We start from the raw sequence: 72,089 nt of genomic DNA on the forward strand, positions 1-72,089 counted from the left end.
AATCTTATCCCTAGACCTCATCCTGGCCAGTGACTTTCAATACCTTTTTTTGCCTTTTTTTGCTTTTGAAAGTGTGATACTGAAAGTGTTAAAACACTAAAGTGAAAAATAAGAAAAGAGGAGAGGCTATTTTCTTTGCAATCCACTTCAAGTGCCAGAAAAGTTAGACTTAACAAACAAAATTAATCTTATGAGATTGCCCAGAACAGTTTTCTGGGTTTCAAAGTGCAAACAGTTGCTTCAATCGGTATGTGTTTATTGCACTGAAACTGTTTGCCTGCTCAGAGAGACCAATGCTTCTCATCAGTCTCTATCAAGTTATTGTCTCATATAATGATGAGACTCATTTGGGGCACAGAGTATTTTTCACTGTTCACAGTATCTAGCCAAGACAGGATTCTGTCCCATGAACATAATTTCTATTCTTTGCCTCAAACAAATGAATCCAGTCAAATGGTATTCATACCAACCCAGGGTGCAGTTATATTTGCTACTGTCATATTGTTATTGATCTTCTGTGGCCTCCAAATAAAAACACACAAAAAGGATGGTCATCATTCTACTTTTTTAAGCAATCTGCAAGTACAGTTAAAGGTTGTGTTACAAAGATTTTTCTTCAGTTTGTACCCTGGAGAGTCTAGTGACCAGCTGAAGTGATGCTTGGTTTATATTGTTTTGAGGTATTGCTACCTCAGTCATCCTTGGAGTTGGTGGTTGTGCTCTGTGCATGTATACTAAGCTACAGCTGTTGAGGGCATTGACTGCATCTTCCCGAAAACATCTAATCAATATAGTCACAGTGCCTCCATGGACATGAAGAAATATCCACTGCCATGACTGTGGTAGTGTTTGATGACTAGTTTAAGTAATTGAAAATAGTGGCTGATTCCTTAGACAAAGAATCAGCAAGCTGGGAGGTGCAGAAAGGGTAGGAAGAGGCAGGAGAGAAACAAATCCTTGAAGCTGAGCTAATTTCATGATAAGTCTTAAAAATGAACCAACACGATTTCAAATACTGACTTCTGCAAGAGCCAGAATTAAACCTCAACAAAGTAGTTTTGCAGTGAAAAGTCATTTAGTCACTTAAGATGACATCCCAAAATGCTGCAAAAAAGGAAGCTCACTGTGGACAGCAGAAAGGCAGAGTTTGAGATTGAGTTTTAGATGGGAAAAAAATAATAGAATCATATCATAGAATGGTTTGAGTTGGAAGAGATCTTAAAGATCATCTAGTTCCAAGCCCCTGCCATGGGCAGTGACACCTTCCACTAGATCAGGTTGCTCAAAGCCCCGTCCAACCTAGCCTTGAACCCTCCCAGGGAGGGGGCAGTCACAACTTCTCTGGGCAACCTGTTCCAGTGTCTCACCAGCCTCACAGTAAAGAATTTCTTCCTTATATCTAATCTAAATCTACACTTGTTCAGTTTAAAACCATTACCCCTCATCCTACTAGTACACTCCCTGATAACGGGTTCCTCCTCACCTTTCCTGTAGCCCCCTTTAAGTACTGGAAGGCCACTATAAGTTCTCCCTGGAGACTTCTCTAGGCTGAGCAACCCCAAGTCTCTCAGCCTGTTCTCACAGGGTAGGTGCTCCAGCCCCCTGACCACCTTCATGGCCTCCTCTGGACCTTCTTGAACACATCCATGTCCTTCTTATGCTGGGGGCCCCAGAACTAGACACAGTACTCCAGGTGGGGTCTCATGAGAGCAGAGTAGAGGCGGAGAATCACCTCCCTTGACCTGCTAGCCCCACTATTCAATGCAGCCCAGGATACAGTTGACTTTCCAGGCTGTGAGTGCACACTGCTGGCTCATAGTTAGTTTTTCATCCACTAATAGCCCCTTCTGCACAAGGCTGTTCTCAATCCACTCATCGCCCAGTCTGTATTTGTGCTTGGGATTGCCCTGACCCATTTGCAGGACCTTGCACTTGGTCTTGTTGAACTTCATGAGGTTTGCGTGGGCCCACCTCTCAAGCCTGTCCAAGTCCCTCTGGATGGCATCCCCTTTCTCCAGCTTGTCAACCGCACCACACAGCTTGGTGTCATTGGCAAACTTGCTGAGGGTGCACTCAGTCCCACTGTCCATGTTTCTAACAAAGATGTTAAACAACACTGATCCCAAAACTGACCCCTGAGAAACACCACTCATCTCTGCTCTCCACTTGGACATCAAGCTGTTGCCCACAACTCTTTGAGTGTTACCATCCAGCCAATTCCTTACCTGCTGAGTGGTCCATCTGTCAAATCCACTTGTCTCCAATTTGGAGACAAGGATGTTGTGTGGGACAGTGTCAAATGCTGGAGGTGGATGACATCAGTTGCTCTTCCCTTGTCCACCAGTGTTGTAACCCTGTCATAGAAGGTCACCAAATTTGTCAGGCACAATTTGCCCTTAGTGATGCCATGTTGACTGTCACTAATCACCTTGTTTTCCATGTACCCTAGCATAGTTTCCAGGAGGATCTGCTCCATGATCTTGCCAGTCACAGAGATAAAGCTGACTGGCCTGTAGTTCCCTAGGTCTTCTTTGTTTTTCTTTTTTTCAAAAGTGGGGGTTTTGTTTCCCCCTTTCCAGTCAGCAGGAACTTCACTAGACTGCCCAATGATAAGAAGATAGCAAATATATCAAGCAGTACAATCTAAAATAATTTCCATTTCCTTGAAAAATATGGAGGAATTCTGAGGATTTAGGGCAATTTTCAAGCATCTGCTGAAGCTGGCAGAGCACAGAGGGCATGGGAAGTAATTAGGTGTGATGAGTTCTTCATGGAACAATGGACAAGATTACAAAGGAAATCAGACAGTCAGAAAACAAATGGGGTTTTCATTCATTTTAAGCTGGACACGATCCAATGTGTTGTTGATGACAGGTATTGGTACTAGTGGGAAAGACATATTGGAGAACAAACATGGGAATCTAAGTGGAAGTGAACTAAATGTCCATTAGAAAGATTTCAATATGTTAGAGAACCAGAAAAAGAGGTGGATGTGAGGAAAATGTTCATTTAGGACTTAAAAGCTACCTTCTCTCCTTCTCCTTTAAAGACTGCACCTTTAGGAAGCATGGGAAATGAAGACCACTTAGCAAGGTTTGGAAGATATCCTCTGGGCATGGGTTGGTCAAGTGAGCACTGCTGGGATGTTCTGTTATTCAAGTAGTACAGGACTTGTCATTGCAGGTTGTATTCACATCACTCATTTCTGTGGCTTGTGTTAATAGATTTTGCCTTGGAAAGTATGATAACAGGGACCGTTACTTTTAATGACCTATCCAGATGGCATCTGGACAAAGCCTGAAATAATACTGTGGTCGCATTCAGCCAGCTGAGATAGGGGCTGTTGAGAGGTCAATCCCTGCCAGAGCATCCATGAACATCAGTGCACCCTCTCCCTACCCCAACAGGGGAAATCAGTGGGATAAACACTGATCAGCAGCCCCCCAAAACTCTCTTCCTGGCTGACCCAGCAACTGTACTCAGCCATCAAGCTCTTAATCAGTGTACATGGGTGTCTGAAAACTCATCTCTGCTTTATGCTGTCAGGAAAGAAAAGCAACAGACAAATGGAAGAACAGGAAAATATATATTACACAAAAGTGAAATGAGCCAGAATGAAAGGTCTACATACAAGAAAGAATAATAAAATAAATACTGAAAAGCTGGCAATTAAAGAAAGGAAATCTGTAAAACTCAGTACATCATGGCAGATAAGTAACATTGAGAAAGCATGCCAGAGTCTGAAGGGTGTGTTTGAGAAACAAGTGAGAAACTGAAGTAACTGATTTCTGAACTCGATGAGCTTTAAAGTATTAACACATTTCCATTTCATCTGTAGGATTCTTCAACACTGTTCAAATAATATCTGTAGGGGCTTGCCCAACAGAGAATGATATAATTTAGGAATTTGCTTTGGCAAGACTACAGTTATTGCTTGGAGGATTTCTGTGGGAGATCTGGACAGGAATTAGTTTTAATAAGATATTCTAATTACCACAAACATATTGTGAGAATCTGGGCCATGAGCTAAGCAGACCTATGCACCCTGCAGACCTTACTCTTTTCCATTATTTGGGGGATGAATATTATTTTGCTTTTGTTAAATTTTGTAATTGTTTAAATAGCTTTGCAGTAGGGAACCTCTATGGATTGTGACTCATTTGGATCTTGCAATTCTCCCCTGGATCCTGTGAGACTCCTAAGGGAGCATGAGTATCTTGTCAGCTGTGTTATTAATATCTGATTTTTCTCTATAAAAATGGTAATAGTGTCTCGAGTGATTTATACGAATATGCAAATCTTCAAAAGAACATATATAAAGTGATAAGCCTGGATAAGTAGCTATAGGTGAATTAGAAGACATTTTCTCCTTTAAAACCTAGAGTACATCAAACAGCTTATTGCAAAAACAGTCTCCTAGCCCCCATGTACTTTCCTTGTCTTCACATTGTGCTTAAAAGAACTCTTTTGTAATCAGTCATAAATGAATAAAAAGTAAATACATTTCAGTAAGTCACCATTCAAAGTCAAGAAGTCACTGTGCCTGTGGCTCAGGTTCTTGGGATGCATCCACAATTAGAAAAGAAGTCCTATATGTGAAAATAGCTGGATACATTTTGAACTAACTCCATGAGGAAAATTTGACACATTTCTGTCAATGCAGTAAAAGGATGTGTTAACTTTTTACATATTGCCTGCAAATTCTTTTCAGTTAAAGTATCTTATATCTGTCTCATACAGCTTATGTTTTAACAAGGAAAAAAGATAATTTTATATTTTATAATTTTATAATGTTTTATAAAAAGAAAATTTTATGTATTATATTATATATAATTTAATTCTATAATTTTAGAAGTTGGAAATGGAAAGGAGATCACCATGTAGCAGGGTGTCTCTTTTATTACAAGCAGCTGACAGAATGCTGATAGCAACTGAAAGTGCACCTCTGTTAATGTTCCTGCATAGCACATACATATGTCTGCAGAGTATCTGTATTTGTTTTGTGCCAGTGGAACTACTTCACTGGAAGGGAGATTTTCACTGAAATATTAATTCAGTGAGGTATTATTTTCCCTAGCAGTTCTGAAGAGCCCTGAAGCAATTATAATTCTAGTTTGTGCTGTCATCATAGTATATGTAAAAACATTTTTAAGTTTGATAGACTGTATCTTAGACATATTTTCTAGGGCAAAGCAATGTTGTTATGGCAAGAAGAATTATGTAAGAGATTACCTTCTAAACAGCCACCACATTGACCTATTCATTGGCTCTTTGGAAAGAAAGTAAAGCCTTTATATATTCTCTATTTTCACACCATGGGCCGCTTTCTCTCATAAGTCAAACAAGGTCAGAGTCTCTCCTTGAAGTGGGCTAAGATCTGGTAGATAATATCAATAAATACCCTCTAGAACCATCCTAGATGAAGTAAAAGGTATCAAAATCACACCATATGAGTGATTATGGTTACATTCTTCTGCCACGGACATCTCTCTTACACATGCTTTGACAGTTGCTACAGGTCAACTATCAACTATTTTGTTAATCATCTCCAGGTTGTGAATACGTGCTGTTGTGTCCACCACAACTTTCTTCAGTTTGGCACCCCTTTGATAAAGGTAAGACAGAAAATAATAGCTGTTAATTTTTTAGAGAAGGCTTAGTATCACTGTTTAGACTGGAAAATCACAGTGATGCTAAGTCCTCTCTAAGAAGTTTCCTGTGGAAGGAGTCTAGTCTGTGTGTGCTAAACCAACATGTTAGATTGAAACTTTGGGAAATTTGTTTCAAAACTACATTACTACTCTAAACTGAATAGCTGATGAAGACACAGCCCACAAGGACAAATTACAGTTACCCAAGTCCAAACCCTGCTAAAGGATGAAGAATAAAGTCTCTTGTGAGGTTTTTTTCCTGCATCCTAGCTTCAGACATTGACATAGCAGCTTTCAAATGCTCCTACCTCCCATTTGGCCCTGGAAGATTATTTTTAGTATTAACAACAGACAAAGAGGAAGTAGTGATTTGAGTGTCCATGAAGGACAGGCAGAAAAAAGAACAAATTGTGTGAAAAAGAAGAGATACCTCACAGTGTACACAGGTGTATTGCAGCATAAGACTTTGTTATTAACTCTTGCCAGGGCAAGCTCTAGTAATAAGGAGGCTTGTCAGCAATCTGCTCAACAGCCTATCCACAGCCTGCTTTGCAACTGAGCATCAAACACTGAAAAAAACTGTTCCCTTACTTCATGTGGACCTGGACCTCTAAGCAGACTTCATAAAGAACTCACATCTAATCTATCATTTACTCCCCAGTACACAGACCTTGTTTACCTCTATGCTCGGTGCAGTCATCAGAAATTGTATAGAAACACCCTAAAGGAGGTGTGATCCAAAAATTAAATAATCTGATCAAATCCTCTCCTGATTCATGAGAGCTATAGGCAACTGATGCTGTTCACACACCGTGTCTTAGTGAAAGACAATATAATGGTGTCCCTATCTGTTGAAAATAATAGTTACTGAGATTAAAGAACATCTCATGTTTTCTTATCCACTCCTGCTGCAGTTTATCCACCTCTCTACAGAATTTACTGAAAGGTCATATCTCAAACATCCCTGTTCATCTTCCAAAGTCTTTGAGTCCTGGGTGCAATACACTGTGTAACAAAACTGGATGTTTGTAGCAATTGCTGCCCCATTCCATTGAAATATACCATGATTTGCCAAGTTGTCTCTGCCTTGACATCCTTTTAAAGGAAGAGACAGGTTTCTGATTTTAATGCAATTAAAATCAGCTCATCCAGCAGAGCCCTGAAAGCCAGCACAATTAATAATTGAATTAGAAAAACAACTAGTTTGTCTTTTAGGGTTAATCCAATTTGAATTATCTACTGTTTACTGAAAAATTAGAGTAGCTACATAGAAAATTTCTGTGAATCAACCAAGAGGTAAGATTTTTACTCCACAATTAGCAATCTGTATGTGTAAAATCATTATTCCCAGCTTTGCGTGGCAGGCAAGCCTTCATCATGCCCATGTTTTAACATGGGACCCCGAGGAACTGGTGTCCTATGATCTCCCCTGCAAGTTTCAAATAAACTTGTGCTGCTTATGAAAATTTTGCTTGCCCTCTGATTTTTCTTGCTGGAAACATGAGGGGGAAAATATTTTCTATTTATCATATTCCATTCCATTTTTCACTAGGACAATAAAGACCAGTGTGCATACCATCAGAATTAATCAAAAGAAGAGTATTTCTGAGGAAGCTCAACATTTCTATAACCAGAGGATGGGGAGAGAAAACTGAAGAACACCTTGCTTTAGCAACACACCTGGTATATTGCAAAAAGCTTGAGTCAGTTTCAGTTAAAGGTTTATCAGGTTTTCCAGAAAAGATACTACATAGGTAATTATGACAACAACCACTTTCATCTTAGAGTGGAGTTATCATGAACCCATGTCATTTTCAGTTAGGCTCAGAGTAAGACATACATTTACCACTGGTCCTTGACTCAGGAATGAATACAGCTGACATTTGGTCTTAGTTTTTATTTTTTAAAAAATATGTATTTGTAAGTGACTAGTTTCAACAATTTTAGTAGAAATTCTAAATAGTTGGAAATATAATTGGAAACAGTTACTTCATCACAAGTACTTGTTCTATTCAATAAGATGTTTATATCTTAATTTATAAACTGATTCTTCGTATCTACATCAAAATATGTATGAATATGATGCATTTTAGAAACATGATTTTACTAAGAAGTAAATTTAATAGCAATACAAATCCGGTTTGTAAATCTTGACTGACCTGGTAAAATAGAAGGCCATTCTTTCTCTTCATGGTCCTCTGATACCTTTCAGCAAGTAGTAAAAAAGGGTGTAAATCTTGCTTTATACAGATAACCCTGTCATCACCTTATGGACATTGTTATGAAAACCACACTTGATCGAATTATTACAGTGTGAGAAGAAACAAATAAAGAGGACAAGAAATTCCTCAGTGCTCTGGTTACACAGCTGCTATTGTCCTGCCATTTTACAAGAAGCATTTAGGTGCTCTGAACAATAAGCAGACCTTCTAGCAGGTCCATGATGCCCTCTTTCAATGTGGTTTTACAGAGAAGTGTACTACCCATGAGAGGAAAGCAGTGAGAGGAAGGCACTGTAGGCACTGCCATCATCTATGTTTTCTATGGCTGCATCTACAAAAAATGTGAAGTACTACTAACATCCACTCATTTGACTAAATTAATCCTAATTTCACCCCAGAAATACATGCAATCTGTTTGACTTCATGTACATGTAAATTATGTAAGAACATCTTAGCTAACTTGGTCATCATCTGCACAACATACAAACATGGTGAAAAATAATTTTCTTCTTTGAAAGCAAAATATTTGCACAGCTGACAAATTTCCAAGAGGCAAGAAAACCAATGACAATATGCCTGAATATTGCTAAAGAAGAAAAAGTTAGACTGATTTTTCATTTTTTTCTAGATAACAAGGTATACCTTGCTCCCAACTTCCAATAAAAGAATTCTGCCTTCTCAAAACATCTTATTCAGCTCCAATCTTCTGAATAATTTCTGTCTCACCAATAAAATAGGTATTGATGTCAACCGAACAGCCACTCCAAAATATGATTCACTAAACAGATATGTGAAATCATATTATTCTCTCCTTTGTCTGGTACTAGAGACTCATTCTGACTGGTGTATATAAGTGCATGTGCATTTATTTTACTGGATCCAAATCAATTTCCAGCAGCTGAGGAGACAGTCTTTTTTACCTTTTTCAATACAAGTCACATTATTTGGTTAGTCAATAATGGAAGTAGAAGAGATATCACCTAAAAAACATAACCAGATATTTGATGTGGATGATTTTTCTAGGAGATCCAGATTGGCAACTCATTTTCTCTTGATATATGTTCACAAAAGTAAAGAGTAATTTTCCCACATAAAAAGCTTTGAAGGTCACCCACTTTTTAGAGCATTTAATGCCTGAATGAACCAAATTGTATGTACTCCAGTGTTACTTACATCTGTATTTTATTCCCAAAGAATAGGCATACAGCAAAATAAGAATAAATTTTTAGAGTTGTCTCTAATTTATATATCAAAAAACAACCAGCTGAAATGGTTAGTAAGGATTAAATAAAAAACCACTATGTATTAGTTAAGAAATCATACATTTAAAGGAAAAGGAGATGCTGACACAGTTTTATCAATCCTCTTTGCCTGGGGATTATAACAACCATTAAATTTCATTTGCGTTGAAACACAGTTTGTGAGGATGTGCAAGTCAGTTAAAACTGAGATTTGGAATTTTAAGGGAAACTTGCAGTGGCCTAGTGATAAAGCATCAAACTGCCTTTGAGGAGCTTTGGTCTAAGTAATGTTGATCCTAGGTCAAACAAGCCAACATCATACATCAGACCCACTTCCACTGTGCTACAGACCTTTATTTAATGGAATAAAAGTCTACATCCTTGTGGACTCACAAAGGCTGCAGGTCTCTGCTTGACAGGAGATATGGTAGGAATCATGGAAAACATGTAGGAGAGAACAGCCAAGGGGAAGGAACTCATAGTGAGAGATGACCAAAGGCTCAGTTGGGGTTGCATAGTATTGACCATGGTCATGGGGCTTTACAACCAGACATAATCACTTTGGCTGTGTCCTGGTTTAGCTAGGATAGGGTTAAGTTTCCCCAGCAGTGGGGGGAAGCTCTAGCCGGGTTATTCAATACCATGCTGACGTCACTTCCTGGCGCCCAAGCGCGGGAGCGCGGGAGAATTGGTTAACACGTGTGTTATGCGGATCTCTCTGCTCTCACTGCTGTATTGGTAGATATCTTGCTCTGTTCATTGTTATTACTGTTACTGTTATTGTTATTGTTGTTGTTTGTTGTGTTGCTGTTGCATTGTTGTATTAAACCTCTCCTTATCTCAGCCCCGGGGCTTTGTATTTCACTCCCTTTGTGGGGGAGGGGCAGCAGCCGCGTGGTCTCAGACCCTGGCAGGGACTAAACCACCACAGGCTGTCACTAGGCTATCAAAACAAAAGAAATATAAGGCAGAAAAGTAAGGGGGAGAGAGTTGTGATAGCTTCCTTAAAGACTGCATTCCTGAAATACATGCATATGTGTATATGGCTATTCTTCAGGAATATGTCTTAAGTGCATGGAGAGATAGAACTTAATAATTACTGATCTTACTAAGATTATACATACTTTTCTCAGTGTTAATTTCCTAAGATGTTTGATGCATTGGTATGATGCTAATATGCAGGAACCTTTTTACATTGTGGTACAGCATGCCCTTTCTTATAACCTACATTTGAAAAGCTCATTGAGATGCATGTTTATGCAACCAATAGAGTTGTTATGGTCTTCTGGGCAAATCAGAGAAAAAAGTCCTCATCATTGATCAAGTAGAAAGCATGGGGACTTCATTTTCATAGACAGATCAAAAATAGATTTTTCTTTAATACAGATTTTGATCCCATTTCAGGAGGGTCTCAAAAGAATAAATATTATTTTTGACATGCAAATGTTCCAGGGGAAAAGATTAACATTTAAATAGGTCAGATTGTCTTTTCTGAGTTATTATATCAGTTTGTCATAAGAGATAAGCCAGTTGTTCCAGGTAATATCTTTAAAATTTTGAGGATAATGATTTTTTTTCCAAGTTATTTACCTAACTTTGATGACCAAAGATCCTGAATTATGTTGGGAGTTTGACAAATCCCAGTCATTCATGAGATTGTATTTAGTTTGAGGGGTCTTTTTGTTTCGTTTCACTTTTTGATTGAAATGGTTTCTGATTAAGTTAAGTTTTTTAAAAAAAAGAAACAAAGAATTAAACATTTTTAAGTGACCCAAATGAAATAATTTTGTTTATTTAGATAAGAAGGTTTGGATATGATGAAACATCAACTTCTGTAGGACAGTAAATTTGCTTGTTTAACCAACATTTAGGATTTATTTTTTTATTTATTAAATGCAGTTATGTCAGATTTACTTTTAAAGAAAGGAAATATACTGCTTAGCTGTTACCACTGTGGACTTCCAAGATCTTGGATTCTAATACCCCTACTCTGCTGTGCATCAAAATTAAGGTAGATACAGATGTATTTTTAAAAAAGCTAACTTCATATTTTGATAGTAAAGTATGGAAAGTTACTTTTAAGAAAGTGAAATCAAGCTATGATAGCAGCAGAGGGTTTCTACCATGAGCTTTAACACTATGATGGTGCTGGAAGGCAGTTGCAAGCCTGACCATAAAGTCAACAGAAGCAGAGCAAGTTGTTTCATTATCTGTTAGGAAAATAAAGGTAATGTTTATTCACGGTTACTAGCAAATTGGCAGCTACTTTCAAATATTGAATGCATGAAAAGTGAGGATTTGAAACTAGTAGCAGACAGCTAGCTCATTATGTGAAATGTTTGGGGCTCTCAACTTGTTCTACTGATTGTTATGCAGGAGAAGCTACTAATAATAATGGTCTAGACAAAGGAACACTGTGTAGTTCAACTCTAGACAACTTATACAGTTTTAGGGACATATAAATTCAATCTGTCAGTAAAAAAAATAATTATAAAGCAGACTTACTTATGGAAATATAAAAAGAACTTACAAAACACCTTATTGTAACACCTCTCTCTGCCTGAAGCTCAATTTGAGATTCCAAAAACTCTGACAATTTTTGAACCTTATTTAAAACAGTATCCTTCACTACCTTACATATTTTAATAAGTTGTGTTTCCATCAATTTTCAAAGACCAAAGACCCAGCTGGAGATTTATCCACATATTAATAAAGCCCCTGGAAGACTATATTGCCAAAAAGTTTTACTCATAAGCATTTTATCCTTTTAGGAATCACACTGTTTTTAAAATGTCAGTTTCCAGCTGTTGGAAAGTCCAGGAAGATATCGCATTAATTAACTGGTTTTAAAATAAAATGTAGTCTTTATTATAACCTTCTTTTCTCTTGAGAGTTTCAACTGCAGTTCAAGTAAATCAAAAATATCTTGGTTATAAGGGCAGTAGTCAACTGTAATGAACTCAGACAGCTATACTTTTTCTCCTTTAGGAGCTATTCCTGGTCATCTGAAATAATATTCTCATTCCCTTGTCCAAAAGTGTGCAAAGTCTGAACAGTTCTCACTAAACAAAAAAAGTCAGCTGTGACTCAGCCTGTTGGATCTGGGGTCCAAAACACACATGGTTGTTTTAGCTGCTGTTGCTAGCCTGTATAATTGGACATGAACAAGTTTCACAGCCTTACAGGACTTGCTTCACTGACAAAAAGGAGGATAAATTAATAGCAACATAAGACCTTCCCATGAATAATTAAAATTAAAACATAACAAGAAGTTGAAACATAAATTATTACTGGACTAATAAAGTAAGTAAATTATGAGACCGGAATTTTTTCAGCATCTGTCCCTTCAAATGCATACAGAATTAAGCAAACAGAGCAATGGCTGGCAGTGAAAAAGGAAGTATCTGGCTTGTTTGTCCTGCATAGATGGATGATAATAGGGAAAGTTGTGCTGGAAAATGCAATCTTGCTTGTCTATAGCTAAGTTTGGTAAATTTTGACATTAATGATGCTCATGTGTTTGCCTTTCAGAGGACAGTAAACAAAATGTGCATTTCCTTGCTTTTTTAGACTTATGTTTATAAATTGATGCATCTACAGGATGCATCCAGTGGTGTTGACAGATCTGTCCAATTCATTCTAAGGCTACTCTCTATCATCTTTGAAGAGCTAATTCATTCGCAGAAATCCCAAATGAGTGAGAAAAGACAAATGTTAGAGAAGGATCTGGGAAACCACAGGCCAGTCAGTCTCAGTTTAACCTCCACCCCTAAAAGATCAGGAAATAAGTCCTCACAGAAGCCATCTCCAAATATGAAAGGACAAGGAAGAGACTGGGAACAGCTAGAATGAATTTACTAAGGACATACAGTGTTTGATCAACCTGGTTTAAAGATGAATTGCCTACAGCTTTATGAGAAAGTGAAGAACAAAGAATGTAATTTACCTTGACTTTACCAAGGTTTTCAGTACAGTATTATGGCAGTCATTTCAAAGCGATACAGTGTTTAAGTGAGAAAAAAAAGTGGCTGAACATTTGAATCTAGAGGGTAGTGTAGCTGGCAGCTGTTTGTGAGCGATGTTGTTCAAGGTTTCAAAATGTTAAACATCTTTTCAATAACCTTTACAGGAATGTGATCTCATCAAGTTGATGCCAAATTGTGGTAGGGGGAAGCTCTGATGACACAGGACACAAAAGCAGCTTACCTGTAGGACTGCGATAAATTGAGATTTGAGATTGGAATAATAAGCTAAAAGTACCATGTTCATGATCATAGTGAAATTATGGACCTAGGATGGAGCAAGCCCATGCACTGATACAGGTTGAGGAAATGATTATTTCCCTCTACTGGACATTGACAGTGTTAATTCTGGAATATTTTTGTTCAGTTTTAGACTTCCCAGTGCAGACAAACTGGAGTGAGTCCAGTGAAAGGCCACAGAGTTGGTTAGCAGTCTGGGGCAGATGACATTTGAAGAGAGCATAAGGGAACTGGGTTTGTTTGGCCCAGAAAGAAAAATGTCAGAAGCAAGCTAATTACATCTTTACCCTACATAAAACTGGGGCAAGTGGGGCTTATAGAGGAGATAGAGCCAAATTCTTCTCAGAGTTGCACAGCAAAAGGACAAGAGGCAACAGACATGGTTTACAGCAGGGGATATTCTGGCTGTATTTAAGGAAAATTCATGCACAATGAAAGTACTTAAGCACAGGTACAGATTGTCCAGAGAAGCTGTAGCATCTCTATCCATGGAGAACTCCAAAACTTGATGGGTGTTCTGGTTTTGACCAGGATAAAGTTAACTTTCCTTGGACTAAGAGGAAGCACAGCTAGAGGGCCAGCCTGGATCAGTCATTGGAGTATTCCATATCTCGTGACATCATGCTCAGTATATAAGGAGACAGGTGCTCTCTCATTTCTGCTTCCAGTTGGCATGGTGGGATCTTTGGTGCAGTCATGATCGCTGCTGTGGGTGCGTTGCATACCGGTCGCAGGTTGGTGAGCAACTACTGTATATCACCCATTTGGACTTACTATTGTTACTGTTGTTTTGTTACTATTACTAAAATTTTTTTTATTCAACCTATGAATTTCCTTTTTCTTGTCCCTCCCCTATTTCACCGGGGGCGGGGGGGGGGGGGGGTGGGGTGGGGAGGGGGGCGCGTGTGTGTGTGGAAGTAAACAGCTGGCCATGTGGTGGTTGGCTACCATCTGAGTTCAAACCATGACAATTGGACACAGCCCTGAGCAGCCTGATGTACCTGTGATGTTAATCTTACTTTTGAGACAGATTAGCTGACCTCTGGAGGCTCCTTTCAAACTAAATTTTTCTGTGCTCTTATTGAGTCAATGGTAAAATGTGCACAGGTCGTATGTTACAAACCAGTACCCTACCCATGAAATGTGAGTGAAGACTTGCTCCTGATGATCAGAATTCAAGGCAGCTGATCACTGTAACTAGGATCTGTCCCAGATAGTCTACACCATGGTGTGGGGCAAGGGCACATGGGGGAATCCGATGTACATAAAACTCTGGGTAGTCATTAGAGTAGACTTGGATGTATTTGCTCTCAGTAGCTGTGAGGCTGAAGTACAGCCTCTGTGAGACATGGGACACTGCCAAATACACCTCTCTCCAAAATAGCTAGAGACGGGCAAAATACCTTTTTCTTATTAATATTATAACCACTTTTGAACATCAACTTTTGCTGATGTTTTACCAATACCTAAATAAGGGGGAACCAGGTGAATTATGTAATGTATCTGCACTAATTACTGACAAAAGGCTACCTTTTAATAGACCTCCCTCACCAAGGAATTTCTAGAAGGTTTTTTGGCTTAAGTACTTGAAAAAGTAGACACATTGTTATTGTTTCCTTCTTTTCTAATACAGGTATCTGGTTGTTAGATTATATACTACCTTGATGCACTTTTCCAAAAGAAAGGACTGTGAGCAAAGTGAGTATAGTTTTGATTGTGAAACAAAAAGAGTTCTAAACTGTAAACCACAGTATAACATGCCTTTAATACTGTGAACTTCAACAAACTTCTTAAATAGCTTATGCCTTCATTTCATAATGATCAATAAAAAATGCTGTATTTATAAGGTTGTAAGTGAGAAAGAGAATATTTTAAGTTTGAGCATTCAGGGAATAAACAAGTAGTAAAGTTCTGGTCATAATGAAGTAGGTCATCAAATCAAGACACTGTATGTGACAAAGAAGTCACAACCTTTAAAGTCATTAAATCTCATTTCTTGCTTTTTGAGATTGATATGAGAAACCCAAGCTGAAGTAAACTAATGAGCTTTGAAAGTTTCTCTGGAGGCTTAATGAACTCAAGGAGAGGAAAGGGCATTTCACAATTTTTATAGCTCTAATATTAAAGTTTATATTTCATACAGTTACTCTTTTAACCAGAAAGCCCAATAAAGAGTCCCAATGCACAGTAGAATTGTAATTCTATTATATAGATAATCTCAAGTAGTACATCATTTCAGTGATAAATGGGCACTTCAGCAGACTAGGCATTCTAGAGAACCTCCTCATGAAGAGAATGAATGCTACAGAATACTTATCTGAATTGTTTCTTTAGGGTTGTGTTCACATCCCAGACCCTCAGCTGGGTAATCCCCAGTGTCAAAGGATTCATTCAGCCTGCGTTAGTCACTGCACCAGAGGTCTAGATGGAGCTCAGACTGTTCCCTATGCCTGGGGTTAAGGCACAGAACGTTTGAAAAAAGAAGTTGTTAACAACTGCTTTTTCATTCCTTGCAGCTTCAATCTTGTATCTCCCCAGCTCGCACAAATGTGATCAATATTAATTATCACAATAGGCATCTTTTCCCAATCCTTCATCTGCCCTGAGCTTCTAGGGTCCCAGGTAAGCACTAGACCTTGCCTCTTCTCCAGCTGCTAAATCCTGTTTACAACAACCTAGGATAGATCCAGTGCAGGCTCAAAATTACTTTTCTTCCCTCTGAACATCTCCAGTGTTGGAGTTTTCCAGCAGCCTCTGGATGTAAGAGTGAGGGATGCCTAACCCAAGGTTACAATAGGAAAGTCTTATTGCATCACTGGACTTGTAGGATTTCATTATGGTTGGATCTTTCCTTCTTCAAAATCTATTTAATTAATATACCAAAAGATTCTGTTTGATTTCAGAAAGCATTGGGATGGCTTTCTAGATTCACTGTAGCTGGTTTCTCATGATGGCACTACTTTCTTGTTGTTAGCATTTAGATAATATACTTCCTCTGAGTTCTTATTTAGTTCTGTTGTCAGTAGGACTAACAGATGCAATAGAGAAGATGCTGTTTTCATTGCTGACATTTTCAGCAATACTGATGTATTCCCCCTGACTCTTTTGCTGCTTTCACCCTTATCATGATGGCAATGCGTGTTCTTGCTTCTATTTATTGAAACAGAAATATTTGTTCCAGATTGTGTCTGTCCTGATAATGTTCACTCTTGCTCCTGTAGTGCTAATAGTGTACGTGCTTTAATATTATATTCAGCTGTTTCCACTTCAGTTGCAGTATTTCCTCTGACTTCTTTTGTTTTTTTTCCACTTCTGATAGTAATGTTCCTGTATGTACAATCTGCTGTTTCCCTTTCCTATGTCTGATCAATCTGATCTCATCTTTTACTCAAAAAACCACATTTGCAGAAAATTAAGAATGTTTCAAAGAGGTGGGAGATTTTTACATGCTTCACTCTGCTTCCTAATTTGAGCACCCTGTGTCTAGAGCAAAAATTATGTAATTTTTTAAGTGGAAAATACAAAAGCAGGTAGGAATAACACCAGTCCCCTTTGTTTTTGTTTAGATATATATATGATTTCAGCTTTCACTTCAGAATTTCAGAAAGTTATGGTCAATCCAAAATATTGCAGAAGTGTTTCAAGAAACTTTAGTTTTAATTATATATCTTTAATTCCTACTAGCATAATAATTTCTTATTCTTAATAGAAATCAACAGAATTAAGAACTTGAGCAGTCATATATGACAGCAAAATTCAACCTATGATGTTCAATTAGAATAAAAAAAACAAGTTAAAATTAACCTTATTCAGCTATTTCTATTTTCTATTTATGCCCAGACAAACGGGACTAATTGGATTGAACAAATATAAATAAGAACAAGAATTAGTCCAATATATTTAATTAGAATTTGCCACCTTTTCCTAAACACCTGTCATGGTGTTGGGGAATGTGAATTAACTGAGAAGAACAATCTGTAGGGTTCCTGCCTGTGGCAGATCTATTTAGCTTTTACAGCAATTTTATATCACAAGAAGAAGGAAAAAAATAAAAAAGGAATAACATGCTAGCAAGCCATTGCTCATAAAATAAAGATCTTCTGTGTCAGATTTCTGTCAAAGAGTGCTCTGTTGTTGCTGAAACAGTTCTTTAAAAATATAGCTTATATAAAATAGGTTTATGAGGGCAAATTTTGCTTATAATGTGATTTCACCAGAACTGAATTTAACTGAATCTGAGAAGTGCCAGACAGCACTAAATATAGGCAAAACAAAGTATTGAGGACTTCTCAAGCTAAGAATCAGCCTGAAGTTGCAGTGAATACAGTTTACAAATACAGGCATTTTAACTTGCAATATAAAAGCCAAGGAAAAACAAGAAAGATGCTTTGATCAGCAGCTGGCTGACTTTATAGGCACTCATTGTTTTAAACTTTAAATTATGGAAACTATATTGCTGCCTGTTGCTTAGAGAATGCTATGAGAAAGAACTTCGGTTAATAACTAGTATAACACCAAACTAATACTAAAACAAAAGGCAAGCTTATTAAGCACTGCAGAATTCTCTGAATCTTGTAGGTCTATAAAATAGACTTTCAATGGTTTTGACTTGTGATTTTTCAACAAATCAGTGGGAATTGTTTGCATCCTGCAGGATGAAACAAGTAGTGGGGAAAATAAGGCTAGTCAGACTCCGCAGAAATCATTTTTCTCACATAGTTGAGTTTTGTTTTCCAGCTGACGTCTTGTCTACATGTTACTTAAAAGTTAACATAACCAAAGAATATTGCACTGGAATAAGCATCATGCCTGTTCCTCTTTTTTGTATTAGTTCACCACACCCTAATCCACTCACCCATGTGTGCTACCTGCTCTTTATAACAAATAGGGCTGGATATGAGACAAGAGCTGTCTAAGCCAGAAATTATGTTAACATTTCTACAATGATAGAAGATTTCAGTTTGTATGGCTAGATTCTGCATGGTTTTGATTGCCTAACATTAAAACACATATTTTACAGAAGGAAGTATTCACCACATACAGCATTTTGATGTTAAAAAAAAAAAAAAAAAAAAAAAATTAAAACAAGGAAGATGTAAAGTTACCAGGAAACTGTATAATTCAATTTGTATAGTCTATGTTCCTCCTAGAAACATATTTTCCAGTAGAATCATATTATCTTAGGTTAAAAACCTAAGCATCAACTAACTTCATTGTATCTGAACCTCAGAAGACATTGTTACAAACCTACCAAGACATGTGAGTCATTTTTCTTACAATGGCTGGAATGGGTCAGAATCTTTGAGAGGCTAAAAGCCTTTGGTGTCTGAAAAATGCCATATTTTTTTGTCAGGTCTGAGAGAAAATTATTGTTGCAAGTTAAGATGTATTGTAAATCCCTACAGATAGGTGAAAGTGATTAAGCAGCACTTGAAAGCATTTTTCTAACTTTCAGTTCACATAAATCTAATTACTATGTGCCTTTATTTTCAGTCTTGACCTAATTTTAGCAGAACCCAACTCATTCTGCAGAGAGCAGCTTAACAGCAGTGCTCCCTCCAACCTTACAGAAAGAAATTGCTTTCATTCCTGCATATATAGGCTGGGGACCTAATCATTAGCATATTCATTAAGTAATGTGACCATCTATGTAAACCATTGTAAGAAGACACCTGAAGAGAGGAAAGAATATTTTAATTTGCTTAAATCAGATACATATCTATGTAAAGCCCAGAGCAAATATTTGATGTGGAAAGACCAGATCAAAAGGGCTATATTTATTACTGAAATAAACGTTTCACACAATTTTAATATATGTTAGCAATATGGCAGTAGTAATCTAATGATAAAGGAAAGAATTGTGAGAGCACCTAACCTTAGCTCTCATCACTCATGACCTAATCAGATAAATTCTTTCCCTTGCCTATATCCTTGAACCCTGACTGAATGGTTCAGCTAGTTCTGTGCTTACACAGCTATTTCCAGCTGGTTACTCAATGATACATGAGCCTAGAGGAGGCACAGGAGGAAGAGCAACTGTACATTTTGAATCTGACCTCATATATAATAAAAGCCAATTCCAGGGAGAAAAAAAATATAATTAATTCAAGCATAGTGTCCTGGTTTCAGCCAGGATAGAGTTAATTTTCCTTGGGCTGAGAGGGAGTACATCTGGAGGGCCGGGTCTGTATCGATCATTGGATATTCCATACCATGTGACATTATGCTCAGTATATAGGTGGACGTGTGCTCTCTCATGCTCTGTTTCGGTCTCTGGGTCAGCGTGGCGGGATTTTCTGGTGTGGTGGGGATTGCTGCGGGGGGCCGGCTGCATACCTGTCACCACTCGGTAAGCCACTGCTGCACTTTAACCCATTTTGGGCTTACTCTTGTTACTGTTGTTTTTGTTATTATTACTAAAATTTTTTTTATTCAACTTATGAATTTTTTCTTTTGTCCCTCCCCTATGTCAGTGGAGGGGAGGGGTGGGTACACAACTGTCCACGTGGCTGTTGGCTACCAGCTGAGTTCAAACCACAACACATACCCACTTAGTAAAAGAATCCAAGTTAAGATACAGAAATCATAATGGTCTGCAGACCTACTCAAACATTTGGCCAAAGACCTCCTCTCAGAGCTAACCAAGCTGCAAATGGACTTCCATAAATTTGTGATGCTCAGGGACTTTTGAACCCAGGCAAATTGTACTTTTGGTATTTTCTCTGTAATGACTGTAAGACTCTGCCAAGCATTCTCTAGAAAACTTTGACAGATGGAAGGATCTTTCACCTAATCTGAGAGGCTTTAATCTAGTAATATCACAAATCTTAATCCTGTTAACACTGCTGTTTAAATCCTATGAAAGATGACTACCACACATAAAAGGTGTGATACTCTGTCTCTAAAGGATGAGGGTGACTTTGAATCTGAACATTTAAGTCTTATTGTGTAGGAAGACAGAGAAGATTCGTTGTTAAATCATGCCCTTCTCTGTAATGGACAAGAACTACATGGTCTTGAGAAGATACTACTCCATAAGAAAACTGTCTTATCAGTAATATATAAATATGGAATATATACGTGTAAATCTCAACAGGTTTTGTAGAAATATATTCTCCACTCAAAACAATTTAAGTATTGGAATGTGGAGTCTACCCTGCTACAGATTGCCAAAAACTGGCAATCATTGCCAGTTATCTTCAGTATATAATTTATATTTCACTACTCAAAAAGCCAACATAGTCTAGCCAGTGAAACAAATAAGGACAACATCTTAGTCATCTGGGCACATGCTGCATTACTTTGCCAAATTCCTTTGTGAACTACTCTTAGAAGTATTTGCAGATGTCCAGAGCTTGATCATTACGGCTTCAGCTCTGATACCTGAAAAAAACTTTAATCTGTGCATACAATTAGCCTTCTCATTGTTACATGGCAGTAGTTTGAAATGGATTGTCCATTCCAACATCTGAGAAGTGAGAACATATAGCTGATAATTCATAAATTAAGCATAACAACAGCATGGTAACTGAACACCCATGTTTTTTCAAGCAACCACACAGATCAAGACATGAAAATAAATCATCTCAGTCAGTTTTGCATGACCTCTAAGACACCTCATTAGAACTAGAAAGCATGAAAGTGAACAGAAACATACTTGAAAAATTGCTATCCAAGAACTGGACTAAAGACAACTTTTAATTCATTAAAAATCATAGCCACGTGAGTATTCTGTTTCAAAGTAAAAGAAACTATGGGAAGATTCTGTTTCAGGGGAGACATATGAAAGTCTTTGAGAAAGTTCAAGTGTGAACATTGTTTATTTTCTGATCACACTTTCTCTAGATGCAAACAATTTTGGAATTTTAACATTCTCTTAAAAAAAGAGAAAACATTATGTTCAAACCCTTGACAATTTCATGAAAAAGAAGGCTCCAATCTTTTCTCATAGTTTTTCTTTCATGATACACTACAGCTGGTTTACAGGGCAGTGGAAGTACTTTGTTGCTGATGAGCAAGCCTGTACCCTGATCCTAATGTTTCTTCCCTTCCAAATGTAACTTCCTAAATCTCACTGCCACTGACCCTGTTATCTCTCCTAAATAATCCAAGTTAATACTTTTCCTGACAACTAAGATGATTTTCCAAATTCACTAAGTTGAAAAGAGCATCTTTGGAAAACTGTTTTCAACTCTACCTTTATCCTGCATGACTATCAGTCCCTTAAAGTACATAGGAGTTTCTAAATGTGAAAGTTATGCATTCATTTGGTGTCACTTTAAGCAAATGCCCTGGTTTTGCTTCATAGGTGCACAGCAGAGAGGATTCTGACTGATGTTTCTACCTGTACTTCACATGGACTGCTCATCAAGCAAGAGGTGGAAGTGTAAAGGATGCGAAAGAGGGCAAATCCAACACACAGAGGTTTGTATTACTTCCAATACTATCACCAAGCTACTTTCCAGCACACCAGTAGAAGGCAAGGTCCTCCTCCATCTCCTCCTCTGACCATTGAGCCTACTATCACTTTTACACCCCAGAACTTGCATCCTGGATCACAGGACAGAGTTTGACAGCTGATGTGACTATAGAGCAAGGCCAGAGCATGCAACTCACTGAAGAACTTCTCCAAAAGCTTTCTAGATCACAGATGGAAGAAAGATTATAACAAGTGTTCAATGTATCTTCTTTAATTTTTGTGTGATCTGAATCATCTGAAGTACTCATATGTGTTAGCAGACTACTGAGTCCTGAACCTCTAGTTAAATGGAGGTCACCTCTTTAAATCTCTGTGTACAAAATATGCTTTGTCAGGCATGCCAATAATTCAAATCCCTTAACTGCAGTAAGCTTAGGTTTATTTCGAATGCAAGAATGAAAAAAAGAAAATTGATTTTTCTGGACATTAGCATTAAAGGGTAGTCAAAGAATGAAATTCGTTTGAAGTTTGTGTGAATAACAATTACAGCACCAGTACCAAGTTTAATCTTTTTTTAAGCCCATTTACATGGAAAATGAATTTATAACAAGCTGTTGAGTCCCACAGGATATAATAAATTATTGATTTCTCTACTCTTTTGGATGTTTCCTCACCCTTCATTGCTTTCCATATATAAAACTCATAACACAAAGCCCCTAATAATTTACAGAAAGTGTAATTCTGTGAAAGAATATATTAAGTGGTATGTCTTATGTGGATATCAAAGGGAAACATTTTTGTCAAGAATTGTATGCGTTTTAGAAAAACAAAGAATAGTCCTAATAACAGTCCTAATAATTAATGGAAATGTCCCCTTGAAACACAGACTCTTTTTAGCTATCCAAATGGATGCCAAGATCAAAAGGTGAGTCACATGCATTAAGGGCAGATGTTGAGTCTACAGCTCTCGTTTAGTCTAACAAAGATGTATTTATGAGCATGGGATGAAAAGATCATTTTTGCACATGATTACAATCAGCCCTGGTGGAAAGTTCTCCTCATAAATAAGGACTTCCCCTCAGGCTGCATGGCAAACAGCTGGACCTGTATAAAAAAAATTATGAAAATCTTTCCAAGATGCTGGAACACTACCCTGAATGAAGGTTTCTGCAGATACTGCCTTTCACCCCTTGATTTCTGTTTAATTAGCACTACTGAGATTTAGAGTTCATTAACCCAGGCAAAGCACAGTGTTAATGTGCAACCTTGTGATATGTGGGCATATCATTGAGGATAGAAAAAGTTTCCCTATCCTCCCTAAAACTGAATTCTCTGAGTTATTCATGTTCCACCATGAATGATAACTAGGAAAGTGGAAGAGTGAATCCTTTTGGTAGAGGCAGGGACAAAAGCATTGCCCTTTTCCCTATATCCAATATGTCTCTTAAAGGGGAAAAGGGTGACTCTACAGTTCGTTTCATTGAAAGAACATATTTATGCTTTTTTGATTTCTACTTGTGCTTGAAAATGCTGATTTACAGACATTTGTTAAACAAGGAGATGCTTATTTATATATACATGGCAGCCTAAGGAGCACAGCAGGTCAGAGCCCCCTTCTGCTAAGCATTATTTAAACTGATAGCAGATGACATTCCCCTCCCTGAAGTTGTTAGAGTCTAAAATAAATGTTAATAGAATAACCTTTTAAATACAATTTATATGCAGCAACTCAAAGCATTCTATTTTAAGTGAGACATATGGGAAGGAGAAGATTGCTAATAAGGTTACATCTACACACAAGGTTGCAGAAGAGATGCATTTTCCCTCCTCATGTTCTCGGCTGGATATTAGCAAGCTTTGGCCTGGAGTAACCAGGCCATGTCAGCATAGCACTGTGGTGGTGGCAAAATTGTTCAACTCTTAGCAGGACTTGTTGACCCTAGAGCTCCTGGGTTTGTACTATGCAAGGACTAGAGCAAGGCCACTCAGAGCATCAAAGAGGACTGAAACGGGCACTATGCGTGTGAAGGTAGATGATAATAAAAGGGTTACCTCAATATTGCTTTAACAGAAACATTCTTAATGACAGAAGAATCTTGAACCTGTTGCTAACCTTGCAACTGTGTGCCCCAAAGCTGTATAGCCCTGTCTTCTCTTCAGTAGAAAGACAATAATTCTCTGTAGACAAGGTTTCAGAAAAGGACATCAAAATAAGTCTTCTCTTCTTTGGCTTAGTTGAATGACACTTTTAGACTAGGACATCTCTCTACATTTACCATTTTTATTAAGACTAGATGTATAAAACTTTTTACAAGTGTGATAAATGTTAGAATAACCAAGCTTGGGATTGTGCAGCAACCATGCTTTTCTTTTCTAGAAGGAGATATGAGAATGGATGTGAGGGTCATTAAGGTCAAATTGCAGTGTCTCAGCTCCCCATTAGCGTTCATCCTCCTCCAATTTTGATTACAGACAAGAGTAAAAAAAATAAAAAAATAAAAAAAATTAAAGATCCAAGCCAAAAAAACACAGGAAATGTTCAGCATGTAGAATGAAGCAATTGGACTCACTACAGGTGACAGCATCCTGTGGAGATCAAACACTCAAGAAATTTACTACAAAGAAATTTTCTCCCATGGGGTCAGTAGTGCAGAATAATCATATGATTATTATTGAGTTACATAGTGAACTGAAATCTAAGCTATATTGAGATACCTTTGCTTAATTAAAGATCTATTTGAATTGCCTAAGATCAAAGCTAATCCCAGCCTTGCAGTTGGCTGAATTTGCATTCTTCTTAGGTTAGGAAAAAAAGGGCAGGGGAGAGGGAGGCAGTGGAAAAGGGAAAGGAATAATTCTGGTTGAAAGGAAGACAGTACATACAGATCAGATACTTCCTGTCTTCTTCTCTTACTCCCGAAAAGTAGATGCCTTTGTGTATAGAATAGAATAGAATAGAATAGAATAGAATAGAATAGAATAGAATAGAATAGAATAGAATAGAATAGAATAGAATAGAATAGAATAGAATAGAATAGAATAGAATAGAATAGAATAGAATAGAATAATTTCAGTTGGAATAGACCTACAATGATCATTTAGTTCAACTGCCTGACTAATTCAGGGCTGACCAAAAGTTAAAGCATGTTATTAGGGCACTGTCTAAATGCCTCTTAAACACTGACAGGCTTGGGGCACTGACCACCTCTCTAGGAAGCCTGTTCCAGTGTTTGACCACCCTCTCAGTAAGGAAATGCTTCCTAGTGTCCAGTCTGAACCTCCCCTGATGCAGATTTGAACCATTCCCATGTGTTCTGGTCCTGTCACAGGATGCCAGGGAGAAGAGCTCAGCACCTCCCTCTCCACCTCCTCATGAAGCTGTAGAGAGCAATGAGGTTGTTCCTCAGCCTCCTTTTCTCCAAATGGGACAAACCCAAAGTCCTTAACCCTTCCTCGCACGACATGTCTTCCATCCCTTTCACCAGCTCTGTTGCCCTCTGGATGCATTCAAGTACCTTCACATCCTTCTTAAATTGTGGGGCCCAGAATTGCACACAGCACTGAAGGTGAAGCTGCACCATCGCTGATTACAGCAGGATAATCACCTCTTCTGAGAGCTGGCTACACTGTGTTTGATGCACCCCAGGATGAAGAGGTTTACCCTCTTGGCTGCTGGGACACACTGCTGACTCACACTGAACGTGCTGCCAACCAGCACCCCCAGACCTGTTCTGCAGGCGTCACCAGCCACTCCTCTCCCAATTTATACAGATGCATGGCATTACTCAACCCCAGGTGCAGGATCTGGCATTTGGACTTGATAAATTTCATCCCACTAATCATAGCCCAATGCTCCAATCTATCTAGATCCCTCTGCAAGGCCTCCTGTCCCTCAAGAGAGCCAACAGCAACTCCTAGTTTGGTATCATCAGCAAACTTTCTAATGGTACATTCAACTCACGCATCCAGTTCATTGATAAATATATTGAATAGAACTAGCCCTAGAATTAAACCCTGAGGAATGCTGCTGGTGAGCAGTTGCCAGCCAGATGTAGCTCCATTCACTACAACCCTTTGAGCACTGCTCTTCAGCCAGTTCTTCACCCAGTGCACTGTGAATCCTTTCCTCCCACAGCTGGACAACTTGTCCAGAAGGATGATGTGAGGAACTGTGTCAAAAACCTCACTAGAGTCCAGAAAAACTACATCCACTGCCTTCCCTTCATCCACTAGGCAGGTGACCTTGTCATAGAAAGATATCAAACTAGTTTAACAGGACCTTTCCTTTGTGAACCCATGTTGACTGTACCTGATGATTGTATTATTCTTTAAATGTCTTTTAGTAGTACCCAGTCTAAACTTCTGCATATCTTTCTGGGAACTGAGGCTAATCTAACAGGTTTATAGTTCTCTGGGTCTTCTTTCACATCCTTTTTGTAGATTGGAGTAACACTGGCTAGCTTCCAGTCAACAAGGACCTCCCCAGACTCCCAAGACCTTTAGTAGATGATAGAGAAAGGTCCTGTCATAACATCTGCTAGCTCCTTCAGAATTCTGAGATGAATCCCATCAGGCCCCATGGACTTCAGAAGATTCAGCTGATACAGCTAGTTCCTTATAATTTCAGAGTCTACAAATGGAAAATCACTGTTTCCACACTCGTGGTCCTCTGACTCAGGGGACTGGGCAGCCCAAGGTCTACCAGTATTATTAAAGACCGAGACACAAAAGCATTGAATATCTCTGCTTCTGTCTAGACAGAAGTGGATGTGGAGGAAGCTTGACTGAAAGGAATAGAGGAGGCTGGAAAGCAAAGCACAAACAGATGGATTACCCACCTCTCTCTCAGGTTTCTCCTCTACTTAATGCATCACCATTATCTGAAATACTTCCTTTGGAAAATACCAAGCCTCACCACCACTTTGAGGAGTATATCTCTCTTTCCCCTATCATTTATCCATTTCCTTTCTTTCTAACCCTCCTCTTACTCTTGTGATACTTTTCAGGTTGAAGAGTGCAGAGCTGACCATCAGCACTAGGTTTCAGTTGCCTTTGAGTTAATTTATACCTGCCTAATAGTGAGACTATTCCCTGTGACCTTGTTACTGATTGTAACTGATTTGTTATTGAGTTGATGATTTTTGGTGATTTTGATAAGAAATGATTAGGACTAATCTATTAAATGGATTCTCAGAAATTTTGGTTTTTGTAGAAGATAGTGGTGTAATGTTTTAAGTAGTCATAGAGATGTTGTATTTAGTTTAAAGTAACCATACAACTAGTTACGCTGCTAGATGAGGTGTGAGAGATGAGAAACCAGGCCTGCAAGAAACTAAGAAAAACAGCCTGAGAAAGCAAAAGTTGAGGCTGGTCAAAGAAATGCCTCAAACACTTGCAAGACAAAACTATGAGTCACAGAGTGGATAGTGTGGAGGTCGAAGCTGATGAGGCTGCCCGAATAACACAAGATGCAGTTGGAGGATGGAGCCCTGTGGAGACAGGACTGCTCTGCTCTGGTGCACCTGGACAAATTTCAAGGGCCATCTGTCCGGTGAATGACCTTTGCTTCATTATCCACGAAATGCATATTAAAGTTAACACCCCTCAATATGCTAATGAGGGCTAACATGATCATGCTAATTACATCATCCCATGAAACACCTTACCCCTCCCCGTACATGGGATACGTAGGTATGTGGGTCGACCTAGGGGACAGACCCAAGGAAAGTGGGTATAAATCAAGAGGGGGGAAAGAGGTGGGGGGGCCCTGGAGAGTGCAGTGAAGCGAAGAAGACGGATGCCAGCGAAAAAGATGGATGCCTCCTGTGCCTCCTGGAACCCTCACTGGCAGGATCAGCGCAGAAACCCAGACCGATGATCTGTATGTCCCCATTCCCTCTATCTCCCTCTTTTCCCTTTCCCATTAAACAATGCAAGGCATATTGTATTGTTTGCCACAACTTGCTATATACGTAGCCAGCTATCGTGTGTTCAATTAGTACATTGTGGGTAGTTAATAAATGTTTAGACATGGAGACTTGTTGTCCGCTCCATTGGGGATTTGCGAATCTGAGTATCTTCTCTCCCTTATCTGAGTGGGACGTGACACGAAGTACCATTGTTAGATGTTAAAATTGCAATGTGAGCCAAAGTCCTTGAGTCAAGGACATTGGAGGGTCTTTCTTTTGAGTCAGTAGTCTGTGGTGGTCACAAAAGCAGCTCCTTGACTCATTTCAGGACTCAAGTGTGCATGACCAGAAAGAGGTGGGAATATGAAAATGAGTTATGGGAATTAGCATGTTTATGTATGAGAACTTGATTAATATGTATGGCTGTATCTTCTATAATCAGCATGCTACATGAGTTAGGTGTGCACTGTTGGGGAGACGACTCCCCTGCGCACCCGGCCGTTAATAAAGGAGTATCTGCTTATCTACATCATGTTGGTGTCGATAAGTTCTTTTATCCCATTTTGGTGACAACCTGAGTGTCTATGCTCCCTTGATCTGCAAGTAAAAAGAAGTCTGGGAAGGGTCCTATGAGTTATATATCAAGAGCAAAGCATTTAATCCTGATTTAGGAGTAGAAGGGCAGATGGTTACATTTCAATTAGTACGACAGTAGAAAGTTGAGCACTTAGGCAAAAATAGAGACCTACACTACCTGTCTGTGTCAGTGCTGACCACTCTTTTGGAAAGTCATCTAAATCCCATCTGAAGGCATGGGGAACTCTCAGCAATGACTTAGGTGAGGTTTGCAACAGGCAACCTAATCCAGATATGTTCTTCCACACACTAAAATATATTATTGTCTTTCAGACATTGTCATGCATGGTATACTTCCAAATGCTAGGAGAAATATTGAAACATAAAATCCAAGTTCATCAAGTATATCAACAAAACAGAAGGCTTGGTGCATTTTCACTGTTGTGTGAAGTCACCACTCAGATCATTCCTCAGAGACATTTTGCAGGTCCTACATTTTCCTGCTGAAGCATATGTGGCTGTATCCATAGGTTTATATTAACTCTGAATTTCTTCTTCAGGGGCTTAGCGAAAGCAGACTATAAGGTTCCCTGTTTTTCAAAAATTTGGGGTCAAACCCAGACAACTGATCATTATATGCACGTGATCACCTAATTTGGTCATGTAATCATAACCTTATTTTTTCTCATACATAAAATTATAAAGGATCTAGGGCCAGCAATTTCAGTTAGTCAAATGAGGCTTTGCTGTCAAAGTATATTCATGATTAACAAAGACATACCTTCTTTCAAAATTACATCGTGACTCCAACTTTCCTGTGACTACAGGAGTCAAGAGTTCAAAGAAGCTATGAAGCCTTTTAGGCACTGCTAACCTTTTAGGACTCCAGTCACTCTTTTTAGTCATAACAGATTCATTTTAACTTTGCATCTTTCAGGCTGCCAGACAACTCCACCCTTAAACAACATGAGTACTAAACCAGATTAAACCTATAGCATAAAAAATACAGCAATGCATAATTATTTAAAATGATCATATTCAGTTTGAGAAGTTCACAGCAACAATATGAAATCAGGAGACTTCAATGAAACTGCTATGAATCATTTTCATTTCCAACATGTTGCAGCAAAAAACAACAAGCAGCAAAAGATACTGAACAAGGTAAATAATAACATAGTTGATACAAACCTATATTAAAAAGCAAAACCAAAACCAACCAACCAAATGAAAGCTTAATGCTGATGCTTCACAGTAACTGCCTATCTAGGCAAATAAAAGGCAAACCACAATTACATACAAACAATATAGGAAACAGTGCGAGATTAATTCAGCTGGATTAATTCAAAATACAAGGATAGCTGGATATTAAAAGATGACATATATGATTTACTATATTTTGTGTCTTGTGGTTGTAACCCTCGGAAAAATATCTATGTCGTTTTACATGAGCACTTTCAAAGACAGGAAGTAGGGACAAGCCCTGAAATATTTTTCCCGGAAACTCTGCATTTCAGGATGTTTTCATGCCCCACATAATAAACCATTTTACCTCTTTTCTACTACAGTGTGCAGAAACATATGCATTAGTGGCTTCAAGAAACACACAACAGTTCAAGAAGTACACAATAGTTTGGCCGTCTGTGTAACATTCTTTTGCTGACTTGCTATTCTGCATCCTGTTATCCAACTTTTGATGCTTTTAGCTGTTTTGTGCAGTATGTACAGAGCAGAGCTTTCTCAAGGCCAGACACATTAGTTAGATAGCCATACTTCTTACTGGTGGTAAAGTGTCACAATTTTTTTTTCCTATAATACTTTAAATTCATTAAGGCAGTTATGACAGGAGGCTTGCCCTCAGCATCAAGGACAGAAAGACAGACTTGACTTTATTGTGTCCGTGAGAATAGATTCTAAAATCAGAGAATCATGCCCTATACATACATATATAAATACACACACATATTTATCTTGTGTAATGCAGATTCTGACCCATCTATTCCTGTGCACTCCAGGTCTAGAACTAGTGTTATTTTGACCTCAGTTTTTTGTGAGTGAGGATGATCCACAATGGTAAGAGAGTGGTTAATGTTGAGTTCATTAAGTGGTCTGTTACTGAAGTTAACCACAAAACCAAATTATTTACTTAAACTGACACCACAGCTCTGATTAAATGTCTTGTCTTTGAATGATTCAGAGTGAGTATATAACTAAAAAAATCTAATATAACTTTTAAAGAGACTTTCTGGCATCTTGGTTTTCTTCAATTTTATGAGAAACCAAAATAATAACATTAAATAAATAATACTCTCCATGTTTTACAAGCATTATGCCATTGACTCTCCATTTGCAAGGCAGATAAGTAGGTATCATTATCTAAAATAATGAACTGCTTTAGGAAGGTTTAAGAATAAACACATTATACAGTGTAGCACAAAGTTAGGTACCTAATGTTATGCTTTTCTCTATATTATGTTTTACCACTCTTTTGAGAGGTAAAAGTTGCTAGCACCACTCAGTGATACATACTTTCAAAATGAACCCTTTTTTCATTATGAGAGTAAAAGGTAGATTAAGGTACTGAACTTTAGGTTACCAATTTCATTCCCAGGTGATTTATTCCAAGCCAGAGCAGAAGGAGATAGCCTAATGAGAACACCACAGAGAAACAGCTGGGTTCCCACCACAGTGCTGCTGTCATTACACCAGATTTTCTCTCCTGGTCTCTAACAAACAGAATTGCAGCTACTTACTCATTTTAAAACTCTGAAAAATGAAAATGAATTCATATTTGCAAGTCAAATGTGGGTGAATATTTTAGAGGCCATGTCTGTGATGAAAAAGCTTTATTAACTTTTCTGAAATATATACATGCAATGAGAAAGTCACCTTCAGGAAAACAACTTGTGATTTGCTTAAAATCATACTGGCTTACACACTGTGAAAATAAAACGTTTTCTGTTTCTCACTAGTTTACTTTTCTCCATCTCATTTTTATTCTCTTTTTATATGGAAATTGCATTATAATCAATAGACAATGGCATTTCCACAGTCACATTGCAGAGAATGTGTTTGAAGCTTACACAAAAAACTCACAACATATCAGGCACTTTAAGTACAACAATATTTTGATATCAAGATAGTGAAAGTAAGTTTAATTCTTACATCTGCTATATGGACTTTTGGAAGTGCTGTAGAAAGCTAATGGGTTACCAAAGACTTCTAAGGCTTTGTAACTGGGCTACCCATGTGTCCCAGAAATTGAGCAGTTCCAAGCTAAGTGCCTCTCAGCATCCACTGTACACATCTGGAAATGAAGATCCATAGCCATTTTTTTCCAGCTACTCCAACCTTTTAAATAGGCCCTTGAAATAAAAAACATCCAAGAAACAAATTTCTCTGACATAATGTAGCAAGAATCCCTATTCATCTTGGTGGTTTGCTCTGCTTTGTCCCACATCAACTCAAGCAGACTTAACAACCAGTAACTATATCCCAATTTTATACATTTTGATCTTGAAACAGAAAAGACTTCATTACTTCAGCTGTGATCTGAAAGTAAAAGAGAAGGCACTTCTAGAACTCCAGTTACAAAGAGCTTTGGTTGAGGTAACAAACAGGATTTTTAAAGTGATTTGACCTTAAGCTTATGAAGGAAGAAAATGTTCTTAAAATGATTTTTTTTAAACTCCCTTTTCCCTTCAGTTGTGATATTTCAGCACTAGTAAAAATAAATGAGTATTTATGCAATTCTCTTCATTCAAGTATTCAGACATTCATGAAACTGGTACTGTTCATCTATTTATCTTAATGATTAGGCAGATGAAACAATTTTCCAGTGATATTGTAGAAAGCTGATGCTATTTTCACTTCCATCTCTTTAATTACATTGCCTTCTGTGCTCAAAGGGGCATCTGGAGATAATGCTGCAGATTTCACCACATTGCACTTCCATTCTTTGCATGAATTCAGCGTTCATACATCCCCTGCCCCTTTTATTGACTTCTGTCTACACATACAACACCAGTGTGGCACATCCCTGCTGGAGTCTGTACAGTAACAGATTTTTCTCACAGAATCAAAGAATCATCTAGGTTGGAAAGGATCTTGAAGATCATCTAGTCCAACCTTTAACCTAGCATTGGCAGTTTCCAACTACACCAGATCCCTCAGTGCTATGTCGACCCTACTCTTAAACACCTCCAGGGATGGGGACTCCACCACCTCCATGGCCAGCCCATTCCAACGCCTAACAACCCATTCTGTAAAGAAATGCTTCCTAATATCTAGTCTAAACCTTCCCTGGCACAACTTGAGGCCATCGCCTGTTGTTCTATCACTTGTTACTTGGTTAAAGAGACTCATCCCCAGTTCTCTGCAACCTCCTTTCAGGTGTTGCAGGTAGAGAGTGATGAGGTCTCCCCTCAGCCTCCTCTTCTCCAGACTGAACAACCCCAGTTCCCTCAGCCGCTCCTCATAAGACCTGTGCTCCAGACCCTTCACCAGCTTTGTTGCCCTTCTCTGGACACGCTCGAGTCATTCAATGTCCTTTTTGTAGTGAGGGGCCCAAAACTGAACACAGTCATCGAGGTGCAGCCAAACAATGCAGCATTGTGTCTTGGTGACAAAAAGGAAAGCAAAGTGAACGCTACTGAGAAATGGTCTATCTATAGCACCTGTAACCAGTGGGATCCATAAGACATCTGTGTGAATCTAGTCCTAGCTCTGAGTTTTATCATTGCTGTTAATGTGAAACAGATTTTTCAGATCTTTGTGTGGTAGTCAGGTAATAAAATTCTGTTTTAATTGGTGCAAATAGTCCATGAAAAATGATGCAATAAAATACCACTAGTTTCTTCACTTTTTGTGGGTTTTATATCTGTGGACTAATAACTTTATTTCCTTTTCTTATTATCACTAAAAAATTGAGAGCTCACAAAAGTTAACATTGCGAAGTTCTCAAAGTATTCAAAAACTGAGTTGTCTCACATGCATGGAGGCACGACAGCAAAGTAGCAGGATAGAGAAGATTTGTCTGGACACTTGATATGGCACTAAAAAAACCCACAACCACACGGTTTTCCAAATCAGTTTTTCCAAACTGATTTTCAGACTGACAAAAATGACAATTTGTGTACTTGAAAGCTATCTATGTATCACCTGGAAATAACAGGTATCAAGTTTCATACTGTATTTGCAAAACTGCATTTCCTAGCATCAATGAAAGATATTTGTGATGGTGTAGAACTGTTTTTACCCCATTTTGTCTTCCTGTGAGTTGTCTTAGATACATTTCTCTGACTTCTCCCTTATTTAGTCACTCCTGGAAGAATGTTTCATTGTGCTTTTATTACATGCTTTTCCTGTTTCTTATTATGAAGAGTTTGAATGCTTTTTTTTCTTTTGATACCTGCAACTTGTTTTGAAAAGCCAGTACCACTGACAGTCTCAAAAAGCTTTCTGGTTGTTATTGGTCATGTTGTGACTGGCCTGGACAGTTATCTGACCCTGATCAGAAAGGAGGTTAACTAACAAGACACTAAGACCTTGACCCAAAGGACACTTGGAAAAACCAAGAAAAATTATTTCCATTTAAGAGAAGGGTATGTGCACACATATTGGCTGGGAAGTTCCTTATTAATAAGTCCAGAGTGAAAATGGGCAGAGAAACCTACCTGAAAGCTCTACAGAATGATGTCTACACCATCTACACCGTCACCTATACCAAGCAAAGTAACTTGTCATTTTAATGGAGCTTAACAAGAGAACAAGAACACTGGTTTGATATTTGTCATTTTTCACCTCCTCCCACACAAAGTTAGGAGGATTTGAATCCTGTGTCAGCATTACATCCCTAATTTCACTTTATGATTATGCTGAGGGATGGCAATCCTAACATATTTCCTGAGAGCTTTTACAGAATTACTTTCAAGGCATAACAGCAGTTTTAATTACAGATCTTACAGTGTTATAATAAGGACAATTTTCCTCACTTGAAATGTTATTGGAGAGTCCCTGCAGATTACTTTTTTGTTCACTAGCAGGGGTGATTCTTCTGATCTTTTAGTGCAAACCCTGATAAGCACTGACCTGTGAGCTGCTGACTGGTTTAGTGGGGTACCATCATAAATCAGCTCTGAAAATAGGCCCCAGCTCAGTGAGATTTAAAAGAGATTCATTAAAGAGGAAGATAATGGTAGGTAGATAGGTAGGTAGATGATAGATAGATAGATAGATAGATAGATAGATAGATAGATAGATAGATAGATAGATAGATAAGAATTTTCCAACAATGTTACAAAAGGACTTAGAAACCATTAAGGTGAGCATTCTGAAAGTGGTTTGCAGAAAGCCCACATCTGTATTACATCTGCTCATTGCAACACAAATTGCTTATAAAGCTAATACTTTGCATTTTGATAACTTGTTAATTGAAGAATCTCTTCATCCTTTAAGAATATAAATTACAGATTAATGCTATGTGCCTCATTAAATAACAGGTGTTCAGAGGAAAGTTACTTAACAGGAACTCTTTTTAATCTCACCTAACTCTTACATAAGAAAGTTTACAATCTTAATGTACTCAAATGCTAAAATTGTACAAAAGTCCTTCATCTGCTAGAATGATAAGTTTTTCATCAACATGTAACAATAATTTTAATCTAAGCATAAACTGAGACAGCTTGTTGACTGCTTTAACTCATTATGTCTAATCATATAATTTCTTAGGTTTCAGGTTTCACAGTGTGGCACTAATTATTCTGAAATTGCTTCATTTTAATTGCTGGCATTTCTGTTTTAACATTAAATCAAACCGTATTTCTATTACTAAAAATAGCAGATGCATGGAAGACAATGGGACCTCTCACCTCACTTAAGTGAGAAAAAAATAATCTAAAGAAAGAAGATATAACAGAACAACTTTTATGAGGTACTTTGATTTCATATATTATTACAACATACAAGTTGTGCCTGATTTCATGTGTCAGCTAAGTTTTTATTATTCATCTTAAATTAAGTACATTATGATAAAAATAGGGTAAGATTCTATGTGCACAATTGGTCTTACCACCATTTCCTACATGCCAGGCTGAACAAAATATAGAATCAAACCCCATAATTTTAACCACAAAAGAACATTCTGGTTAGTCTGACTTCTGTGTTGTAGCCTGATTAAATTATGATTTCCCCCAGCAGGTACTGTGGAAGTGAAACTATGTTTCCCACCTATCTTCTAATGAAGGAATAAGTTATGTAACAAAGAAAGAGACGTGAGATACCAAGCACAGACAGTTTTTGGGCTTGATCTCTGGAGTAGAAAAATAGAATATTTGGTAGTACCCAATACTTCACATAGTGTGAATTTCCCCTAGGATTTATATTGTAGCTATATTAGAAAACTTCAATATCAGATCATTTTTATTGCATATTATGTTTAATGGGTTTATATATATTTACAATTAGTCTTAGAGTTGACTGGAAATTTTAGATATTTTCTCCTCAGCTGATACCATTCTATCACAAAAAAACCCTTATACAACCTGTTATTATTCAGATAACATTACAGTACATTACAGGAGGAACAAAAAAAAAGAAACAAAGCAATTCATTGAGATCAATTTTTTTCAACCTTAATGGAGTGAAATGCTTTGGCTTTCTTCCACTTTCTGCAATCTTCTCAATGTTTTTACATTAAATTATTCCAAATAAATTGGTACTGATGATCTATAACATTAAAAAGGATTTGTCTTTGTAAATTACATTTAAATGAAAATTAACAAAAGTTTGGGGTTGTTTTCTTATTATGCATGAAAGTGATTTTTGTGTTTTAAAATAATCTGTGAAATAGAAATTAAAGCTTCAGCCTAAATGAACAGAGTACAAAACATAAATCCAGTGTGCCCAGGTGGCCAAGAAGGCCAATGCCATCCTGGCTTGGATCAGAAATAGCGTGGCCAGCAGGGACAGGAAAGTGATCCTACCCCTGTACTCGGCACTGGTGAGGCCGCACCTCGATGACTGTGTTCAGTTTTGGGCCCCTCACTACAAAAAGGACATTGAATGACTCGAGCGTGTCCAGAGAAGGGCAACAAAGCTGGTGAAGGGTCTGGAGCACAGGTCTTATGAGGAGCGGCTGAGGGAACTGGGGTTGTTCAGTCTGGAGAAGAGGAGGCTGAGGGGAGACCTCATCACTCTCTACCTGCAACACCTGAAAGGAGGTTGCAGAGAGCTGGGGATGAGTCTCTTTAATCAAGTAACAAGTGATAGAACAACAGGTGATGGCCTCAAGTTGTGCCAGGGAAGGTTTAGACTAGATATTAGGAAGCATTTCTTTACAGAATGGGTTGTTAGGCGTTGGAATGGGCTGGCCATGGAGGTGGTGGAGTCCCCATCCCTGGAGGTGTTTAAGAGTAGGGTCAACATAGCACTGAGGGATCTGGTGTAGTTGGAAACTGCCAATGCTAGGTTAAAGGTTGGACTAGATGATCTTCAAGGTCTTTTCCAAACTAGACAATTCTGTGATTCTGTGATAAGATCTCAGCATTGCAAAGATCATTGAGATTAAGTAAATTTCATGGGACAAGAAAGCAAGTGAAATGTTTTGGGAGGAGTGGATATGTAGGCCTTCCATATAGAGGGCAGAGTGACATCTTTGTTACTCTCCCAGTTTTCATCTCCTTTTAAGAACAACTTCTGGTTGTTCTGTTGCAATCCATACTCATTTAGTTTGGACTTTGAGTTTATAGTATTTTAAAGGGAATTAAAAATGAATAGAGATGAATGGCAATGACTTCTAACTGGTTTTCTTTAGAATGCAAGAAATGAGGGCTTATTTTCCTTTCCAAGAAGGTCTTCCATATTCCAGTCACACTTCAGTCACATGCACCTGAGGCAGTACAGAAAGGTCTCTTGGAAACAACATTTAAAAAATCTTCTGCATTTCCCTTTCCAGAAGTTCTGGGCTTTTCTAGCACATTATATTCCTCTCCATACCACGTGGCAGAAGGATGTATGTGGGGTGTTCAGTTTATCTTTGTGCAGAATTCATTGCTGGTTTCTGGATGTAGTCTGCTATCTGTGTGATGAGGGGGTAAAATATTCAGTCTGGCATATAAGAAATTTCAGTGTTGTTCTACCAGTATAAATCAATATAGATAAACTGAAGTGCTAGAGAAATATTGTAGAAGGGGGAAATTTCCCCATTCTAGAGCTAAGACAGAATGAATTGTAAATATTAATCTCACTTAACTTTTAGTGATTCAAAATAGAAGGCATACAAATCTGAAGGTAGAATAACACAGATTTATTTGGTTTTGGTTTTGGTTTTGTTTTTGTTTTTTTACTGAAAAGTTCATATATGCTCCATTTTCTGGCTCCTTGCATTAAAAATTAATGTTGTCTCACTTTAGGGGGCAAGGGGATAAATCAGAGGGATGAAATCCACATTATACATAAATAGATTTCTAACCTCCACTTGGAAAGTGGCTCCCTGTGTAGAGGAGAACTAAAGCAATGTAAAACTTTAATGTGCACATGCTGATGCCTTTCAGGAAAAGTGCAGGTGAGAACCAAGTTGCTAAGAATAGTAGAAGGATGAGGGTTCAGAAGTCATATTTATTCAAAATTAATGTCAGCATATGCTTTTAACACACAGGACATCTGAAAGATGGGGCTTCAAAGTTCAAACTATTTCTGTTTCATTTGGGGGAGAAAAAAGTGATCAGAAAATTAGACATAAAAAAATTTTACATGTTTGAGTTATTCATTGAACATGCACCAACCAAAAACATGTTAACTTCATGCTACCAGTTGAAAAAAGGGAGTCTATCAGAATACTACAATAAAAAAGCAAGGAGAATATAGCTGGAAATGCAATATATATGTCAATACTACAGCGCTAAGTGATGTCATAAAGTTTCTCTTTTTCTAAAATATTGATTTAAAAAAAATGAAATGAACAAAAATAGAAGTGAAAAAAATCATTGTTGTGTTAATTATAGCAAATGCCATTATGAAGCTGAGTGAAATAATTACGGATATTCTTAGATTCTACTAGGAGAGAGTGTATTGATGAGAGTTTTCCATTTGTCAATCAAAATTAAAGACTCAAACACTTTGTGAGCATCCACTTGTTTTTTCAATGGTTTTTTTAACATAGGGAAGGAAAACTTTAGTAACATGCTTAACTTTATAATTGTTCACCTACTTACATATAAAATAATGGAAGATTAAGAAGTCCAGCCACATACAATAATTGGCACACCTTCCTGGTGTCACATACAAATTTACCTAATATTGCTATTTGACCTGGCATCCTATGCAAGTATTTGATGTATGAGGTTAGCATTTGTTTTCCTGAATTAGCGAAATACAAGCATGAGAAGGAATCAATAGTACCGAAGGGAGGCACCAAATTTTTCAAAATTCATTTCAGATATGTAAAATGCTATTACCTCTTTTCAGTCATATAATGCCATTGTTATTTAATCTGTTGTAATTTTAGCTGTAGTTTTATAACACAACAGCTGTTCTATGTAATTCCAAAGGTGCATATTGCCCAGTTTCCTGCCTCCAGCTGCATCTGTGAGTGAATGGCTTAGAAAGAATTCTTCTTCGTAACGCGGCTTGCTTCGAACTTCAACAATATTCAGCACAGAGAACTGCCTGAGTCATTAGGAGTACATGTATTTTGTAACCACATGTGGATCCCAAGTCTTTAAATAGTTTTCTGTCCAGTCTGCCTTTTCATTCCTGCATGTGAACTTTAAGGCTTCACAACAAACTTTGACAGAGAGCACAGTTTGCTATTAGTTTGATTAGGAGCCACCTTCTTTGGTTGTTTTGAACTAGCCTCCTACTAACATGTCCTGGAGATGGTGAGAAAGTCAGTTCACTTCCTCCATGACATGATGATCTGTGGACCTGCCTCCTGAAATCCTTCTAATCCCAATTAGAGAGTCCGAGTTTACTCAGCCAGACCTAATACTGAAGCCGCTTCGTACCTTTGATCTTCCTTGTTCTCCCTTTCTGAGGTTTCCCCACTTTTACTGCATCTTCTATTGTTTGTTTTTAAGATGAGGAGATCAGAAATATGCATGCTATTGAAGACATAGCTGGCAAAATGAAGTTCCCTGTTTTGCTTAATTCTTTCCTAACAGTTTCCAACCTTTCATTTGGTTTTGATCTCAAAGTGGTTTTGATCATGAATCTGACATTTTCACAGAACTATATGGCATTTAGTATCTGTAAATACACATTTTGAAAATAATCTCCATGCTAGGGTAAAGTTTAGATTTGTTTTGAACATCCCACTATTCTATATTAGACAGCATGTCATGAGACTGTCACAACATTTGAGCACCACTTTATCAGTGTATCTACCCTTACTAATTCCTCTTGGAGAACAAAAGCATGTAGATAGTAGGTGAGTCACACACAGTGTTTACAATGACATGCAAGATCAACACTGGATCTCTATTCTGCTGTCATATAACTTGGATTAGGCATTTTCTTACTTAGCCCATGTGGAACCTCATCAGGCTTGATAAGGTTTAGCAGCTAAATGGCTATACAATTTTTAAGTTTTATGAAACAATGAAAATTATATGCTGCTTTGCCTGCTTCTGTCAAAACAACTAAGTAGTCCCAGGAAATCCTAGGAGGCCTACAAAGCAGACTGTAACATACTATTATCCAATATTTCAGCATTTATAACAGCATTCACTCACCATGTGATAAATTAGAGATTTTCTTCATCCAACATCCCAGACTACCTGTGCTCCCACCCTCAGCAACAGAGGCAAATTATAAAGATGTGATGGACACAATATCCTTCAGAAACTGCATATGAGAAAATCCCATCAATACATTGTAGGCACATGATTACCCCACGTCCTCATATAGATTATATACCATACTATTCTTACACTGCATGCAGGCACAAGCAACCAATGAAACAGAGATACAGCTAGGTTTTGAAGGCTTATGAGAAATCTGTTTTCTGAGGACATTGGACTCTTTAATGAAGATCATTTCCAACTCCATAAATTTCAGAGCCCCCGTCATTGTCAAAATACATGGTTTTAAGTACTAGATAAAAAAAATAACTTAATGCTTCTAAAATAAGAAAAGATCTTGCTCATAGTTCTCATAAAATACAGTACTTGTATTTCTCTTGGAGCTTTCCAAAGAATTTCTTGTAAAGGAAGTATATTCCATGTTTGTTTGCTTTTTTCTGTTGGCTTTTCCTTTGCCCTCTGGAAGCAAAGAACAGTCCAGGGGGGATATTGTCTCTGCAAATTCAAGTAGAGGCTTCCTCTGTTGTCCAGAGGAAGTGACATGGTTTCCAGAAGAGGGTGAATTAAAAGATTTTTATTTCCATTCATCAGATGCTGTGTTATTTTTAAAGATTTCCTTAATGTATTGCCAAAGAGATCTACTTCTAGGTTTTAACCTTTTCCATACTAACTATACCTGTCTTTCATGATTGTTGATTCCAGCAGACATTGCAGTGGCCAACACGGTAAGACTTCACACTAAATCAGCCCTAATTTTTTTGTCAGTCTAGCATAATATACTTGAATGGTTAACCTGGAGCATCTCTTCTTTTATGCTCCAGTTATGAGCTTTCTAGGACAAGGACCACCTTTCTGTTTGTGTTGTATAGCACCTTGCAGAGAGGGCTTTGGGTTCAATTGCCAAGTGTCACTGTAAAAGGCAGATTAAACAGATGCAGGACACATCTAGACACCCATCTGCCATGTCAGGCTTTAAAACACATATTCACTTAATTTCTTACTTGTATTGAGATTTCTGAGATACATATTCTAAATCTGTCTTCAATTGGGTGAAAGCTTAGACTTCAGAACATAAGATGGTAGTCTTATGCCTCAAGTTTCCTTGCCTTTCTCTTTCTTATCATCATCCTTACATGGATCTAAACAAATTTGAGTTCAGCAACCTGTTCTCTTCTAAATCAAGTATGAATATTTATTTCTTGCCAGAATCATTAGTTCATATCAATTTATCTGGGCAACTTCAAGCAGGCAAAAATATTGTTACTCACCTTAACAGTTAGTTTTCTTTCATAGAAATACTACTTTAAGATAAAGTTTATTTCAGAGGTTTCATACCATATTTGTTTTCAGACTTCTAATGTTAAAGATTAACTGACATTGTTAGAGTAATTCCAACATGAAGCTTTTATCTGATATGATGTAGCAAAAAAAATTTAATCTATTTTTAATCACCTGTTCGTGTAAGTAACTGTAATTTAATTAGTCTTGATTTCAGACAGGGGATGTTGCCACATGAAATCCTATGGTTACATTTCCAATTAATAAGATTTTCTCTAGAAGCCCTGAAATGCAGCATTTCACTATTCACTATTCAAAACTCTAAACTGTTTAATCATCCTTCTTCTTAATGATATTAGTTATTGTACATAAGAGTTTTTCCCCATGATATCTTAAGCAATGGTTCAAGTGTTAATATAAGTGTATATTTTGAATCGGCTAGCAGACCAAGCAATAAAGCATTTTGTATGAAGAGACAGTGGTTGCTGTCTCAAATTCCTTTTCTTTTATGTAACTTTTAATTCCCCTGTAGTGCTTTCTTATGCAAGTTTTCTCTTTCCTAATCTACTGAACTGTCATTTATGATTAATCTTACATTAATTTTATTACACGCATCTCGTGCTCTTGATAGAAGAGCAGTTCAGTATTTCACAGAATCATTGACAGTTTGTACTCAGCTCTATGCGTCTCTCAAATTAAGTCCTCTCCTTTTTTTATTGGGGAGACAAAATTTAAAAAGCCTCTCTGTCAGCTGGATTTTAATGCATATTAAAGCTTTTAATGTTCTATCTTCTCACTTAATTGCTTAGAAATTCAAGCTCTCCTGAGCTGAGTAAGCAATCTACAGTGAACCCATATTTCATCTTCTTAACATATATGAAGTAATAGCTAAAGTCACATGAATGATGGAGAAAAAGGAGTTGAAAGATTGAGGAATGCAAAATGTGATCTACATCACTTTCACTTGGCAGATCTCTTTTGGGCAATGGCAACTCAGGGACCTGAAAATCAAGGGCACAAAACTTGAGTTTCTTCTTGAGAGCTGAGATAGCTCCCCACATCACACAAGATTCTCCTACTGCTAAGGATGTCTTCAAAAGCCAAGATAGCTGGTCTTGCTACTCCTAGGATTCAGCAGCTCAGTAAAAAGCATCCCATTGGCAGAGTAGCATTTATGTTCATTTTTCATCAAGGTATCATATTCTCTTTTTTGATAAAACTCTCTTTTAAAAAAATTAACACGGATGGTTTTGCTTCCTATATTTGAAATAAGTTGTCCAAGCTAAATAACACCATATACTTAACAGGATAGGAAATATTCTGAAAGAAGAAAAAAAAGGCCTTGTAAGAAAGTTCTGATATTTGTCTCTGCATATGAAACCTGTTGATTAAAAGAAGCAAGACATGCCACCTGAGGCAATTTCAGTCCTAAAAACTAGAATCTACAAGCCAGTGATTTTCTTAATGGAAGAGTTTTTACATTTCTTGTGGGAATATCAGACACTTGAGTGCTATTGAAACAGAATGCCACTTACAGTTTAAGAAAAATTACTGTCAAATGAATAATGGCTGCTCAAGGCACATGTTATCTATTTCTGCAATTAGCAGAGAAATCCTCTTGTAAGACTTATTTAAAGCATCAATTTTACTGCCACAGGAAAGCAACTATATGTGTTAGCTGCATTTGGCAGCACCACTGTACTGCAGTTAAAGGCCTGTCAGACTTACTGTTAAAAGGTTTTATTTTGAGAATCTTTCAACCATGAGATACAAATTTTCTCCAGAAAAAGTCTGTGTTCAAGTTTCCCTCCTGAGAAGGAGTTTCTTCTTACAGAAAAGGAGTCCATCAAAGGGAATTTTTCTTTTTTAATGTTAAAAAGGTTAAAATCCTAAACTTAGGTTGCAATAAATTAAGCAGATATTCGTATTGTTCATGAAGCAGTGGATATGCGATGTAATGACCAGACTCTGTCCCTCTCAGAGCTATGTCCTGTACACTCAGTGTATTGTCTTGCACCATGTTGCATGCTAATAGTGCTATATATCTTAAGAGTCTGCTAAGAGGTCTTTCCATACTGAAATCGGAGTAAGAGCTCAGTGAGTATATCTGTATTCTGCAGTCAAATATGGACATATCTCCCCCAAAACACTTTCCAGAACTACCTCCTTTCTGAAGTAGTGGTAAACAATCTCTCTCTATATGTATGTAAAATCTCTCATTCCCAGGGCATCTGCTCTAGCATGATTATTTTAACATAGAAATGGGAATTGCCAGCATGTATGTACATTTCCATGCTGACAACTCCAGCATTCACTGTGCTATAGAAAATGCATCAGGGTTGAAAACCTCCTGTCTGTTACTCACCTATGTGTATGGAAAGAGAAAATTTGAATAAATGGACCTCACAACCAGAATAGACAAGGCAGAGAAAAAGAGCACTGGACAGGGATGTGCAGTTGCTAATCCAACATCTCATATCTGTATGCAGCATTGTGTCTAAATTTCTGGATCCTGATATGAGCTACACCACCCCCCTCCCTTCCTCCTTAGTGTCTCCAGAACCAGGCCCACAGGACAGATGTCAGCATTTTTCCACCACATCCCTCATCTGGATGACATAAAGACCAGAGACCCAGGGCATGGTCTTGCCTCATCAAGTCAAGGCCACAAGGAGATTTACTGATCTACTAATCCAAAGATTCAACTTGAAAACCAAGCTTCCCTTGAATAAAAAATTTGGAAGATCTTGCTATATCTTGTGTATGTATATATGTGTTTAAAGACTTCCTGAGTAAAAAGAGGTCTCTGTGGCTTCTACCATAAGCTAGGATACACTTGTTAGTTTTGCAGACAGTACCTTTTACACTTTTAATGGTATTTATTATCTGTCTGCAACATACATAGCTAGTCAATACTAAAAACTTTGCACTATCAGGGAACACTATCCAGACTGCAATGTCTCCTATGAGATAGTCCTGTTGGAAAAGGAATGTATTTACTTGACATTAAGTATAATAAATGAGCCTTACTAATGTGCAGAGAACACAAAATTGATAGTAGGTGAAGTTTCCCTGCTGTCTGGGACAGATGATTTCCTCTGAAGTAGTTTTCTCCATATTGTATTTCTTGTGTAATCTGGCTGACCCTTTTATTTGGAGTCTGCACTCAACAAATTACATGCAGTTCTGATTTCTTGCTGTGGTGGTTGAACTGGTGCTAAATAGCACACATTGTGCAAGCAGGTTGGTCTGAAAGAACGTGTTTGTGGGAGGCAAAGTGTGGACCAGGCATAGAAGAGAGTGTGCAGCTGCATGGCTGTGCAACATCCTCTTAGACATTAATAAGATGTGACGTGACTTTCCCTGGGAGAAATGCAATGTTCCCATCTTATTAACTGACATTACATAGTATTAGATCTTAATACAATGATGTTCACTGCTCTGCCATCAGCAAACATTGTCTCATATTAACTTCATTACAAATCAAATATACAGTAAGAAGAAAATTTGAAATGGTACATTTTTCTCTCTTTAAACAGGATTTCTAACATTACTCATTTAATGTTTCCTGTTTATTAGTATTACATCATATGCCACATGAACAGGTAAGTTAAAATCCATAGCAAAATCTTTGTATATATTCCATACATACATTTTAGTGGAATTCTTTCTCTGCCCGTAGAAGAAAAAATAAAAAGCTTGCTGTTATCTTATTAGTTTCACTTAGAAACTCTTGGTTGCAGAGTCCGAAATACTAAAATTTAGAACATTTTGTCACTTATTGTGTGACTTGAAAATGTGTGTCACATCCTTGTTAGTTGAATCTGGCACATTCTTATGGTGAAAGAAGGAGAAAGTATATGAGAAGAGGGATTCAGCCCTGAGGCAGCAGAGATTGTAAGTGTAAATTTAAGTGCTCTAACATGCTTTGGTTAATCTAGCGGAGTCCTGGCAACAACTGTTTTGTAACCATTCCATCTCTGCAGGGATGATGAAACCTTAACTGTCTTTTCTCTCATAGAATGAATGCCCTGATTCCAGCCTTGTTTATGTATTCCTTACAAGAAGAGACATTTAATAAATTAACTAGAAAGTGAATCTGAAGTCACTTTTTTCCCTCTTCCTACCCTTGTTGACTATGTTTTGACTGTGTGCCAGTGAAGTGGAGGGTGTCCAAAGCATAAATCTGTATTCTCCAGCATACCCTAGATGTTGCCTTAAGCCATACATTCCCTTTTTAACTTCATTCCTGATATAGCTGGTAAAAGACTCTGAGCTGTAATAATAACCACAGGGCTCTGCACAAATTGCACACAAATGACAGATACTGAGTCCATTTAAACCCTACGACCACGCTTATTTCTCTAGGCTCCATTCTTTCACTTCTGCATCTTGCTCTGGCATCCAGGAGCAAGTGAAGTTTTGCTTCTAGAAGTGTCCAGTGGAGAAACTCTCCACAGGATAAAGACTTCACAGAAGTCCTTTGCCCCAGGGCAAATGCTGCTAGCAAAATCTGTGTATGAGCACACAAGAAGACTCTGTATACATATGCATGCTTCCTTTGTGCAGGTCACAGTATTACAGCTTTGACATGAAAGCAAAGTCTGGAATATGAGACAATGTTTGACAGAGAGGTTGACATCTGATTTGTTGATAGCTGATTTGTTGAAACTCTTACTGTTTGTTGCAGATAGTGAAGTCACTTTAATTTTGGTTTTTTGCAGGTTAATAACAGTGGGTTTCTGTTGCTGTAGTTTTGTTTTCTGATTGTGTATTTTTTCCTTACAGGACTGTTTTTTTAATACCCCCTTCCCACATCAGTAAGTTGATATATGTCGTCAGGTTTAGCTTCAGAGTCAGTGAAAAAAATAAATTACTGGATTGAATATGTACTTGTTTCAAAGATATTAATTTATTTTGTCACTGAAGAAGGTAAAATTAACTGTTGTAACTCAGACATTAGTCAAGAATTTGAATCTGAACCTAGCTTTTTATTTGTTTTAAGGTCACAGGCTTACTAGAAAAACAAGGTTACTGAAGTGTGAATTTGAAGACATATGAAAGTGACATCTGTTTGTGTTACACGCCTCCAAGGCTCCCCATTCTCTTCCTCTGTGAAGCCTTTCTAGTCCAACAGCTTCTAAGAGCATTTAAAAATGTATTCTTCCTCGACAAGTGCTTCTGCTTACATTACAGCTTTCAAGAGCTGACAGGTATGCCTTAGTGCACTAATTTATTTATACTATTCACATACAAAGCTGCACACATCTTCTTGGTGCTGTCTCAGGTTGAGAACTGAAAGCAAGCTAGAGCCAGTTAGTTACTGAATTTTGACATGGAGACATCCATGTCAACTTGGCTTACAGATCAGGGTCTCCAAGTAACTCTCCTGCTAAGTGCAGAATAGGGCCTGAGTGATTTGTACACTCATGTTCCAAAAGCAGTAATCAGCCTGGCATTTACTAAACCCTCTTTCTTGTAAAATGGATTTTCAGAACACACCCTCAAAACACTTGTTTTGATAAAAAAGCAAGTTGACTCCCTGATGCTTGAAGTTTGCAAACCCCACTGGTAGTTTTATAAAATGTTTCCAAAATTAGCCAAGATAACAATGTTATAGTAAGTAGAATTTAAAATACTTAGTTTTTTATATCATCATTGACCATAAAACATAATATCATCATTGACCATAAAACATAATATCAATCCTTCCATTAAAAACAGAGAAAGTAAAATATGTGCTTTTGTACTTTTAAAACCATAAAATGGAAGTCAAGTTCTTCTCTCAGGGTCTTAGATGCAAGCAGTTCACCTTTTGTTATAGACTTATCCTGTCATTACTTGTCTCCATTTCTCCTTCATTTATATGTTCACAGCCCTGCCTGATATTTATTCTGACAGCCTCTGTGTTAATAATAAAACTCTCAAAACTATTGGTAGTCTTGATTGACACACAGGCATAGAAATTTCAGAAAATATCAACTGTGTGTTAGGGCTCCCATTCCTGATATTTCACTCCACTCCTCGAAAACAAAGAAATCCCAAACAACCACTATTAAATCTCCTCAGGAAGGTTTCATACAGAACATCAATAGGCAAAGTGAAACTCACAGTCAGGATATAGTGTTTTGAAATGCTTTTTCCCTTGTAGTTGCCTGTAATTGTTTACGCACACACTTCCACTCTAAAGGATAATATTAAGAGGAGCTTAAAAACTCTACGAAAAACCAGTGAGACCCCCTGCCAAGACACAAAGCAATGCTCATGGAAAGTAAAGCTGCTTATTTTACCTTCCTATCTTTCCCTGCCCCATTTCACCCAGTAAAAACAAGTGAAATGAAACAGGAGACAGCAAGAGCAAGTCACTGAGTGCAGAGTACAAAGAAAAGCAAGCAAAAAAACATTTGAAGGAAGAACTGAAAAAAAAATAACATACCTCTCCTGAAATACCTCTGTCTGATTATTTCTGTCTAGCGTGTTCAGGGAGGTATATTAATTTGTATTTAATGTTTTAGGTATGGGTTTTTGCTTCAACAATGAATACATTGTTATTTTTATTGATCGCCATTTCAGCTGTGCTATATCCAATGACTAGGAATCCATCTTCAAGTTAATCTGGAGCTGCAGTACGTCATTGTAAGCAAAATGGTTGTGTGCCACATAAACCAGAGGAGGATAGTCTGCTATGGATTTTGTAGTGGTGTGATGAGGCAATGTGCTATGGTAACTAAATCGGTACCAATAAAAGTTTACCTAATTTTTAGGTAGGATTGGTGACCAATTGAGAAAATCTACTGAGCCTATTTCCTTTCCCACTATGCCCATAAACTGAAACTTTAAAAATAATTGTAGAATTTAATACCAACATGAAATATCTTGTTCGATGTGTAACAAAACATAATGGGTATTTTTCAGAGTAAGACAGAAGAGTCTGCTCGCTACTTTCATTTTTAATTAACTGTTAGTTGCATGTGGGATTGCCATGATTCAGAATAAAACAAGTGATTTTTTTTTTTTTTTTTAAAAAAAAGCCCTTTTCCAGAATCTACCTCCCCTTTTCTGGTGGCTAACAGCATACATTGTCTAAGGGGTAAAAAATACTTGTCTTTGCTGTAAAACCAGAGCTTGGGAGAGCAACCTCCAGAAGTTGTTTGCCTTCATTTCCATGTAAGATGGACAAGCATCCTCAGGGTATCTACATTGCTGGTTTGCTTCTTCCCTCTCTCTCTGCCTGTGATACTGAAGGGCAATTAGTCAAGCTCAAGTCAGCAGTAAGGTGGGCAAGATAGTCCCGTGCTCACTGTATATTGTCCACTCAGTCCATTGGTAACTGCTACAGCCCATAACATGTGCCTTCATTCTTAGCAGGCATTGGAAATAGAGGGTATTTCTTGCATGTCCTGTTATTTTAAAACCTGATCACAGTTTATACATAACAATTCACCTTGTCAAACACAGGCAAGTTTGGTCACAAACATTTTTATAACTCAACAGCTTCTTGCTGCAGTAGGTGCAACATGAACACAATGTCCCAGAAAGACTGTTTGACTGTTTGGACCATTGACCACTCCCATGGTCATTCATAGTTGCCATGAAATGGAAGACTAATCTTTGAGAATAACAAGGGTTACTAACCTGATCTTTTCAGCCCTCATTTTTTTTAATGTCCTGGTCTTCTTTATACCCCACTATATGTTTTCATCTGTCATTTCTCCTCTTCTGCTTTCTCTGCTCTTTTTGAACAGTGAGCAAGATATTGAACAGAACATACATTTTACTGCTAGCAAGCAGCTTTGTACAGATTCTGGGGCCAAACCCCCAAATATGTTTTCATCTCCGTCTTGATATATATTGTTCTGTGCACCCTTGCCCGAGAGATGCTGTGTAAAAGTAACAACAGTGTAAGACATGAGACCCCAAAACATTTGCAGAGGAACAGTACCATCCTCTAACACACGATTTCCTCCTTTGTTTTCCAAAGGCAATCAATCACTTTTTAGTGAAAAACCTCCCAACTTTCCTGATATTTTTCCTTTGTAGAATATATTAGTTAATTCTTCTACTTTGACAGCCAAAGGGATATCTCTGGCTGAAACGGTGTCCCTAGTTGAAACACAAATTTGTCATACCCTTTTAATCCTATAATGCTTATCTCCTTTACCACCTTTGGGGTGTACAGACTTTCACTATCATCAAAGTACCAAGCTTTCTCTCCTCCGTTTCCCTATTATAATCCTATAAATAAACATTTGAAGAACAAAAAGGACTAGTTTCTCTGTGGGTGGGGAAAGGGGTTCCTGGGTGATTTTTGAAAGGACACCACTGAGCTAATCACTTGCCTTGCAGACATGTGCCCATCTTTTGGGGCTTGCCAAAATTTTCTTTCATTTGTGTGCTTTCATTTTGTGTCAGATTAACCCAGTGAAGTGGCTTGACAGCCAGATTCAGATCCAAAATGGGCTTGTTTCATAGCCTGCAAACTCAAATTATTTCCAAGCTTTTTCATACATCAGCTGCTGTAAACATGCATGGAGATAACAGCAAATATCAGAGGTTTGACTGAGCTGACATTGCAGGTCTCAGCACTGCTTCTTAAAGTGTTCAAAAATATTTTAATAGCACAACTTCATCTTTTCCCTAAAATAATTGGTTTATTGCCTTGCAGAGTGTTAAAAAAATCAAAAAGAAAATACTTTCCTCCATAATCATTCATATGAAGCTCTTTTAAAGATGATATGCTGATGGAGGATATTTAACAAACGTGAATCATAGGAAATTTCAAGTAGCAATATGTACTTCCAAACTTTTCTGTACACTTCATTTTTCACATACGTTTCCTCAAAAATCCTGATTCAGACTTAGTCATTTCACATACTATACAGAGGTGTAATGACTAAATGGATATGATGTGAAAGCTAACCAAGAGTCTAAACCAGATGCTAGTATTTGGGAGCTCACTTGTTTCTGTTCACAGGGAATATTTATAGGTTTTTGAACAATATTAACTCATTTTTGTGCTGTAAACCAGAAACAAAGCAGGAAAGTTGATTCTCCAAAGAAAAAAAACCAAAAATCTCACTGGCTTCAGTGATCTCTGGATTAGGCACTAGTTTTCTTCTGAGACACCAATCATATGCCAAAGATAATCCTACACATACAGTTAAACTGCCATGAGAAATCTGAATCATATTCTATCATTCTTAGGTTCTGTAAAGCAGTAGATCAAAGCTTTGAATTAAGATAACGGTGCCAACCGCTTCTTTAAAATGCCTGTTTGTGGTAATTGAAAAGTCTGTGTCTGGAAAGTCTTACTTAATAAGTCATAACACTGACTTTAAATTCTAGCAGAGTTCTTCACAGACTGTTCACTTCCACACACACATACATGTACATGTGTGGTATCATATAGGGTTATTTGTGCCTAAATCAGACTACAAGTCAGGAAAACCAGGACTGTGTCTGCACACTGTAATACCAGGTAACACTTCATTACATTAACCTGAAGTACATTTCAGGAAGAAGTGTAACCTAAAGCCTTGAGTTCAAATACCTCTTGGAATTTTGTATGAATCATAAGCAAAACTGATCCCAGAAAAGGGGAAAAACATATGTCATTTATTATACAATATCAAATTTCCAATCATATTCCTTTTCAACAAACCTGTTTGATAATTAGCTACCACTGAAGAAAATTGTGTTAATCGGACCAAACAGAACTTCTTCATACACATTTGTCATTGACTGAATGGAAAGAAACTAGAGATGGTATTCTGTCTGTATTCAACACTTTTCTACAGGTCATTCAGGCAAGGTCACTGATCTACTAAGTATAATGCATAAGCTTCCAAGGGAAGCAATGAAGCTGTGAAAGTTTTTGGTTTTCCTGAGCATATTTTAATCAATTTCAAATTGTCAAAGTAAGAGGCATTAAATATTTTTACTAGAAAATTCTGTACCAAACATGCTGTGTGTTTTTTCTGTTCAAAGTCTTTAGCACCCCATCAAATGCTGAAGTATTAGCAAATGCCAGAAACAATGTCACAGCAAAATCCTGCTTCATTAAGAATAAGAGTCCATCAGCTGCAATGTCAGTTTAAATAAATGTATAAACAGGATGGTGGGGCAAGATCTAAATTAGTCCTTAATTTACTAAATATTTATTCTCAATGAGGTTAAATCTATTTCAGATAAAGGTGCCACTTAATTCTGAATAGTCAAGGGCTTTAATAAATGATGCATTCCAGGTTTTATAGACAGAAGTGGAATACATATATAGTAAAGCTGAATTTGTATTTTTGCTCTAAACAATTCTGTCTTCAGCACTTATCTCCATTTGAATGACATTAAATTGGAATCTGGTATGTCAGACCAGATGTGTGTGGTGGTTCCTTTATTTTGAAGGGAAATGACTGAGAGAGGTTTTGAAAAGGTTGTGCTTTTTCATTTAAGAAAGAAAAGCCTACAAATGGGTGCAATTTTAGAATTCTTTCAAACACAAGACTAGAGAGAGAAAAGATCATTAGGTTCAGGAATTTATTCATTCCCAAATTGTATGAACATGAATTTCTCCCCTGGTATTTTGAAATGCTGCCATATGAAGAAGTTAAAATGTATAAAGTGGAAAAAGTATTGTGAATATTTATAGTTATCCTTAGTTACCCTTATGTATTTTTAATTTCCAGCTCATTTTAGTGGAAATTAACAGCATCACAACAGATTCAAACCACATCCAAAGCCAGAGAGGTGACACACTATATTAGTGTCAACAGGACATCTTCGAGGTTCAGTGAGGGCCTTGTGACAGCAATAAAGTCCAAATATTACTGAGAAATTACATAAATTCCCCCCTTGAGAGATAATTTTACAGTGGCTTGAGTGTAAATCTGCAGTGGCTGTGTCATAACTTTCATGTTTGTATTTCACTAATCCTAGAAGGCCTTGTGACACCAGACTCACAGTAAAGCAGTTTCTGATATGGGGTTTTTTGGTAAGCTTTTGCTGTTCTCAAACATATTAGAATCAAAGCTGAGACTTCAGCACCAACTGAAGGATGCTGAATGGAGCACATGAAGAAGTAAAGTCAAAAATTGTAGACAACTCCCCTGTAAAGTGAATTCATCATGGTTCTTAGGGCATTCCATGCAAAGAGCTTCCTAACCGCGTCCACACCATTTGGGGTCCCAGTAAGGTTGATTCACATGCTTTCTAGTAACACAGATCTCAGGAAGCACTTGCTTTATGGACTACAGAGTTCTCCCATTCTTAACTTACAGGCCACTTGAAAACCTCAGCTCATGTCTGCAGAATAGCCTCCTGAGGATGTGTACCACTGTGGTCTCTGCAGTAATGGACAAAAGAAGGTGTTTCCCACTAACATTAATATTCGTACACATTTAGTTATATGGTTAATGTTTACAAAATTTTAATAGCATTTAAACAGGTAGTTAAGCTTTAACATACTCAAGTTCTTCCTTCAGTAGACATGTTTCCCAGAAGTAAGGCAGAGTGCAGATGGAGGACTTATACTTTGGGGTAGTTTGGAAGAAGTTCAGCTTCATTTTCAACAGAACACTACATCATAATTTTGTGATAAAGGCAAGGCTGGACCTTTGTGTTTGAGGGAGAGAGATATAGATAGTGAAAACATAAGAACAGCATTGACTGGCTGGGTATAGCATTACTCAATATTGTTCTAACCAAAATTAGTATTTAAGAGAAATTGCTTAAACAGACTAAATCTATGTATTATATGTTTTGAAATGTTTCATTTTGATGTGGACTTGATTTCTTTGATGCCAGTTGTTTCCAAAATCATATTATTTTTAATTGACTGAAAATGCAAATTTTTAATTTGGCATTCACAAAGTAGAACACTCCAAGAAGAACAGATCTTGTTGTTTTGGTCTGTGGAGAGATATTCTTTTTCCATTGCAGTAATCCAAGAAGCTGTGACACAGAGACACACACTGAGCACACATAGTCAGGAACAAAGTGCAGCTTTTAGTCATTCTTCTGCCTTAGCCACATCTTGTAAAGATTTATAAGAAAATTACACCACTGGTAGATCTACTTTTCTTTATTGACATGTATTCTTGCCCTAAACACCTGTGTCTTCAGAACTTATTTCCATTTGAATGACATTAAATTGGAATGTGGTATCTCAGTCCTGACAAAACCTTAGTAGATGGTTAATTTACCCTCTCCAGGGTCAGAAAGACCAAGCAGGTCTTTGCAAAGATTTGTGGCAGGCAAGTAGGTCCTACCATTTGAACTGCATGTTAAAGACGGAAAGATAATGTCAACAGGCCTATTTTTTCAGGTTTTATTCTGTTCTGTACTTAACTCATTTTGCACTTCTTAAGCTACCTGTGTCCTAATTTATAGCAACATTTCCTTGATGCAAATGATTTGACCTTCTATCAGTTATTTTGTCTACTATATACATCCTCAAGTTTCCAAACACCCTGTCAGAAACTATAAATTGCAAGCATTTCATCATTAACTTGTTCTCCAGCAACTTCAGTGAAAGAGTAGTCTGGAAGAGTGGGAATGTAACTCTTCTTTCTTGAAAGAAAATAATATTGAAGAAATCTTGTGTTTGCAGTGTTGCCAGAGGATGCTTTCTGTCAATAATACAAAGGTCCTGTCATTGTCTCCTGAAGTAAGCAGGGATGTTATGCCATTTTTTACTTTATTATATTTGTCAATTCTCTGTTCTTTTCCAAAATACATCTTTTTAAATTTGTTAATTCTTATTACTGTTGCAACAATAATCATTTGTATATGTTGCATTTTCATACTCAAAAATGAGTAATACAGTATCTTAAGTTAACATTAACCAACAAGAGCTTAGAACCAGGACATGTGAAAGTAAACAAGTAGTAGACAAAGGGAATAAGAATACAGTGGGATTTACTCTTTTTGGAATGTGTTTTTGAGTAAAGTCATGTTACAGACAGAAGAGGGGCTGGAACAGGTTTAATTGTTCAATTCATTTCAATGACCTATTCAAAACAAGTAGACCTCTTAATTAACTAAAGCCAGAAGAATTTGTCTGTCCCTCCAGTATGCACTGCATGAAGAATGTACACTCCAATTTCAGGGTCAGCCAGTCTCTTGAAATTACATCATGTAATTGTATCTGGTTCCACATGTATCAGTGAATCTTTCCTCAAAAGAATGCAAAGAGCCCTCTTTGGAATGGTTGATCCTATTTATGACAGTTTATATGCTGAATCAGAAAAGAACTCTACATCTCATGTTTAATGTGGGGAATAAAACACCATTATATGGCTAATTCCCAGAAAGACTTTAAACCATGATAAAGCATTAATTTTCTAGTAATCTTTAGCTTAATCACAGAATCACAGAATCACAGAATCATTCAGGTTGGAAAAGACCCTTGGGATCATCGAGTCCAACCATCAGCCCTACTCTACAAAGTTCTCCCCTACACCATATCCCCCAACATCTCATCTAAACGACCCTTAAACATCTCCAGGGATGATGACTCCACCACCTCCTTGGGCAGCCTATTCCACTGTCTGACCACTCTTTCTGTGAAATTTTTTTTTCCTAATGTTCAGTCTGAACCTCCCCTGTTGCAGTTTAAAGCCATTCCCTCTTGTTCTGTCACTAATCACCTGTGAGAAGAGACCAGCACCAATCTCCCTACAATGTCCTTTCAGGTGTGTGTAGAGTGATGAAGTCTCCCCTTAGCCTTTTCTTCCTCAAACTAAACAGTTCCATCTCCTTCAATTGATCCTCATAGGATTTGTTCTCCAGGCCCTTCACCAGCTTCGTTGCCCTCCTCTGAACTCCCTCCAGCACCTCAGTATCTCTCTGGTATTGAGGTGCCCAAAACTGGACACAATACTCCAGGTGTGGCCTCACCAGTGCAGAGTACAGGGGGACTATAACCTCCCTACTTCTGCTGGTCGCAGTATTTCTAATACAAGCCAGGATGCTGTTGGCTTTCTTGGCCACTTGGGCACAATCTTAATTATGATCTTAAAAATATATATCTTTATGCAAATCAAATACTACAAACTGTGTTAAACCTGACTGTAGTGTAATAGCTATTTCAAAATTTTGAGTTGAAAAATGAAGTTTTAGATCTGACTGTCAACAACCCATCCCACCTCCTATCCTTGCTCAGAATACAATCAGTTGCAAAGAGATATCATTCTACCCCAGTCAGCATTTGTCGGGAAGATACTTTTCAGCTTTGTTTTGATAAGAACTTCTCCAAATTGTTCATATTAACCACCAGAACTCTTCTGAACTTTGCATGTTTATTTGTACATGCCCAAATTAATTTTTTCACTGAAAGTACTGGCTGAAAGACAGATTTAGAGGTGGGTTTGGAGTCAGGCAATCACACAAAAGATTTTCTCTGTTTTGGATTAGGGGTCCTCCACTGAATCTTCAGAAATAAACAATCTTCACATGCGAATAAGAGAACTAAGTGACCCACAATAGCAGAAACGTTAAAAGTGAGCTAATTTTTCTGTGTTCTGAAGGCTGAGAGATGCACTGCGATTTACCCTGTGGAAGTGACATTTCTGTTCATCTCTCACTATCTTCCCCTTTTCCCCATACCGTACCCCTAATTCACACATAGATATACCATCAACAACTGTAAAAGATTTTAAAGTCTCTTGGTATGCATTCTCCAAGGAACCTGCTGTACAAAGCACCTCATATGCAGTCCATAAATCATCTTTCCTTCCAGAGCAATGCAGTTCAAGGAACAAAGTTTGTCTTCTGATCAAGACACAAGATCATTCATACAGCAAACTAAAATAAATGTGTTGAAAAAAGCAGCAGAACCTGTAAAAGATGCATCTAAGTACAACTGAATAAGGAAAATCTGCCCAGAATCTGGCCTATGGAAGACAGATGGAGAAAAAGGTTTAAGACTTCCCACTGTTCTTTCTACAGACTGCCAGTAAAAAATTACCTTTGAAGTTTTCTATTTATGGTCAGAGTCAACATCAACAGATTTCATTTTGTTTCCTGATAAAGACACATGTTGTTCTATGCTTTCACTAGAAATTCAGTAAAATCTCAAGACAATTAAAAACAAAGGTGGTATTCTTCAGCTACATCCATGATTCAAAGACAGCCAGATTCAAGTATTCCCTAGTACTAGCAGAAGTCAGCATTGAAGAAACACCTCTGCTGTGGAGAGGAAAATTTCACTATTAATTGCACCCTTGTCAGCTTGTTTCAGAGAAATCACTATGAAGCTAGACTGAAAATTAATATACAGATTCACAAATTTTATCTTCATGCACTGATCATCAGCAAAACCAGTGATGTGAGGGTTTGGCCTTCAGGATTTCACCCACAGAATAATCCAGATCCAGAGCATAAAGATCTAGGGGAATCCAAAACACAAACTGTGCCAAATAAGGCACCAGCAACAATCCTGCACATAGCCCTCTGACAAGTCATCTTAGAGCACAGCTACAGTGACACAAGCTATTCCTAACCGTTATTGTATGTGCTGCAATTGTCAAGGGAATACAACGGTGAATCATATAATCATTTAAGTCATAGCAAGGTAGTAAAACAATATAAAATCACCTTTTTTTGTTTTCCCCAGGGGCTGTCTTCTCCCTGCAAACCATCTTTTTGAATCCCTACTGCCTGCAGGAGTGCTGATATGAATACTTGCAACTGTGTACAAATCGTCAGGAATCACTCATGCTCTTGAAAGCTTCCAGATTTTTCAATATGACTCATTTACTTTAATCTTTTTAAAAAAATCTTCATTATTTCTGATTTATTCTTTTCTGAGCTGCTATACCTATAAAAGTAACTAGAACATAAGAGAGATCATTTCTAAAAAGGCTACTGGCACAAAAAAAATACATTTGATACATTCTTTTTTGGGCTTGATCACAGAAATGGTCCGTTTTTCAGAACTGATTAACTGTATGGAGAGTACTATGTGGAGTACATTGAAAGGATTTTTTCATATTACAAAGAACTTCCAAAAACACTAAGTAGGTTTTGGTTTATAATTAAAATCTATTGTATAAACAGAATATTAAAAATGTCAATACAATGTATTTAAAATATTTTTGCCAGGTTTTGATTGAAGAAAGGATTTGATTCCAACAAAGTAATTTTTATGCATGCAAGACACGATCAACTCTAATATAAAATTAAATTCATTTAATAAATTACAGTGGAACAACAAGAAGAAAAGCAAACAAAAATATAGAATTTTCTTTCAGGATCATCTTAGGTGTTCAGTCATCATCAGAGAAGCTATGGGTAAAATTCATGACTTCAGTAAGGATCTGTCCAACACAGAAAATAAGAATGGACATTTAACCATAGAAAATTCCGTCCTCAGACAACTATATTAAAAAATGTTAAGTCACTGTTTATAAGGAGGAGGAACCACAGAATTTTACAAATAATTTTATGCCACTAACATATTTTATAGCTCTCTCAAACTTTTAAGATCATAAAGTTTCTTTGGTTTTAATCTAAATGAATCATTTTACTAAATGGTTCTAATTTTCTGGTATTCTGGTTCAGAGCCACTGAAGGACTTATAATTTCTATCAGGATAATAGTGAATACTTCTCATGATATGTCAACAGATTTAAGCAATTTCTGCAATCTCACTTTGAAATACAATGTCATATTAAAATATTAGCATAGTGGAATGAGTATTCTGGTCTGTAAAGTGTCCAAACTGAGGTTTTTATCCTATTGTTATGTGATACAGCATATACTCTCACTGAAAGGGTATAAATCCCTGCAATTTATCTTTTACTGAAACTGTTCAAAACACATCTAGCTTTGTATGTATTTATAGCTGCCAATGAACTGGTAATGGTGAAGAAAATTAAACCCTTGCATACTAATCACAGGTAATGGACAGTTCTTAAGGTGACTGCATGCCTGATTACAGGTTTGTAAGCTGAGAAATGATACTGGATGTCACCCTGTGCTGCTCAGATGTATCAGCTACTGAGCAGATTTTAACTAGGAACAAAAAGCAAAGGATGTTTTGAAATGCAAATTCAGATCTTGTATTTTTCTTCTATACTTACTATTTAATCTTTCCAAAATGTCTGAATAAAACCGCAAAACATCACAGCCCTGCTTAATTTCAAAGCATCAAACTCCTTTAATTTAAAAACAGCTCAATTGTTATTTGTTTATGGGGAAGCTACAAAGACATACATTATAACCACTCACTGATTAGGTTCCAAGCATATAATTTTGTTTCTATACTTCAAAATGATGAATAGTCCTTTCTGGCTATGGAGAATGTAGTACTATTTAGTGAATATTCTCCTTGTTCAGTATTCCCTTTTCTAGCATAACAGCTAGTTAGATTCAGCTTAGTTGTGGGTTGCATATTTTGTGATCATTACTGTTCAATTCCATGCCAACTTGCAAAAAATGTGCTCATATAGCATAGATAATTATGTGTTATTTTCTCCCTTAATGAAAGATAAATAATTTGGCCGTCCTGCCTAATGTGTTTTTTCTATTTCAATGCAACTTATTCTTTGGATTAGGTCCTTTTTTAGTATGGCTTTGCAAGCAGAATAAAACGTGTTTCTTAGATCAATTATGTAGCTTTTAATGCAAGGTACTGCTATTTTTATTAAAGATTTGCCTATGATCATTAAGTACTAATATTACATTATGATTGAATCATAACTATATAGTTCTTTGTCTACAAAGTAAATAATTTGCTGTATAGGAAGAAATCTTTCAAAAGAAAGATCATAAGGTACATTTATAGCAACCAAATAGAATAAAAAGCACTAGTCAGTTCTAATTTTCATCAGACCCTATTTCTTCTAGTCAACAACTCTTACTACAAAGAGACACAAGTCAGGGCAGGACAGAACTGAACAAGGACAGAAATATTCATGTAATAATTTCTATTTTCAGATCAAATTGTACTTCAAAGTATTAGTCTTAAAAATCTCAGGTGCTTCTTATGGTTTCACACAATACGAAGGAATGTTTGAGAAGAAAGACATTTTTTAACAAACTGACACTTGTATTTAAAACTGTGGTTGCAAGAGTAATCTTCCCTTCTAATTTTTTAATTGATGGAAGAAAATTTAATAATCTGACAGAAGAGCCACACAGTTCTACTTCAGTGTTCTCCAGTGACCATAAATGATCCATAAAGATGTTGAGCACCACCCAGAATGGCCAGACAAAAAAGATAACAATCAGCTTGGCAGTTTTAGTTTATGTATTCTGGCAATTTTTCTGGACAAGTGGGACACCACAAAACAAGCAGAACAAAGGAGGAAGAGTGACTTAGACAAGTCAGAGGGCTGGTTTATCACCCTACATTTCTTTGGTTGCTGGAAGAGAGATTATACAGGAAAAACAAAGACTAAAAAAAGTGGCGGGAGAGAAAAAGGAAAGAAATGAGCTTCCAATTAATCTTATATTTAATAATTCTTGCTAAGTTAAACTCAGTAAGAACTTGGGTTCCCAACAAAAGTGAAATGGTTACAGTTAGAGAAGTAATATATGATAAAATGATAAATGATAAAGCTAAAACCAAGAAATTAACTGTTTGCAAGTACAATCTATTTATGAGGAAATGGCAAAATTTAATCTAAAAAATAACCATTGTGGAAATCTCCAAGAGACCAGTATTCTTTTTTTGATGTGTACTTTTCTTTGGTCTGCACCAGCTGAAGAAGGTATCAGCATAATTCTGACAGCAAAAGAAACAAGTCTACAGGTGACAGAGTGGATATGCAGCTGAATAAACCATTGGATTAGAGCACTGCAGTGCAACAATTTTTATACATTAAGTCAAGCTGTGTTGCTCAGACTGGGAAAAGGAAATTCCAGACATGTAGCTGCCTGGGGCCACCAGTGGAGTAAAACATTTAGATACGGTAAGGTCAAGGAAGAGTCAGGGAAAGAAAAGCAGGAATAACAGTGGAGTACTTGGCCAACTAATATCATACCAGGCTAAAACTCCTTGGTCCAAGTTTAAAGGAGGGTTTCCCATAATGGAAGACAATGAGATCAGGATGGACAAGGGAGAGAAGATTGAAGCTTACAAACTGAATTAAGATTAAACCCAGCATTTCTTTGCCAATAGCCAAAATTAACTGTCTTTGAAATAACTTAGATCTATACTAACTATGTTTTATAAGCAAGACAAGGTTGCAGAACATATTATGTAGGAGAAGGGTGGATACATGAAATGGTTAACAGTTCCTGTGTCAGGCACCTAGCATAGTAATGCACAGAGTGTATTTCAGATGGAGCTGAAGAAGTAATGCAAGTAGAGTGCCCTCAGTTCCAACACTGAAGTAACTCTTCCAGCAACATAAGGTAAATAGAGACTCTTCATTTTAACATAGCATCTGGAAGATTACATGCATCCAGAATAGCAGAAATGACAAATTCACTACTCAAATACTCTAACATGGTTTACATATTAGACTTTGGGAGATCATGTACTATTTCATCTATGATCTTGCAAAAAAGTAACTCATATGTTTCAGTCTGTGCATCTCTAAGATACACAAATATACTGTCCACTTACAATCTATGGAGCATATAAGTATTATCTAAGACAAGTATTTAGAGCAATTAGGGATTCATGATTCTTTCCAGTTTATTGGAAAATGATTGGAGAAAAGAGAAAGCTAGTAACTAAAGTCCTTCTGAGCACCCAGAACACTAAGCCATCAGATTATTTTACAGAACACATTAATATTAGCTGAAAGACCACTGATGAACCAAATAGCAAAGAAAGATAAAAAGGCTGATGGGATAGAGAAAAGAAAGTCAGAATAGGCTTATATTTTGGGTTCTACTGTATCCATCAATTTGTATCTCTGTACTGTAAGGAGCTGAAGCTCTTTATAATCACAAAAGCTACATTGTCCTGAAATCTGAAATACTTTTAAAGAACTGTTATATTCATGTCATTGAGCCTCTGCAAGACTGATGTATAGCTATGTGTCTATTGAACTTCAGGGAGGAAGAGCCCCGGTTTTGCATGATTTCCTGATTTCATTCACATCAATATATCACATTGATTTTTTAGAACAAAATTTCTTATAAAGTCATTAGTCTGTTTGTATAAAAAAAGTTTACCACCATATTTCCTTTTGTTTCATAAGTAATGTCTTTCAAAATCATTGCAAAATCTTAGTATATCTGAGGCTGAAATGAGGACTGGGGATTGTTGGAAACAACTAAGAATAAGTATACTCCAATAACACTCTATTTGAAACAATAATGCCTTGGGATATTCAAAAGCAATTTGTGTTTTCACTGTGAACCAGAGAGTACAGATGAGCTTGGACTGTTCTGTCATGTCAGTAAATTGAGCAGGTGGATTCACTGTTTTCAAAGGTAGTATTGTAAAAGGCAAATAAAATGTGATGTACCCCTGTTCCATAGTGTCACCACTTGTTCCTTCTAGCCTGTCTGTCTCATGATGTCTTGCAGATCTCCAGTCCCTACTTTCTTAGAAGATTTCCTGCCTGCCTTTCCCCTTTATCTTTTATCCAACATACCAGAAGACAACATATTCCTGCCATATCTTACTACAGTAGATCTTAAGAGCCCTAGATGGAAGGTAATCCCTTTGCCACAGCTGCCAAAAGCTGCATGGTGCCTGAAGCAGCTGAGCATTGATTTTGACTGAAGTGTCACGCTGCAACAGCAGCTGCATGGGCTCCTCTGCTTCCAGTCCTGATCTGACATGAACCCTGGGACAAGAATGGCAGTGGGGCCGCTAACATTTTTGCAAAGAGCTAAGGGCACAATAGATTGTAGTAAGCAACAACCAGGAAAGAACACTCATGCTTTCAGGCAGTTTTAAGTACTTGGATCTTCTGCCAGTTCCCTGCACAAAAGCAAATTTCACCTGCAATAAATATGAAAAAAATTGTGAACTGGGAAGGAATGTAAATTTCTTGTTATCACTGTGAGGCACAGCTTTTCATTTAGTTTACAAAAAAAAAAAAAAAAAAAAAAAAAAAAGAAAGAAAGTTAAAAATATGTGAATTATGGGGTTTTTTTGAGATATAACTTTTCACGCTTCAACTTTTCACACACTAAAGCACAAGAATGTGAAATGGTATTTGCTGTATCATAACGAAGCATTTACCCTCAGGAATTCTTCAATATTTAGGACATCTTGTTTTAAATTCAGAAAAGATCTTGCACATTGTGGGCTATAATCTACCTAGTAATATAGAGGGTATCTACTCCTAGTCACAGACAGCTTTGATGCTACAGAAGAAGACAAAGACAGAAAGAAAAAGAAATCCAAAACGTAATGAACACAGCCAATTTTACAAGCTCTGGTAGAAGAACACATTGGCATATACCCTGTAGGCTTGAAAAGTGAAGATGATCTGTTCTGGTTTGATATAAACCAAGCAGATTTAAAGGGACCACACTGTGACTTTCAAGGTCAGACAGATATGCTGTTTAAAAATGTCACTCCACAAAGTGCATTAGGAAAACCATGGCTCAAAGCCTTCTTGACATTCTGTTCCTTGTCCATTTCTGTGGGCAGATTTTTCTCTTCCCCATTCTTACTCTCCACTTAACGGAAATCAAGCTTAAATTTGAGACACCCAGAATACAAGAGGACAAGAGTGGGCATGTCTTGGCCCCCTTACTGCTCTTACGGCATCAAGCAGGAACACTGCAAGATCTAATCTTAAAGGGGTATGGTTCTATCACCTAAATGATTTAATCATTATTGAGTCAGAGCTTTGAACCCATAATTTTTGTAACATTAGAAACAAGTCAAATTGACTTTCTTCTCAGGGAAAACCTGGCTCCAAATCATGGTCTTTGAACATGTTTCCTGATATTATTTTTATCTTGTATATTCTTAATTTTTTTGAATGTTATTTTCCACCTACTACTCAGAAGAGTTCATATCACTGAGGACTCTCTGTTCTTACAGTACATTTCATGTTCAAAGACTTTCCAGCAAGTTTTACTGTACTGAGAAAGCCTTTTTGTAAAGATTATCAAGTCATTGTTAACAAGTGACAACATGACCTTGGGAAGTTTCATATGTTAGAAAAAGGTACTTTGAAGATTTATGATACCATAGAATGGAGTTCCTGCACAGATATTCATAAATGTTGTTTCTCAGACTCCCAGTCATGGAGAAACCAAAATTTAACATTGACAAACACCTGCTTTTCACAGTCCACATTTTTATGATCACATAATTTTGCTGGCTTTTCAAAAAATGCTTCGATTTATATGTGCTGAACTGTTTTAAGTCTCTGCGCATTATGCAAAGAGAAGCAAATGGAAGAAAGGCACAGTCTCAATGCTTGTGCTTGACAGAAACAATGACCATCACTTGGTGTGTTTGCAGGACTGCTAACCACTCCTGGTGAGAACAAGAAGTACTCAGGAGAAAGACAGCCACAATTTCAGCTATAGCAAGTTAGCAAATCCCATTCTGTGTGGGTGAGTCCTTTCACAATGAGACTTAGTAGACCAAGAACATTGAAAATGTCAGGATGCCTTTTCATTAGCTAGAGAGAGAAAAAGAAATTTTAGTCTCTAAAGACTGCAGGAATTTCCACTTTCATTTTGTAATAGTAATCTAACTATAGCACAATACTTTATTATTTTATAGCATGTTCTTAACCATACTACTAATTAATTCAGCAGTTTGTGCTATGCTTTTCTTCATGTACTTACTCTATATTTCAAGGGTTTAGCCCCTCAAGTATTCTTTTTTATTTAATCATGCAGCTATACCCTTCTTAAAAACTCAGGAGGAAAATTCTCATGTATCCACTTAAAATGTAGATTTTTAATTAAATAATTCAGTCAAATCAAATTTCCTCACAGCAATGCAATACATTGTTCCTCATTAATCACTTTTTCCTTTCAGATTCTATTTTTCACTCTAAGCTGTTTTATCTGAATCAGGATTTGCAAAAAAGACATTGTATCTCAGAAGCAAATGGAAATAAAATAAATGTTGCATACACATCCTGAAATATATTGTCTCACCATTTCTGGACTCAGAAAAAAAAATCAAAACTGTTTTTGTTCAAACAGGTACAAAGGGTAACTTTTTTGATGGGATCTTGAGCAATTAGAGAAAATACATGGTAAAGTAAAATTCTACCAACAAAACTGTCCTCTTATTACATGCCATTAAAGCAGTCTTACTTCACCCTGCAGGCCGTAAAGGAAGGATTTAGTTGAATGAGTATTTTTATTTATTATAACCATCATTTGCAACTGTGATTTCTTTCCTCCTGCTTCTTAAAACAGTAGTTATACTCTTTTGCTTTGGCCTCCTAGCTGCTGAAAAATATAATACAATAACCTAGATAACACATAAGATAGAGAAATATTGCACCCAAAATAGGATTGAACACAAAAGGTGCAGAAAATGCACCTGGCAAGTCTCAAAAAGCTCTGACAATACATTTGGGACAGGGAATGGAAACATCAGTTTTTCATCTCTTTCCGAAAAACACAAACTTTCATACACTGTGTAAGCCACATTTACAATGGAGTACAAAACTTCCATAAATTATAGTTCCCCACTAATTTGTTATTCAGAGGTTAATTGATGCAAGATTATTTCGCAGGTGATTGTTTACTGATGCATGATTTTTTTTTTACATCTAGAATACCTCAGTCTCAGAAGAAACTGTTGTCTCTTCTCTGACCAACCTTTATTCTTTAAGATGGGCAACCACTTTCTCACATAAACCAGAGCAACCGTCTTTTTCCAGTAAAAAGAAAAAAAAACCCTCTCCTATCAATTACAGTCCCCAACTGGCAGAGCAATGGGTTGGACTTCCAGCCTAGATAAATTCTTTTTGGAGGAGAGTCATTAGAGTTCGAAAAAGACAGTCAGGGTGTGCTAAACTCCAGCAATCCCCAGGCAATGTTTATCAGCAGACATGTTGCAAGAGCTGCAAAAATACTTAAGCTACACTAAAGCAAGAACTGGTGAAGCAAGAAAAAACAACAAAAAAAACCCAGCCTTAGGAAGTCACCAGAAGCTTCTCTGTGGAGATCTTCCCCTATTACTCAGGTGACCCTTCTTCCCACTATTGCATGAAAGATACACCTTTGACCTTAATGTGAGGAGGACAAAACCCCATGAAAATTTCCTCTAGTTTAAATTTATAAGCGTTCAAATAACACTACTATTGTTCAAGATGTAAGTAAACAGCAGTTTCCATCAATGCATTTCCTTGTCACATATAGTGAATTTAAATAGGTTTTTGTGGTTTTCAGTGCAGTTTACATTTGAGTAGATCATGAATCTCATATAACCACAATATAATTACAAATCAGTATATGTACTTCATTTATGTTTACATGTACAGTGGAGTAAAATGTAAGCATATTTCTGATCCATTACATTTTCACCAGTCCCTGTCAGGAACAGAAAACATTCTGCAGGACTAGAATTGCATGACTCCTGAGCAAACACCATCATGGTTGCAGAGAAGAAGAAAATCAAGAATCAGAAGTCACAGCTCCCAGTAACAACATCAAATTTGTGGACTTAAGGCAGTTAAGCTACAGGAACCAATTTCATTTATGCAACTTTAAAGAGAAAATTATTTTATTTTTCTGTATTAATTTTTTGAGGTATAAAAAAAGCCATCTTATACAAATATGTTGAAATGTTTTGACAAAATGTTTTGGCAAAATGTGCTTATATTATTTTCTACCTCAGGAAGTTTTCATAGGACTATTAACAAATTTTGTATTTCCTTGACAAAATCCATCAGATTATTTGTTCACATGCAAATATCTTCATTGTTAAGACAGTGATAGATGAACAGAAGCAATGACAAAAAACGCGGTTAATGTTATTTGCATTTGCACAGTGAAGTTTTCTAGCCACTTTCTGTTCATGTAGATCCTTTAGGTTTCCATCAGAACCTTCAACATTTTAAAACATGTTTTTCCACAGATTAAAGTGTCCAGATTTTATAGCTTTTTTCCTTTTAAATTTATAGGAATTCACCTGCTTTCTAAAAATGTTCTTCACCGAAGCTCAAATGAGTGCAGTATCTTTAACCTTAAGGATTAATAAACTCTATAAAGACAAAACACAGACTCAAGATGTAGGACTAAACATGTCTGAATACAAATCAAACATCCTCTACATAAAGACTTTTCTCGTCTCCCTAACAAAATGCTTCACTAAAGGAATTTTTTAATACAAGATGTTACTGAACACATTAAAAAAAATTCAAGCAAATCTTCCTGCAGGTTGTGATTTTCTAATGAATATTTCTTGCCTAGAAAAGCATTTTTAATATAAAGATTAGTCCATAAAAAGAAAAACTTAGGTTGTTCTTATCTAGGATCCATTTACTATGCTTAAAATCCAAATTGTATGTAATAAAATAACATGCAGTTTCCAGGTGGTCACCTGTAAGGAAATAACAGGCTTTTTTCATATTGAACAGTATTAATTAACTTATTTTTTTGATAAGTATTTCAACCTGGGAAAAAAGTTTTCTTCCTATCCAAATAGAGGTCAATGGGAGGTGAAGTTGTGCAGTCCAGTCATCATTTATTTATATGGAAACTCTTACTATTGTAATACCAACAAGGCAGAATCAAGTTGATTTAGTTCTCTAATGATATTAATAAAGAACTTGACCAATGTTCTCTTTGTGTTGAGAACAAAAGCAAGCCTCTCAGTTTCCATAGACCAAGTTATACAATTTTCATAATAGTTCTCATTCATTCACAAATCACAAGACGATGTAATAAAAGACCTAGCTTAAAATACAGGCATAAAAAACCACACTGAGATGAAACTGTAACTGACAGTTTTTGACACCAGTTACTCCATGCAGATCACACAAAGAAGGATAAATCATGGCAGGAAATAAGCAAATGAATATTCAGCCCCGTGCCCTGAAAAAATATCTGTTAAAAAATTCAAAAGACAGTAATATGCTTATGAGGATACTTATATTTATTTCATATTACCAATCATTAATAAAACCTCCCTGATACTACTGGAGGGGGGGGGGGGGGGGGGGAAAAGGCAACATGCATTTGTCCCATCATAAAGAAAATGGAATTTTCCATATTTGAGCCCACTTCTTGCATACATCAATAATTTTTGCTACATTTTATGCTTTTCAAATCATTCATGGGACATGTTTTATAAGAATGATATTTCTTCACAGATGTAAGTTTCATTGGTCAACTACCTCAGTTATTGGATGAAACACAAATAGAGTTAAAGAAATTTCTGTAGCCACAGATGCTTAATCTCTACCTAAAAATTTAGTTGTCTTTTGTATTATACAAAAACAGAAGGATATCATAGTCTGACTATATTATAGACAGATTATTTTCTCCTTTGAGGTTAGTTAGTAAATTTGCAGCTCTTGCGATCAGAAAAAAATCTAAGAATTAAATTACATTCTTGGCAGTGTCTGTACAATTAAAACCTCTACTGTACAATAAAAGATATCATAAAATATGAAAACAAATATATCACTGTTCTGTAACGTATTACTAATCATTGACAATTTATATGCAGAAAAACATTTCAACACCAAAAGTATTTCACAAGTATGATTCTGAAATACACATGATAAATACATGCTAAAATTGGTACCTGCATTACAGACAACATGTATTTGTGAAATCTGTTCACAGCATAAAGATATTTGATTTTTATATGTATAAATATATAGGTATACACAACCACATGTGTGAGTAAAGTTAAAAATCCTCCTAGTTTGGAACCTTAGTACATTTTTACAACGAAGTCTATGTAGACTCTGAATTAGCTTTAACCTCAATAACAGCCTGTGTACAGACAGCTACGTAGACATAGCAGTAAAGGTTGTAAAACCTTCCCCAGAGGTGGAAATGTTATTTGGCTCTATGTAATTTCAGACATAATACCAGTAATATCAAGTTTGGCAATGGAATTGTAGCCTTATATGATTCTTTCAAAATCCAGTTCACACACAGATTTCTCAGATAAAATGCTACACATTAATTGTTTATCACTGATTCATAAAATCACGTTAGCCTGTGAAAAGGAAAGAGAACTGAAGTGGTGGAGATATGAATTCTTCCTTTATTTTCCACTTTCTTCATGTCTTCTTCTGACTTTATAATCTCTGTCAGCCTTGTTACAAAAATGCTTGATGTGAACACAAAGCTTGATCAAAACAAGTTTGCTTAAATGTTTGAAATACTGAGAGCTAATTCCGAAGCAGCATAAACACCAACAGTTTCTCTGCAAAGGTGTCTGCTATCCAACATGGTGTAATAATGACCTAGGTAGCAATACCTGCTACTCCAGAAGGCCTGCTACATACTGAAACTCTGATTGGTTTCACATATTACACAGATATTTTGTCTTGAGTTTGAGATCTGAGCCTGATAATAAAGAATAGGTAATTACAGTTTCTAAACTATGCTTGTAGGCAGAAGCAAGTCATCACAGTAGGTGCTGTTATCACAAGTATATAAACCCAGTATACACTAACAGAGTACAGGTAAATATAAATGCATCATGTTCATGTTTCTCTTTAAACATTATTGTTATTGTTAATGTTATTGATGTTGTTGTTGTTGTTATTATTTTTATTATTACTGTTCATATGGCAGCAAAAGTATGCATTGTTTTCCCTGAAAAAAGGAAGACAAAATTTCTGCTCTGAGAAGATTAAAGAAATAAAAAAGCAAAAACTAATAAGAGGAAAACCTGAAAACTCTGTGAAGAGGTCCAAGCGGGGGACGACAACAAGTCTTCCTTGTTCACACATGTGTCTTCCTACAGGCATGTTTTTGTACCTCTCATCATTCACATTAAAAACTATAAATTTCACACAATTTTACTCATGTGGATTAAAAAAAAAATATGTCTTGCCTGCTGCTGGACCATCCTGCTGCCTGCCCTGCTACAGCACCTTCAAAACTGAGTAGCCTCACTCAAGTAAATTTCTAACTGTAAATTAAACAGGACTGAGAGTTAAGGGTGGGATGTTTCCCTGCAATATATGAAGAGCCCAACTTAAGGTTGGGCCAGCTATACAGGTCTATTGCAATATTAGTTTTCCACCTGTAAAGAAAAGCTGATAGCAATTTGCTGAATTTTCGACTGTCACTTTTTTAGTACTCTCAAAAGTCCCTGCTAAATCTTTACTCCCTTCTTAACTCTCCTGTGTTAGCAAATTATTGCCTTTTCCCCCAGCATTTCATAATAAACATTTGTATAATTGATGAAAAACATGAAACAGAGTATTCTAGATTAACATATCTTTGATGATAGCTTAAGACTATACTTGTCATGAAATGCTGCAAAAAAGGCTTTCTCTTAGACACACCATGGAACCACTTTGAGACAACAGAATAAACATCAGTGGAAAAGGATCCAAAAGATCATTGGGTTTGACAAGATGGCTTAAACTTAGCTGTACCTTCCACTAAGGATGTGTCTCATCTTCTTAACTTTTCTGTATGTATATCTGTTCATGAACTAGGCACAATATGCTTTTGACAGGCTTGAGTCCTGGAAAGTGAAAGACAATGCTAAGAGGACTGGTGCCTGGGATCCCTGGCACTGTTAAACCCTACTTGATATCTCTGGGAAGGTAAGAGAACTATGACCTGAGCACTGTAAAAGATAGGCTGATATCTTACATTGTAAGTTAAATTCTGAAAAGATTATTCAAACATTAAGCAAAGAATGATTCACTGATGTCTGTGATCCTCTATGACTAAGTGAAAAACAGCCAGAAAGGTGCAAGATCTTGTATTTGCTACCTAGATACCATTTAATGCTGTTCAGAAAGCGAGAAGTGTTTTGACTGATGTTTTCTGATGTCAAAGTAATCTTCCTGGGGTTTTCTGTTAATGCACACACAATGAACACAATTATACCTATTGCAAGTGAAACAATGAAATGTATTCATGGGGTTAAAAGACCAGAAAGCCTGGTAAATCTGCTTCTTGACTTCCTGGACACAACACATCAGATGTGCAATGAATAGACCTTGCAAAGAAGCAAAGTGGAGCAGTGGTAATATGTTGTCTGGGGGAAAAAAAAAAAAAAAAGAAAATGCTCTGGATTTATCTTCTCAAAACGTGAAATTCTGGTGTCATCTCTTGAAACATTATCTAGGGACTGAGAACTGTGATTCCCAGCCATGTTGCATTATCCATAAGGTATGGAGCCCATCCTCACTGAGGACTGACAGTTTGGGAATGTGGCACAACAGAACAGAATGTAATCACAAGTGACACTCTCAGCTATAAGGAAAGCACCATTCATCACTTCCCATCTTCAGAAAAAAGCACTGACATTAGAAGTATGCAGATACTATAAGCAAAAAATACTCATAATAACTTTCTTTTCTATTCCAATATAATTTTCAGCTGACTGTAAGTTAAAATTTCAGATCAGCCTCCCATTTTGTATCTTATCATTTCATTCTAAAGACTTAAGAGAGATTTCATTTTGCACAGCAGTCAGCTTAAATACATATAAATACACCATAAGCTAGAAAACATTTCCAGCTGTTGGGAAAATGCTGTGCTAAAAACTGAAAAATCCTGAATATTGTCATTTAGCTAATAGATTGGAATTGCTATAGAAGTGTATGGGCAATTAAATTCATAATATAAGCACTTTAAAAAGATGTCTAGGCAGCTATATACCAAAAGTTTTACCAGTCTCTCAGTACTTGACATGAATTCTGGAATCAACCTTCACAAATAAGCATCTGTGATGTATAATATAATTATTTAAAAAACAATCTCTCTAAATCTTTATTTGGTAGAATAAAAGTAAGCATAACAGGACCTAACTGGTTAGTTACTTTCCCTCTGTAAGAAAAAGGCTGCATCTATTCCAAAATGCAGAAAAAAGAACCTCTTCTCAGCACCTATCCACATTAAAACACTGGTAGTCAGTGAGGTATAAATGTCAGCCTGTTTGGCTTAGGTACAGCCAAAGACTAAAAAGATGGACCCAGAGTATGTATGACAGTTCAAAATGACATTTGCAGAACAAAAACTTGGGCTTTGCCACAGGCAACATTTTATTCTTATTTTCTAGTATATGAATACTTGGTTAGAGTAGAATGAAACAGTCATCAATTGCCTGTGTAGTTTAGGAGTGACATAATTACTACCAGTTAAGGTAAGTGAAAACTATAGGAAATACATGCAGCAGACAAACAGAGCTTTCTCAGCAGCCATACCAAAATTATGGAAACAAGACATCATCACATCACTGCCAGAATCACATATATTCTCTGATTCTGTCTTCTGTCTTACAGCAGATATTTAGTAGTTTCTACATATAGAAATAAATAAATTATTTAGCTTGATTCAAAGATACCAAGGTTCTATAATAACATGGACAATGTAAGAATTTTGAGAACAGAAAAAATCCATATGGCAATTATAGTAATTTTTGTACTGTGTAGGCTGTAGGGTGTGGTTTTTGTGCCTCTTCAAAAGAATATTAAATTTTACCAAAAGAAAGAGACAGAATTGTTTCTACTAATTTTTTTGTCAGTTGGAAATACTATTCTAATACCTAGCTTTTGTGGTGCGTTTGTCATCAACAGATTGATACATAGTTCCTTTCATTTAGCAAAATAAGATGTGCAATTAATGAAAGTAAAATGCAAGATCATATAAATCCTACCTTAGATTTAAGAAGACAAGGTTTTAACTGGGT

This window comes from Strix uralensis, chromosome Z, assembly GCF_047716275.1.
Source record: "Strix uralensis isolate ZFMK-TIS-50842 chromosome Z, bStrUra1, whole genome shotgun sequence".
Lineage (NCBI taxonomy): Eukaryota > Metazoa > Chordata > Aves > Strigiformes > Strigidae > Strix > Strix uralensis.